The 72,089-nt window shown below is 34.9% G+C and overlaps 1 protein-coding gene and 1 long non-coding RNA gene across 2 annotated transcripts; both read right to left on the bottom strand.

Moving 5' to 3' along the window:
• Positions 1–26,156: 26,156 nt before the first annotated feature.
• LOC111056296 (mitochondrial cardiolipin hydrolase) lies at positions 26,157–60,039 on the bottom strand. Its single transcript, XM_039438556.1, has 3 exons — positions 59,190–60,039; positions 57,954–58,138; positions 26,157–28,329 (listed from the first exon to the last, which is right to left on the bottom strand). Exons 1-3 carry the CDS (start codon positions 59,369–59,371, stop codon positions 28,097–28,099), a joined length of 600 nt encoding a protein of 199 aa, XP_039294490.1. The 5' UTR covers positions 59,372–60,039; the 3' UTR covers positions 26,157–28,096.
• Positions 60,040–64,500: 4,461 nt separating this feature from the next.
• On the bottom strand, positions 64,501–71,695 carry LOC111055311. The gene is made up of 4 exons (XR_002606365.2): positions 71,458–71,695; positions 69,606–69,633; positions 68,007–68,084; positions 64,501–64,771 (listed from the first exon to the last, which is right to left on the bottom strand). It is a non-coding gene; the product is annotated as an uncharacterized LOC111055311 (long non-coding RNA).
• Between the last annotated feature and the right edge of the window lie 394 nt (positions 71,696–72,089).

The following is a 72,089-nucleotide window of genomic DNA, read 5'->3' as shown; positions in this document are numbered from 1 at the left end:
TTTAAATTTATTTTGCTATCATCCGATCATTTTCTGTACCTATTCTTCCAGATGTTCCATGAATACTGCAATGTTTTAAAATAAGATCGCTAAATTTGGTAACTCAACTACAGCTATTATAATCTTTTTCGCCCCACTTGGATGTAATGAGCTGGTTTATGTGCGTCATATGGAGGCCGAAAGTGATTGTTTTCTGACCAGGCCGGTAAAATTTTTACGGCCCTAGGGCTGTAAAATAACCTTGAAGTCAGCTGATTCTGATTTGATGTGAACGTGTTTACAAAATAGTTTATGAAACGAATCAGTTTATGCTTCTAGAATTGAATAAAGTTTTTGCAATAAGATACTATCATTTTATTTATTGACTATACCATTATATGATTTCTTTCTCTAATCTTAGCTTGAAACCAAAAGCTTAGGGATGAAAATTTGAATGTAAATTAACATGTAGCTCAATTTAATTTCTATCTAAATTGAGAACTTTTTACTTGTGTTTTTACTTTTTAAAGTATTTACTTGTGATTCATTGATATAAATATCAATAGGTTTGTCTTGTGTCATGTAATGACATCAATATTGGGGACCGAGCTTAGCTCTGGAGTACAAAAGCATAAAAAATTTATTACAAAAGAAGAAATTATAATATCATTCATAGTTCATACAGAAATTTTCTATCTAATCACAGTAAATTCAGATTAATTCCCAGAGGAATGCAAACATTTCCCTCACAAAGGCCTGGTTGCACAAAAGCCGGTTGAATTTTGATCCTGATTAATTTCACGGGAACCAAATCAGAGAAGACCATTTCAAAAAGATGGATCTACTGGAATTTATCAGGATTGAAGATAATCCGGCTTTTTTGCAACCGGCACTAAGTACCTGATTGAATGATTACAAAAGTTCAACAGCTGAGTCATAATGTTGACACAGTCCCACACACATGAACTCGCTCACTCACTTCCATCATCAACAGACGATGGAATAATTATTATCAGCTGTTTTTCCAAGGATGAATAATAATTATCCTTTCAATGTCCTTCAGCGAGTTTTCCCAGTGATGAGACCTAGTGCAATCGAATTTTCATATTATAAACCTACTATGCTCTAAATTTCGTGAGAGTCGTTAGAGCTGTTTTCGAGATCCGGTGAAATACAAACATATAAACATATAAACATCTAAACATCTAAACATCCAAACATATAAACAGAAATTGCTCGTTTAATAGTATAGGATGAAAGGAAATAGTAACAGCTGATGGAATATTATGGTTTTTTTCTATATAGTTTTTAGCTGATTTTGAAACATGAAAATATCAGGTCCAGTAGCTCAAAAGCCTGTTCAATTTCAATCATGTTAAAATTCCATGAGAACTAATCACAGCAGGGGTTTTTTTAATAGAAGGCTTCTCTGATTGGTTCTCGTGGTATTTAGTCCGGGTTAAGAATATTAAGAGACAGGACAACTGACTCTCTCAAGGCCATGGCTGCGTGTAAACATAGAGCAACTACAGAGGAACCAATACAACAGAAGCTGAAGAAATTAGTCGCATATCACCCCACAATAAACATCAATTCAACTACTATATGTTTAGAAAGATAGATTTTAAATTTATTTTGCTATCATCCGGTCATTTTCTGTACTTATTCTTCCAGATGTTTCATGAATACTGCAATGTTTTAAAATGAGATCGCTAAATTTGGTAACTCAACTACAGCTATTATAATCTTTTTCACTTGCTCAAACTTTCTTTCTCACGTTTTCAACAGAGTATGGAAACTTTTTTTGATCAGCTGCTACTTGAGGGACCAATAATCCTTTCTGAGAGAGCTTCAGCGATTTTTCCCAGAATTGAGACCTGTTCCAAAATAATTTTTTTATCGCAAACATAGGCCTACTCTATTCCTGATTTAATAAAATAATGTTAGAGGCGTTTTTGAGATCCGTCAGACATACATACTACATTTATCCGCAAACACACATATTTAAACAGATATTGTTTGCTTAGTATAATTGACTTCCATGATTATGATTCCATTTTAATAAGAGCTTATTTCACATGATAATAATGGGTATAAAAAGCGAAAATTTCAAACATAATTGAAATCAAAACTAATAACAGCTGGCATAAAGAGCAAAAATGGCAATCATAATTTTGAAATCGAAACTGTAGCTATCATCTTATCTCCATCTGATCTAATGTAAACAAATTATAGTAAGATTCACATCAATGTGTCAGCATTATTTGAATGGGGAGCATTGATGCTATTAATGAGGTACCGTATACTGACAGTTTCAAGTGAATATCAACAAACTGTTATGCATATTCTCCAATATTTTTATCGAAAGCTACCTTCTATTTTATTTGCTAACACAACTAATGTTTGTGAATAATATTGATTCATGGGAAAAGCGCCTTACTTCTATGGAAGATATTTTTACATTAGGAAAAGCAACAACAGCTATTTGACCGTTTTAATAAAAAATAACCCCTTTCTTTCGTCAAGTTAAATTCTGGCCGAATTTCCTCATTCTTTGCACACAGATTCCACAACAGACACTTCTGAAGTTTTGAAAATACCCTCCATTCATCATACTGAATAATTAAAATTTCATCGAAATAGTTTAAGCTGTTCACACAATCTGTCAGATATACAAACAAAATTAGTCTTGATAGAATAGGATCAAAATTGATAGATCTCCCGTCATAAAAGTTTGTTTTATGAGACATAAAAATTATCTATACTCCCAGGAATAGAAGTAAAAATATTTATTCTTATATTTATATTCTAATATTTATAAATCTGATTAACCTTTTTTAAATTATTCAACACGACATGTTTCGGCTATAAATAATGCTATTATCAAGTGATTTGGAAATAAAAAATAATAGTATAATATTCTCAGGGAAAGCTCTGATTGAAGTAGCAGTGCCCAATCAATTTTCCCGCAATGAATGCATTTCAATCTTCAACTTGGTGCCAACTTAACAAAGTTAACTTAATGCCAACCTGACAAAATTTTTAATTTGGTTACCAGTTAACAACTGTTTCGAAGAGGTACACTATCTAGATTATAGTTCTATCCATATGGTATATGGTATGGACATTTCAATTATAATTGAGAGATTGGAATAAGAAGAATATACATGCTAAAAGACGAACTTTAAACCATTAAAAACCACCCTTAGAGTTGAAATATCGCCAAAAGATTTCTTAGTGAGCACCTAGGACTTATAAGGAAGCTATATTTCACGTTTTGTTGCAATCCGTCCATTAGTTTTCCAGAAATCGTGATCAGTGAGTCAGTGAGATAAGAATTTTATAAGTTGAGGTGTTTCGGTGATTAAACTGTACTGGACAGTTGGGCCAAAACTTGTGTTGGATAAGACATCGGTTTCCTTTTATATAAATCATGGGTAGTCCTGTATAAATTTATTCTAACATAACTAATTCTAATATGAGAAGGAAAAATATAATGACATTGTAATAGGAATGAGAGTAAACACGACATAAGTATTTAATACCTTAAGAAAGGTTTTTAATAACTTGAACTATACAGGTTTCAAATTGGAATGAGTTTGTTTGGAGACTTAGTAACAGTAATAACAAATTCAAAACATATGTTGTTATACTACATTCTTCCCCCCAAAGAGTTAATGAATGTAGTCATTCAAATAATTAGGAGGTCTTCTATTTCTAAAACTTCTTCTTGGATATGTATTTTGATTTTCTTGTCCAGTAGTCTGTTGTCTAGGTTGTAAGCTCTCGGCAGTAGTACTAGTTTAGTTTTCTTGGTTTTGGGTTGCTTGAGGATTATGGAAGTATTCAAGTTCAGGTTCGGAAGTTGGTAATTGAGAATTTTCATCATTTTCAGAATCGGTTTGTTCTTCATGATCTCTGTTTTCGTACTCTCCAACTGGAGCAAGATGACGTGTTGATACTGTGGTTTCTCTTCCATCAGGTAGCTTTACATGTGCATACTCAGCATTTCCATGTAGAAGTTGGACCTCTTCAACAAGTGGCTCATATTTAGATGTTCGATTGAATTTTTTTTAAATAGACAGGGCCGGAATTGAGAAGCCAAGAAGAAGCTGAAACACCATTGTTTCCAGATCTACGTGGGTGTAAGAACATACGCTCATGAGGAGTTTGATTTGTGGCTGTGCAAAGTAATGTTCTTGTTGAGCTAAGAGCATCTTCTAAAACCGACTCCCATTGATTTATTTCTAAATTAAGTGATTTTAATGCTAGCTCAATCGTTTTCCATAGAATACCATTATATCTTTCAACCTGTCCATTACCTGCTGGGTTGTAAGCAGTGGTTCTGCTAGTTGCAATTCCATGCGAGTTTAGGTAATTTTTCAAGTCTTGACTCATAAATGATGTTCCTCTGTCTGAATGTATGTAACTAGGAACCCCAAACGTAGAAAACAGGGTTTTCAGTTTTGATTCAACTGTAGATGATGACATGTCTGGACATGGGAAAGCAAAAGGGAACCGTGAAAACTCATCTACTATTACCAATAAATAACGATTTCGACTTGATGAAGGCAGAGTGCCTTTGAAATCGATATTTAGCCGTTCAAATGCAGAAGTGGCTTTAATCAGAGTCCCTTTGTGTTTGAAGAATTTGGGCTTGACAGCAGCACACACTTTGCAGGAGTTTGTTATACGTCTGATTTCATCAATTGAGTAGGGTAAGTTTTTACTCCGAACCCAGTGGTACAACCGTGTTATGCCTGGGTGGCATAGAGACTCATGTAAATCAACTAATAGATTTTCCTGATTTTGGATTGGAGAACATACTCTAGACAGAGCATCAGCAGCCATATTATCTTTGCCAGGTCTATATACAATATCGTAATGAAAACAAGACAGTTCCAGTTTCCACCTCATTATCTTTTCATTTTTCACTTTACCATGACGGTTGTTATCAAACATAAAAGCTACCGACCTCTGATCAGTAATTAGCTTGAAATGTTTGCCAACCAAGTAGTGACGCCATTTTCGCAGTGCTTCTACAATGGCTTGTGCTTCTTTCTCAACACTTGAATGTCCTTGTTCTGCTGGTGAAAGTATCCTTGAGAAGAATGCAACTGGACGGTTTGATTGAGTCAAAGTAGCAGCAATGGTGCTCTCAGATGCATCAGTTTCCACAATGAATTGTGCTAGAAATAGAAGACCTCCTAATTATTTGAATGACAACATTCATTAACTCTTTGGGGGGAAGAATGTAGTATAACAACATATGTTTTGAATTTGTTATTACTGTTACTAAGTCTCCAAACAAACTCATTCCAATTCGAAACCTGTATAGTTCAAGTTATTAAAATTGTAATAGGAATGAGAGTAAACACGACATAAGTATTTAATACCTTAAGAAAGGTTTTTAATAACTTGAACTATACATGTTTCGAATTGGAATGAGTTTGTTTGGAGACTTAGTAACGGTAATAACAAATTCAAAACATATGTTGTTATACTACAGACTTGAAAGCATTTTGGCTAACTGAGAAATATGTAATGGGCAACACTTCAAGCATATTACAGAGCTCGAACATGACAAACACTAAAATCTTATAATACTAATTATAAAGAAACACCATACCAAAAATCCAGAATTATCGTTAATGCATGAAAAATCATACAATGTGCTCGGGAGGTTATGTTGAAAGACATCTTATAAATTAGGAATTACAAAAAAATTACCAAGATAAAAACAAGAACTCATAGCATATTTTGCTTTCACTGAGTTTACATCTACTACAAAATTAATATAAGTTTCAAGAAGTTGGCAGGAATAAAACTTTAAAATAAATTTATCAAAGGAAATTATTACGAGCACATTTTAAGAGACCAGCTCATGGAAGAAGCTAAAAGCAAGTCCTCAAAATGGAAAACGGATATGCAAAACCATTAGCTTTGCATTGCCAACTGCACCAAATAAAACACAAATTTAAGAGTTTAATTAATTTAGGTTAGTTCTAAGTCATTGCTGTATATAATTTTAAGATTTGATAATAAATTTATATTTCTCAAATGTATTTTAATAATTTATTAAACTAAAATGGATCTTTTCCAAATAACTAATGAATGGATATCAAATATTGATGTTTGAAGAAAAGATCGATGTTCGATATTTTGTGTTTGATTAAAATTGATCTACAATAACAGCACCCAATTTGAAATTCTAAAATGTCAAAGTATTGTAATATTACAAAGTATATAGAAGATTACCGAGCGTCCACAAAACTAGCTCTAAAATCAATTTCCCTCATTAGTCACGAAATACATCGTAACAAATCTTAATTGTCAAGTTAATATGTACAGGGTCTGTATAATAAGTAACCGGACTGACCTCAGGAACCTTGGCCAACTGCTCGGTGACGAGTTGGGTTGCCGACTTCCACGGAGCATTCAGGGATTGGAAAATCCAGTATTAGCGTGTTATCGACTCCAATGGGGACTACTTTGAAGATTTCTGAAGAAAAATTGTACATATTTTGCCAATAAAAAATTTCCTGAGGTCAGTCCGGTTACTTATTATACAGACTCTGTATATTGTTATGGGTTTATCTCTTTCCTGTATAGGGCTACTTGTAATATAAATATAAAGAAAATAAAAATCTCAGTACCCTTTTTTTAAAATATTTTATCACAACATGTTTCGGTCATTTATGCCATTTTCAAGTGATATGAATTAAATAAATACTACTGGAAGATTCTTATTTTGATCATAAATTTAGTATTTATTTATTTAATTCATATCACTTGAAAATGGCATAAATGACCGAAACATGTTGTGATAAAATATTTTAAAAAAAGGGTACTGAGATTTTTACTTTCTTTATATTTATGTTATGGGTTTCTATACTAATAAAACACGAGGCGATTTATACCGATTAGAAATATTACTTGTAATACTATAGGTAACACACGGAGGTAGACTACAAAAAACTGATAACTACCGTACCTAATAAATTACACAGAATTATCACAAGTGTTACTTCAGTCAGTATTTAGTACAAGTAACGGTATAAAGAATAACTGTCACTAAGATTAATAACTGTATAAATAACTACAAAAGTCTATTATCACTTTATCACTTGTGTCACGATTCGGAGTATACAACGATTCTCACTCTGGCTTCTCAACTCAACTGCAGACTGCAGCACGCGCCATTTATACAGGCAACAGAACTCTCGAGGAGGATCTGGAGGTGTCGAACACGCCCGACCAATCTGGAGTGGTTCAAATCCTACCTTAGCAAACATCAGCAGAGAACAAAGTTGGAAGTCACATGAGTGCAGAAGGATCCTAGGAATTTGGAATTCCTCAAGGAACAGTTTTGGGCCCAATTTTATATCTTATATTTGCAAATGAGTTGTGCTCCATTCGAATCAGAGGTAGGGTAATAGCATTAGCAGATGACACGGCCCTGCTTTTCCAGGGTAGAAACTGGGATGAGGTATTTCAAACAGCAGAAACAGAACACTCCAGGGTCACCACATGGATGGGGAACAACCTATCAACATTAAATGCAGGGAAAACAAATTTCTTAACCTTTCCTATAACTGATAGCACCAAACCATCAATGAAGCTCCATTATTGTAAAGGGGAGATTCGAAACTGTGATTGTCCTCTCATTAAGCGCTCTGATAAGTGATAATGTTAAATATCTAGGTATAGGTAGATGATTGATTGAAATGGGATGAGCATAATTATATCGTACACAACTAAGAAAATAAGAAAGCTCATTTATAAGATCTACCAGCTTCTGGTATTGAAGAATTGGTTATATGATACTTGCTTTTACCAGACCGAGGAGCTCATTGTAAATAGGATATAGGATGAACTACTGTCTTCTTTTTATTCTACCTTTTATAACTAACAAACCTTTATAACTAAAATTACTAATTTTATTATTTATACATGTTTTAGAAAAGAATATTATGATCACCCCGACACATATTATTATAGTGGGGTATCATACTTAGAACTAAGTTTAGTATTAGCAATTTTGTATGTATAATATAACAATAATGCATATGTTTTGCCAATAAACTCCTCTGGTTGCAAATTCATTGACAATCAGAGAAATCATTATTATTATTAACCACAGTGATTGCAGTTTACCAGAAGGTTCCGGAACGCGCTTGTCATTGGTCGACGGCTCCCTGCACCAAGACTTAAACTCACGGAAATGATCTAGAAGCCCCCTGTCCACGTCATGTCGATTACCGGTACCAGAAGGTTCTAGGAAGCGTTTGCCATTGGTCGACAGCTCTGTCGACCGGAACACGCTGGAAGTTTCCAGAAACTCCTCGCCTATGCCGCTCCTCTAAAGGCCTATTCCATAACAATGTTTTTCCGCGCTAGATGCCCATTTGAGTAAAACTACCACCAACCGGTGTTTTCCAGGATAACTAATCATTATATGTGTTATTTCTGTTCTCAATACCCGGAAGTTCTGTAGTCCTTCGTGATGGAAAAATGAATTTGGTCTCAAATTGTAGACTAGGATTTTTCCTTTCACGTTTATCCAATTGAATTGAGAATAAATAGTTTTGAAATTAGGTAAGTTTAAAGAAGCTGAAGATTTTAAGAAATGTTTCCTCTCTCCAGAGTTTAAGACATCTTTCAATTGAACGGAGTGGAAGAAGTCAAATTTGAGACTACATGCCTTTGAGGGCCCCATCCACTTACAGATTTGGCTAGATTTTACAGTATTTATTCTAAATACTAAATTTGCAATCAATATCTCATTCGAAAGGTCGGTTTGTTTATGCTCTAGAGCAGGTATTGGTTTTGCTCAATTTCATACTTCTTGAGAATTTTGTTAATAATAATAACAATAAAACTATTATTATTATTAAATCATGAGTTTATTATTTTTCCTGATGTTTCAGATTGTTTTTTTAAAACAATTATTTCTCCTGTGATGTATCTTCCTTATAGATTTATTACATATTTAATTCAATATACAAAAGTGTTATCAGGGGCCTGTTCCATAGAGTTCAAAAGTCGAATAATACAAGATAATCACCAATAGCATATTCACTCATATTAGGCCCACATGATTCTAGGCAGTGACATCAACTATTTTTGTACTGTCAAAAAGTCCGAACTCAGAACAATTTTCGAATCATGAACATACATTTTATCACAATTAAGTAATAATATCCAAATGATAAAATAATAATGAAAAAGTTCCTATCCAACAACTATCACTAAAACACACCAAACTTCACGATATCGTGCACTGACTGCAGACTGTAGATGACTGGGGAGTATTTGCCTCTGTTTGGCAGTCTCTTCAGACTGATTAGTCCTTGTGACCTACGTGAGATCCACTCCTGGCCTTCTTTGAAGGTCCTTCCGCTGAGGAAGGGGTGGCCAAGTTGCCCCTAGGGCGCCTGGCCACCCTTGACTCAGCCTCTTGACCCACATTGCCTGAAGTTTCACCCATCTCTGGTCTCTTGGTTTTTTTTCTTTTTGCCCCTCCGAAACTCCCCAGGGTCAAAAGCCTCACCTCTCCCAAGAGGTTTTGCCTAAATGACCGCCCTTCTTTGAGCAGTGGTGAGTTTTGGCCTCTCCACTCACAAACTCGTGACCTACATGAGTTCTACTCCTGGCCTTTTTGTAGGTACTTCCGCTGAAGGAGGGGTCACCGAATTGCCTCTAGGGCACCTGTCACCCTCGACTCAGCATCCTGACTTACATTTGTGCCTGGAGTTTCACCCATCTCTGGTCTCTTAGTTTTTTCTTTTTACCCCTACGAAACTGCCCTGATGGGGCAGATCCCGTGGATTTGGACACAAGGCAACTTCTGGATTTGCCTTGGGGTCCCTTTCAGTCGCCTCCTACAACAAGCAGGGATACTGTGGCTGAATCCTGGTTTTCAACACATTCTTGAGTACGATGTTCGACTCAAAGACCCAACCCACAGGGGGCAATAAACATAATGCCGTATTTTCAAAAACGCCTTCTCTGATTGGTTCTCGTGAAATTAATTACGGTTAAAATTTGACCAGCTGTTGTGCAACCAGGCCATAATATAATAATAAATAATAAAATAAACAACAAAAAGTATAATAGAAGGAACCTGTGGCAGTCTGAAATTTTAAATTTAAAACTAATTACCTGTAGATGCAGAATATAACAATTTTATTGCTGATATATTAATATTCCCGATACATTACTGATGATGGTATTAGTTATGCACCGAAATATACAGGGTGTTTCAGAAGTAGTGTCGAGAATTTTAGGGTATTGTACCTGGATGCTAGGAGACTACAAATGTCATATTTGAAGTGTCCAAAACTCAGCGGTTATCCTTATAGCTGCCATTTTGTTTTTTTCACTTAAAAATTTTTATCTCAAGAACGAAATGTTGTATTGATCTGAAATTTGGCATGAATATTTATGCTATAAAGACTCAACTATAAAAAATAAAAAAAAATTTTCGTTGAAATTTTTCAAAATGGCGGCCATTTTAAATGTTTGATGGCGAATATCTCGAAAACCGTCCATTTTACAGAAAATTTACAAGAGACAAAAAAGTTAGCAAATTTTTTCACGATTCCAATGATACCTAATTTATCAAGATTGGTCGAAGAATAACAGAGAAATTAATTTTTTTCGTACTGCATGCATGACCACTTTTCACCATTTAAAGATCAATATTAATTTTTTTTATAATTTCATGAAAACCGTTCTTATTACAGAAATATACAAAAATAACTTTCCTCCAAATTTTATTTTACATTGAAAAATATTAATTTCACTCAAATCGGTTCACTGATACTAATGCAGCAATTGCTCAAAATGCCGTCCTTCAACTTGATTACACAGTCTGCACCTTTCAATCATGGACCGTCGAACTGCTATAAAAGCATTTTCATCATCTTGAATGGCACCTGCTGCAGCAACCACTCTTGCCACAAGGTCTTCTTCGTTTTCTACTGGCGTGCTGTAAACAAGGTCTTTCATATGGCCCCAGAAAAAAAAATCTAAAGGGTTGAGGTCAGGTGAACGTGCGGGCCACGGTACTGGTCCACCCCGCCCAATCCACCGCTGACGATAGGTCATGTTCAGAAAGTCCGTAACAACATTTCCGAAATGAGCAGGGGCACCATCATGTTGAAACCAAATATTATATCTGTTTGCAAGAGGCACATCTTCCAAAAGTTCTGGTAGTATGTCTCTTAAAAAAGTAATGTACGTGGGAGAATTCAGACGATTAGGAAGAATGTATGGTCCAATCACGCGATTACCTAAGATACCCGTCCAAACATTCAGCGAAAATCTATGCTGATAACCACGCACTTTGACCTCATGAGGATTGTCTAAGGCCCAGACGTGACTGTTGCGAGAGTTGAAGATTCCTTCTCTTGTAAAGCTGGACTCATCGGTAAATAACACATTTTCTAGAAAATTTGGTTGGATAATGTCTTGCTGAAGAAACCAACGGGCACAGTTTACTCTTGGCTCATAGTCGCGTTCAACCAATGAGTGAACTTTTTGAAAGCGGAAGGGGTGAAGTCTTTCCTTGTTTAGTACACGCCACACAGAAGAAGCACTTGAATTGATTTGCTTTGCAACTGCTCTCGTACTCGTTCTAGGATTGAAATCGAATTTCTGCAATACTTCCTCTTCAAAAGCAACATTTCGAACTGCTCGAGGCCTACCAGCAATTACCCTGTTCCGTTCAAATGAACCAACTTCTCTCAGCCGATTGTGAGTTCTTGTGAACACCTTGTCGGAAGGGAGACGGCGGTTTGGAAATGCAGCTGCATACATTCTTCTTGCTTCGGTCGCATTGCCAAGAGCTGCTCCATACATGAAGTGAATATCGGTGTACTCCAGCGAACTAAATTCCATTACAATAATTAAATATTTGTGTAGAAGCAACGTAAGAAAATATTGAAACTGGAAATTTAAGATAGAAATAAGACCTAGGAAACGTGAGACTAAGAAATAGGAAGCACTACATCTGGTTCTTTACTTTTAATGAAACAACAATACTTTTACAAGACAAACATTATCATCTGAAAACCATTGTAAAATCATCTGTTTGCGCATATGGAGCCATACCGAGTTTCAAAGCTTCATCTTAAATACATCTGGAATTAAAAAATTAATATTGATCTTTAAATGGTGAAAAGTGGTCATGCATGCAGTACGAAAAAAATTAATTTCTCTGTTATTCTTCGACCAATCTTAATAAATTAGGTATCATTGGAATCGTGAAAAAATTTGCTAACTTTTTTGTCTCTTGTAAATTTTCTGTAAAATGGACGGTTTTCGAGATATTCGCCATCAAAAATTTAAAATGGCCGCCATTTTGAAAAATTTCAACGAAAAAATTTTTTTTTATTTTTTATAGTTGAGTCTTTATAGCATAAATATTCATGCCAAATTTCAGATCAATACAACATTTCGTTCTTGAGAGAAAAAGTTTTAAGTGAAAAAAACAAAATGGCAGCTATAAGGATAACCGCTGAGTTTTGGACACTTCAAATATGACATTTGTAGTCTCCTAGCATCCAGGTACAATACCCTAAAATTCTCGACACTACTTCTGAAACACCCTGTATATCAGCACGTATGATTCTTATCTTCTGTGTCTACAGGTAATTAGTTTAAAATTGAAAAATATAAATTTATATAGGATGTAACAAGCTTTTAGAAATGTTTTATTATTAACAATAGTTTAACACATTCATAAATCAGACCACAATAGCACTACAGAAATGAGACTCTGCTGCCACTCGGCTGTCGTACAGATACGTGTGTTCTCCTACCACCATCACCATGTCGCGGGCTTAGCTCGGCCGTATGTCGGCGCGGTTTTATGTGTCCCGGCCAGTGGGGCGATACAAATTTAATGTCAAATGCCCGCCCAGCTGACAAGCCCGCAGGCGTCGACTTTATACTGTACTCCAAGTACCTAAAGTAAGAAGAATACAAGATACGTAATATCAAGACAATATCGTCAAGTATTACAAATACAATTGAATCTTGATTCAATTGTATATGTAATACTTAACGATATTGTCTTGATATTATCTTGTATTCTTCTTACTTTAGGTAAGAATAAAAGAAACAATATATATAATAATGAATCAGGTTCATTGTTTGATAAATTTTAAGAAGTGTACAAAGTAGACATCGAAAAATGAGTAGGTAATTAACGAAAATAATTTTAAAGGATAATAAATGTAGAATAATGAAGCTCTTACCAGAGTAGTTTCAATTCCTGAAATTTAATGCAATATGTTATTTTTGGATCGTGTTGTTTCTTGTTTAACCATGTTTTACATCAGAAATTGGATTAGTTCATCATTTTAAGAAGCTTGAGTTGGCCTTATACATCTGGATTCATCATTATTTTAAAACATAAATATAAAAGCCACACTAGACAAAAAGAAGACCAAATATGAGATCAAATCATATATACAACATTTTGAAGAGGCCTAAGCCTAAAGTAACGAATCACATATTAAAATACAATGTTGCAAAGGAGTTGCCTTTCAACTTGAAAAATTTTAGAAAAATATATCAAAGGTTGTCAAATAATGTTTGATGAGTGAGCCTGCTCAGAAAACTAAATTTGGTTATCTTTCCTCTGCTGTTGTTACTCATCCTATGGAGAAACTAGTTATTGTATTGAAACTGTAGGACTCTTAAGCCGCGTTTACACAAAAGTTAATAACAAAATGTTAATAACTTAATCCTTATAGATTCTATTAGATTGAACGGAACTTGACAAACCCATATGATCATCATGTGTATAATAAGTTATGTTCAATATAATAAAATCTATAAAGATCAAGTTGTTAACATTTTGTTAATAACTTTAGTGTTAACGCAGCTTAAACCCATACTACAGTAACTATATTACCCACAGTATGGCCATTGAAATTTTTTCCCGCCGCCGCCATGAAGATTCCAAATATTTGAATTTTACAATGGAGCTTATAGGCGATTGTAAGTAAAATCGCTTGCCTTTACTTATTAAAGCATATTTTTGTGATTATTAACTTTGATATAATTTCTTTAATGTTTTTTCTATATTCCCAATATAGTTTTGGAACTTGAAATAGTGATTCGTAGATAATAGCGAGTAAAAATCTGGTGTGGCGCACTCATACAACTTTCGTTGACCTTATGAAAATTGATCACCTGACGCTAGTGTTCATGCGCATCTCAAGTCTACTTATAAACAAAAATCTGAGCCAGCTGGTAACAGGACAATAACGCTGGAGCCATACGACATGACAGAGAGAGGCAAAAGCGGCGGAATGGCCCTTTGAATGGCCCTATTGATATAATGAAAACTTGCATAAAAGACAAGGTGCAAATCAGTTATTTAATAAATACTACATTGAATTTTCATTGAACATTCTAAATATATGTATTACAGTTGTTATACATCCATAAAATTAATTGTTTGAATTGCTTTACTTGAAGCCTTGGTGAAATTAATGTATAGTGAGGTCCACATTATAATGACAGTATTTGATCAACTTTGGTGTTGCTATCCTTGTCTATTATTCGAGCTATCCTTGTCTATTATTCGTCAAAGCAAGTAGTACTATCTTTTTCTTGCTCCACAACGATGCCAAATCTGTTTTTGACAATGTAGAAAGATAATAATTATCTTACAGTGTAAGTAAATACTGCCATTAAGTAATAATTAAGTTACAGTGTTAATACTGCTTAGCCGTACAAGTGCTCTTCTAAGTTGAAATGCCATACCGTGACTGCAAAATTATGATTTTAGAAATTGGATTATTTTTTATGCTATTTTGAGTGGGGAATTCAAAAAAACAAGTTTATAAAGACGTTTCTATGATACCAGCTTATGGTACTTATCTACATTACTGTATCTCTAAGTTCAAAACAAGAAGGCAAAGTATGATAGTCAAAAAATCTGGTGTGGTGCACTCACACAACTTTCCTTGCCGTTATGAAAATTGATCAACTGACGCTAGTGTTCCCGCGCATCTCAAGTTCACTTTTCCAAGATCTGAGCCAGCTGGTGACAGGAAAATAACGCTGGAGACACACGAAGTCTGCTATCTCTTCATAGTGAATGATTTAATAGAATCAACAGTTGCCAATTGTATAATCACATTTTCTCGAATCTCGAGCTTATTTTCAATTTTAGGTGAAAATGTTACTGAACATTAATTGTAGAGATTTTCATGCTCGATATTTTCCACTTAGAATTTTTTATTCAAACTGTATCTGAAGCCTGATAATTGAGAATCTAATATCAAACTTTGCATAGATGGGGCGGAGCTCCTGAAATTTTTACAGATATGGGACTTGTGGCAGTTGATGAAGCTTATCAATGACTATTTTAGGTATGAATTTAATCAAAATCGTTGGAGCCGTTTTTCAGAAAATTGCAAAAAAACCTGTTTTTGACAACATTTTCGCCATTTTAGCCGCCATCTTGAATTGCATATGATCGAAATAGTTCGTGTAGGATACTTATATTGTAAGGACCTTAAGTTCCAAATTAAGTCATTCCGTTTATTGGGAGATGAGATATCGTGTACACAGACGCACATACACACACACACAAACACATACAGACCAATACCCAAAAACCACTTTTTTGGACTCAGGGGACCTTGAAACGTATAGAAATTTGGGTACCTTAATTTTTTCGGAAAGCAATACTTTCCTTACCTATGGTAATAGGGCAAGGAAAGTAAAAATGAAAGGTAGGTAACGTAACCTGAAAGCAGAATCTCCAAAAAACTTTTGAAATATGTCATGATATTGTAATAAATTTCGTTCCATTGACAAATAATAATAAAGTTATCATATCTATTTGTAGAAATATGATGGAATTCTCATCACAATAGATTCCATAACATTCAAATATTTTGTTTTATTAGTTGACAGCTAATAAGTTTGAAGTGCCCCTCATCCTTGTGATGTAGGTGGTGAAATAGAAATGAAATGAAATGACGAAAATAATGTAAACACAACATTGGATATAAACTGTGGAAAAATCAATTGCTCTAGCCAAAGTTCTACTTAATGATTAATTTGTAAGCAATTGAAAAAGAAAACACATAACCCATAACCATTATTATTCATATTTAGTGATATTTCAAATCTTTAGATCGTGGTAATGCAGCACTAAATCCATATTATATCAATAACTCAATATTATTATTATTTAGTACTGAAGAGAATCAATAATAGAAGTCAAGACGTACTACTTAATCAGCACTTAATCACGGTTGAAAAATTCATAAAATGTTATATTTAATTAAGCCGCAAAAAGTATTTTGAAATTGGATTATTTGAAGTTCGATCCAATACATTGGATGAGGAAATACAATAAAATTGAAATTTTATCTTTCCGCATATTTATCTAGATCACTGGTTCCCAATAAGTTGTCCTCGAAAGCTCTAGAAGTGGTCTGCGATGAGTCCGAAGGAAGGAAAATTAATGTTTTAAGCTTTATTAGTGTTTTTAAAATTTTCTTTATTGCTCATATTAAAGTATAATCATTTTCCCTTCGAAAATGATGATTGTATCAAACTCATCGTGAGTTCAAAATATGTTTACAATCGGTAAAAGAAGTAATAAGTTCCAAATTTCTAATGCTATAAGATAGGACTTAAAAATGTTCGTTTGGAATCTTAATGGCGGATTTGTACCATGTGACCGAGCTAACCAATCAGAAGCATGACAGTCAATGGCCATACCGTGGGTAATATAGTTGTTGTACCCCATACTAGCTCTGGTAATACCATGATATTTTCATACATGGATGCCTATAGTAATTTTATAGTGTTAGTCAGTGAAGCGTGAAGATTTGAATAAGTAACTAATTCTTAAAAATTTTATTATAAATATGAAGAATGAGCCATTACTGCAAAATAAATGAAAAAAAAATATTTTTTTAAATACAACATTCAACAATGTCCACCTTTGGACTACAAAATAAATATTTTAGACAAATTTACACCAAACGAAATAAAAGAATTTATTAATACTGAGTTATGTGGTTGTTCCTTTCCATAGACCTAGAGAACTGTGTAAGACTTAAATGAGTAAGACTTATTTTATTGGTTGATTATTTTGGGTTTTAGAATTTTAAGGAGACAAAACTCTGATATTAGAATAATAATTCCTGTAGTTGGACTTAAGTGGAAAATTTTAGTGGCAAGTACCTAAGTAGTATTATTGCAGCGACAATAAGATTCTGCTAACTTATGTCTAAACGACCCTGAGAACCAGCAAATTCAGGGATATTTGCTAGTTCTCACGGATGTGACGGCTCCACGAGGCAAGGAGATGGCGGATGTTTGGTAGCTGGTGGATATTCTCACAGAGGAATATTGGATACCTTGCAAGTACCCGCTTGCCGAATATCATGAGAACCGACTCTTTTACTAGCAGCAGTTAGGCCTTCTGGCACACTGACGTGGAGAGGGAAAGTTTTCTGGACGGAAAACTACCACTCGTCATTAGGCAACCACGTTATCAAGCGTATCAAAAACCAATGTAAAAAGTGAAGTTAGTTTCAACTAATTATTTTCCAGCATAATGATAGGCGTGAGTGTCCTGTGTTTTGGAATTACCAGAGGGAGTTATAGCTGTGGGTGAGTGCCAATAAAATTCACCCCATAAAACTTTTTACCTGACCAATACCCTAATTAGTGATGAATCTGTTGTAGTAAAATTTATAAAGATAGCAGTATCGTATTGGCAGGTAGTTTCTGTAGAAATAATATTTTGATAAAATGTACAGCATATTTCGTTCTTCAAATTTCAAGTAGTTTGCACAATAAATGAAAAAAAATCATTAGGTAATACAATGTTGTTGTTTATCAAGTTACCCTCCTTTTAGGCAATAATCAGATATATTCTATTCTGGGGCAGTTACATAACTAAATCGGATGAGCTATAAAAAAACTAACAAATTCTTCCTAGTTACAATCTAGCTCTATAGCTATTTTGACCTCACATAAGTTAGGTCTTACAAAGTTACAAAACAAAAACCAAATCAATTACCAGAAAAGAAAATGTAATTTTAACTCATACTATGAGGCCTTTTGCTGAAATTAGAATATTCCAATAATGACAAACAATTTAAGGATTGATACAGCTATACCTTGATTTATCAAAAGTATCATATCTGAGTAGTGCTCTATTCACTCAATATAAACAACATATTATACTCACTCGAGATAACACAATAGGATAGACTAGACAAATGTCCTATACGTTGAGTATCACATACAAAAATTCCACAATCTACAAGAGAACATTATGGTAAAAAAATCACAACTCTCAAAAAATATCAGTACAAAATCATAGCAAAAGTTTGATAGAGAATCAGAAATACAAAAGAGAATAAAAATTATCAAAACTAACAATATAACCTAACAGTTACTGATATGAATAATCTATATTTAGTTTAGAGTGAATCACATTATGATTATATTTGAAAATTTATTAGCTTCACCAAGAGATAACTCAAAAACAACCTTATCACTTTTGAGATTAGCAGGAGTGCTAGAGACTGAGACAAGTCAAAATTACACATTGTAATATTACAAAGATATTTTTCAACTGAATTCCACAATTAATAAAATTATCTATCAACCATAGGGAGAATAGATAACTGAACTGAGCCTATGAACTACTTGTACGAAGTTTACTATTGAACTATTGTTTAGAGTTTTTAATCAGTTCTAGATGTTGTTAAACTTGATTATGATGAAAATTATTTATGCTAGCACTCATTTCACATCAGTTGTTTATCATCATATTTTGAAATTTATCACAAATACGTTTTGGAATAGCTCCAAATCTTACATTTCTAACAGTAGAAGCATTCCTAGCTAATAAACTTTGCAAATTTAAAATTTTGTTGCAGTTGAGTACTAAACTTTCAACAAGGATTATAATGAATCATTAATATAATCACTCACCTCAACATCAGACATTATATTGAACAAAAGTAATAATTTGCATTGTTCTATGAATAAAATGAAATTTTTATTCAGATTTAGCAATGTTCCTCTTGATTGTTTCTTTAGGTAATTCGTCAATAAACATGGAAAGCTTAGATTTTTTTCTGTTAGAAAATCAGTAGATTGAATGTAGCCTGCCACATGAGAAATTATTTGAAGCTCATGAGATTATTAATAAGATAAAGATAATGATTAGCTCTAATCTACATCTCTACTTAACACTGAATCATCACTATCAAGAATTTTTATTTCAAATATCAAATCATCTTTTGCTGGATAATCAGGATTAATCCATTTAGAGATAAATTAATTGATATCAATCTTAGAAAATACCTTTTCAATCACGTCCATGATGATTTATAGTAGAATTTACAAGTTAAAATTATCATAATATCCTTGATTTTCAATCAATACACTGAACAAACTACCAGAATGAAATAAACCAATAAAATCTGCTACCAAATGGGAAAACGGCCCAAGTGTTGCTTTATTTTTGGAAACAAGTGGAAATCATTTGGTGCAAGATAAAGGCAGTAGGGAGCATGTTCAATGAGATCCCAGCCAAAACTGTCAATTAACTCCTTGGTTTGGTGAGAGACGTGCGGGCGCACATTGTTGTGGACTCATATTCATCTTTGTCAATCTTCATCTCTTGAAATTTTGGATAGCTCTTCTGAGTTTTTCAAAGTCTTGCAATAATTTTCCTGAATATATTGTCGTCCCTCAAGGCAAAAAATCAACAAGCAGAAAGCCTCTACAGTCCCAAAAGACCGTAGTCTTCACTATCCCTGCGGACAGCGTCTGCTTGAATTTCTTTGGTTCAGGCGATCCAGTATGGTGCCATAGTCGCGATTGTTGTTTCGTTTTTTTGGTGACGTAATGACACCACGTTTCATCCCCGGTAACAATGGAGTCTGAGAAACCTTCGGCATTCGGCTTTTATCAAGGCTGCGGCAGGCCATCCAAGACGTTATCCTACTGATCAGCTTTTCATGGAGTTTCAGGTTTTGGATATTCGACAGCTTTTTATCAAGGCACTACTTGTGCATATGCATAAAAGAAGGGAAAGTTTAAATATAATTTCATCAAATCATGACCATTTCACACGTGCCTCTAGCATTAGCAACATAAGGATGCCTAGATTGACGAGTCTGGCCTCATCCCGATGCCCCTATTATATTGCTCATCGCTTGTGTTGCAACATGCCTGTTCAGTTGTCAATCTTTAACACATACAGTAATGCCGCGTACAAGAAAATTTTACTCTCTTGGCTGTTCCAACAGAGTAGAGAAACATCGGAGATGTTATTGCGGTCTGCTTACCATTTCTAGAAGGTTTTTTGAAAATAATAATCTGTTTTTAATTTGCTATGTCCGTCTCTGGCATGTGCTTGCCTGGCGGCCCTGATGGATGATCCTCGACCCAAATTAAAACTTTTCTATTCTGTACTTTCTTCTTACTATTTCTCTCTTTCTTTCCCCTTCTCTTCCCTTCTTCCATTTTTTTTCTCTCTCTTTAGTTAGTTTTTCCTCTTGTTTCCTCCTCTGAATTAAAATGAATATATTAAATGATTCGGACTCTTCTTCGCACACAGGCATCATAGCCCATGTGAAGAAAATTTCCTATAATGCTTTCTATAATTTTTTGTAATGTGTATTTATAAAAAGGAATAAATTGATTTGATTTGATTCTCAGTGCATTTTCGAAGAAAATACTGTGCACACTTGTCGCATTTGGTTTTGTTGGTTTCTGAGAGCATGTGTGGGACCCACCGCGCACACATCATGTGAAAACCTAGCCTTTCCGTCAAAATCGTATGGACTGAATTCTCACAAACTTCAGAAACCCGGGCGGCCAATTCCCGTATCCCGGTATCGTTATACTCCAATATTCAGCAGAATTTGATCAATTTTTGACACAACTTCTTTGAAGATCGATGGACTCCTACTTCTTTGCTCATCGTGGATGTCTGTGCGTCCTTTGTAGAACTCCCTACACCATTAGCGGACGTGTTGAACACTGGTATAAGCTTCACCATAAACTTCACACAACTGCCTATGAATATCAACCGATGGTAGCTTTTGAGCAAGTAAAAATCAGATTACTGCACAAACTTCGCGCTTGGCGATGCCGGCGATCGCCGGTTCCATCGTAGATGGCTGTCAATCTAGCGCCGCAGTGCAGGATGGTTTCTTAGAGCTTGGCGTTGTTGTCATTCGAGATGGGTGTCTGGCTTGGAAGTGTTTCGGCCGCATTGCAGGATGACTGTTAACGGTTGCTGAAAGATCAACAGCTGGATTTTTTTTTCGTTATTTTTCGTGATAGAGAAATTCTGATTGCAGATTCGTTCTCAGCGACCCCAAGTTTAGCCTAAAGGCTCAGAATGTCAACAATGTTTTTAAATAATTAAAAATCATCATGAAAAGTCATTAATATGGTATTACACCACGTTTCTGGAAACTTTTTACTGGTGACTGGAGTTATTATTGACACACAAAAATCAAAATAATCGTGAGAAAGAAAACTGCTGATGAACGCGAATAAGACCGCCACTCCATTGTTCTATTGTCTCGGCTGCTTGGCTGAGCCTGGCTGGAGGGATCAAATAACCGACTGGATTGATCTTTCGTCTTTCTGCTAGGCGGAACTACGCCGACCATTGCTGGGTGGAAGATGTTACTGCGGCCGCTCGCATTCCCACCAACGCAGCTATTATTTGCTGTCTCAGCGCCTAGTCCGATTCAGCCAAGCAACCAGCCAGCACTGCAGAGCTCGGTACAGGCCGGCACCGAAGGTTGCAGTAAGCTCCACAAGTGGTGATCTGGAGGAAGGGGGAGCCAGCGCACAGAGCGGTGTTGCTACAATTCACCTAGCGTCTTGCGCGGGGAGCTTACAGCACAGAGAACCTTATTTATCACACAATCCTTGTAAATTGCATAAACAGTTTATGCAGTCCCAAGATCTATGCTCTCTGCATTATGTCCTCAATCATGGCTGCAAAATCTGCAGTGTGTGCTCTCAAGATTCTAACACTTGAACTCATGCAAGATTCCGTCAGGTCCAATCATTCTCAATTCTTGTGTGATCTGTGTGAAATTGTGTTCTCAACACAATGGCAAACTGTTGAAACACAGAAACAATTTTCATTTGTTGTTCAAGTGCCCATTGTGGATCTTTGAATTCTCCAGCGAAGGTCATGTTGATTCTCATCTTACAAAGTTTCATCAAATCAGCATGCCAAATTCTTTGTTGGTGAATAACTATGTATATGAGTGGAATGATTAAAATGAAACGTACCATTGTAACATGTGTGGGGCCAAAACATACGAAGTTGATGTTTTCTCACATTTCACTAGCATCATCAAATCACATTGTTACCATTAGCTCAGAAATTTATGTCTCAGGATCTGAACATAAGAGTTATTGTCTCGACTTAGAAGTTGATTCCCAAGCTACTCATAATGTTACCATTTGCAAAGGCTGTTCAGGACATGTTTTGGAAGAAGTTCCTCTCCCAGCACACGATTTTATTTGCCTTGGAGAAGTAATGTGCAAAATATGTTTGCAGCTTCAAAGAACCCCATTCATCAGGGACTCCCACATTAACAAAGAACACAGAAATTATCCTTGTGCTTTGGGGTGCACTGACACAATTCTATTCGACAATGGAGAAAAACTCCACGACCATTATTGTACAGATCATGATGTTAATTCATGTCACTTCTTTAGATGTTTTGTGAGTTGTGCAGAAGGATTGATTGATGAAGCAGCATCTTCAGATGTGCCATTCAAACTATCATTCCGATGAGATCTCACCTAGTGACTCTCTTTTCAATGTACATTGTGGCAATAGGACGATTGGCCTTGTTTGCAGCCTCAGCGACTTGGAAGCTGTAATACAAATCAGTAGTCTGGAAGATCTATTCAAACACCTCAACTATCATTCAGTTTCTCTTGGAGTGGTTTTTCATTTTTTCAAGAAAGATCATTTACATGAGAGCTTGCATTTGAGATTAAGCAGATTGAGGAACATCGAAAAGTATTTTCAGAAGTCAGCTCAGAAACTAATGGGTCACAACAGAATGACAATAATCCTTCTCATGGATCCTATCCAGAAGATATTACTCATTCATCCGTGAATACGGAAATTATTTTTCTTAGAAATTCAGACACCGAATATTCATGCAGAATGAAATCACAAGAAGATTACAGTCAGTGTGACGAGTCACACTCAAATCATCCTCAATCCAATGGATTTGAAATGAAAAATCCAAACAATCTTGTAAAAATGTTGCAATTATTGTAAACACTTCTGAAACTGAAGAAGATGAAAGTATAGGGAAAACTCATGTTTTCATACTCAATTGGTATCAGAGAGCGTGGTTTATTTCATTTTGGTATTTTTTTAGAGTATGAACTGACAAACTAGGATTCAATGATGATTGAGAACTAATAAGAAAATTTTTCAGGTTCACTGTTCACCAAGAAGTAACAACTCGAAAACAACATTATCTACTTTGAGATAAGGAAGCAGGAGTGCACCTAGTTGAAACAAATTATGACAAGTTGATGTGAAGTCTGTAACAGATTGGAATATTAATTTACCAAGATACTATTCTTTTGTCATCTATAATTAATTATTAAATGAACTATCAACTGTACGAGAATTAAATAATTAAGCAGTGTGCCTATTAGCTTTTGATCAGAGTTTTTAATCTGTTCATGATGTTGCTCAACTTTTATGATGGAAATTATTTATTCTAGCACTCATTTAAGATCGGCTGTTTATTAACATATAAGTCGTCACCAATACGTTTTGGAATAGCTCCTAAACTTACGTTTCTATCAGTAGAAGCATTTTCAACTATTGTTGAAGCTGAGTAATAAACTTTCAACAAGGATTAATAAATCATCAATATAATCACTCACCTCTAAATCAGACAATGATTGAACAAAAGTAATCATTTGCCTTGGTCTATTAATAAAATTGAGAAATTTTTATTAAGATTTAGCAGTGTTCTGTTGACTGTTTCATTATCAAAGTCTTCAGGTGGATTAATCAATAACCTTGGAAAGCTTAGGGGTTTTCTATTAAAAAATCAATAGATTGGTTGTAGCCTGTCAAATTCTAAATTATGAAGAGCTTATGCAATTATTAATAAGGGAGCAATAGTTAGCTCTTAAGTATACTACATCTCCACATGAAATAGATTCATCACTATCAAGAGTTCTAACTTCAAATGTCAAACCATCTTCTGATGGATAATCAGGATTAATACTTTTAGAAACAAATATATTGATATCATATATTGGAAAATATCTTTTCAATCACATCCATCAATTTATTTTTATGATAAAATTCACAAGTTACAATTATCATAGAAACCTCAATTTTCAATTAATACACTAAAAAAAAATACCAAAATGAAATAAACCACGCTCTCTGATACCAATTGAGTATGAAAACATGAGTTTTCCCTATACTTTCATCTTCTTCAGTTTCAGAAGTGTTTACAATAATTGCAACATTTTTACAAGATTGTTTGGATTTTTCATTTCAAATCCATTGGATTGAGGATGATTTGAGTGTGACTCGTCACACTGACTGTAATCTTCTTGTGATTTCATTCTGCATGAATATTCGGTGTCTGAATTTCTAAGAAAAATAATTTCCGTATTCACGGATGAATGAGTAATATCTTCTGGATAGGATCCATGAGAAGGATTATTGTCATTCTGTTGTGACCCATTAGTTTCTGAGCTGACTTCTGAAAATACTTTTCGATGTTCCTCAATCTGCTTAATCTCAAATGCAAGCTCTCATGTAAATGATCTTTCTTGAAAAAATGAAAAACCACTCCAAGAGAAACTGAATGATAGTTGAGGTGTTTGAATAGATCTTCCAGACTACTGATTTGTATTACAGCTTCCAAGTCGCTGAGGCTGCAAACAAGGCCAATCGTCCTATTGCCACAATGTACATTGAAAAGAGAGTCACTAGGTGAGATCTCATCGGAATGATAGTTTGAATGGCACATCTGAAGATGCTGCTTCATCAATCAATCCTTCTGCACAACTCACAAAACATCTAAAGAAGTGACATGAATTAACATCATGATCTGTACAATAATGGTCGTGGAGTTTTTCTCCATTGTCGAATAGAATTGTGTCAGTGCACCCCAAAGCACAAGGATAATTTCTGTGTTCTTTGTTAATGTGGGAGTCCCTGATGAATGGGGTTCTTTGAAGCTGCAAACATATTTTGCACATTACTTCTCCAAGGCAAATAAAATCGTGTGCTGGGAGAGGAACTTCTTCCAAAACATGTCCTGAACAGCCTTTGCAAATGGTAACATTATGAGTAGCTTGGGAATCAACTTCTAAGTCGAGACAATAACTCTTATGTTCAGATCCTGAGACATAAATTTCTGAGCTAATGGTAACAATGTGATTTGATGATGCTAGTGAAATGTGAGAAAACATCAACTTCGTATGTTTTGGCCCCACACATGTTACAATGGTACGTTTCATTTTAATCATTCCACTCATATACATAGTTATTCACCAACAAAGAATTTGGCATGCTGATTTGATGAAACTTTGTAAGATGAGAATCAACATGACCTTCGCTGGAGAATTCAAAGATCCACAATGGGTACTTGAACAACAATGAAAATTGTTTCTGTGTTTCAACAGTTTGCCATTGTGTTGAGAACACAATTTCACACAGATCACACAAGAATTGAGAATGATTGGACCTGACGGAATCTTGCATGAGTTCAAGTGTTAGAATCTTGAGAGCACACACTGCAGATTTTGCAGCCATGATTGAGGACATAATGCAGAGAGCATAGATCTTGGGACTGCATAAACTGTTTATGCAATTTACAAGGATTGTGTGATAAATAAGGTTCTCTGTGCTGTAAGCTCCCCGCGCAAGACGCTAGGTGAATTGTGGCAACACCGCTCTGTGCGCTGGCTCCCCCTTCCTCCAGATCACCACTTGTGGAGCTTACTGCAACGTTCGGTGCCGGCCTGACAGCCATCTACGATGGAACCGGCGATCGCCGGCATCGCTAAGCGCGAAGTTTGTGCAGTAATCTGATTTTTACATGCTTAAAAGCTACCATCGGTTGATATTCATAGGCAGTTGTGTGAAGTTTACGGTGAAGCTTATACCAGTGTTCAACACGTCCGCTAATGGTGTAGGGAGTTCTACAAAGGACGCACAGACATCCACGATGAGCAAAGAAGTAGGAGTCCATCGATCTTCAAAGAAGTTGTGTCAAAAATTGATCAAATTCTGCTTGAAGATTGGAGTATAACGATACCGGGATACGGGAATTGGCCGCCCGGGTTTCTTAAGTTTGTGAGAATTTAGTCCATACGATTTTGACGGAAAGGCTAGGTTATCACATGATGTGTGCGCGGTGGGTCCCACACATGCTCTCAGAAACCAACAAAACCAAATGCGTCAAGTGTGCACAGTAGTTTCTTCGAAAATGCACTGAGAATGCCGAATGTTTCTCAGACTCCATTGTTACCGGAGATGAAACGTGGTGTCATTAAGTCACCAAAAAAACGAAACAACAATCGCGACTATGGCACCATACTGGATCGCCTGAACCAAAGAAATTCAAGCAGACGCTGTCCGCGGGGATAGTGATGCTATGGTCTAGACGAAGGTTGACAAAAGGTGTTAGTCTACACCATGACAATGCGCGAACGCACATCTCTCATCGAACCAAGGCGTTAATCGATAGTTTTGGCTGGGATCTTGTTGAACATGCTCCCTACAGTCCTGATCTTGCACTGATTGATTTCTATTTGTTTCCAAAATTAAAGTAAAACTTAGGTGGTCAACAAGAGATTGATGAAGAAGTGCAGGAAGCGGTCACCGAATTCCTCGACGGACTGGTGGCGGACTTCTTCAAAGTGGGATTTCTTTGAATTAAATTAGTCTTCAACAAAAATGCGTGGCAAAAATCTGGAGATTACGTTGAATAATAGGTGAAAAATAAGCTTCCCAATGATTTATTTTCCAATTTTAATGAAAAATATACCTGAAAAAATGTGGGAACCTTATTTTTCACACAACCCTTCACATGTTACACCCCTAAACCAATTTTCACTCAATTGGTAGCAAGAGCGAGGTTTATGTCATTTTGGTAGTTTGTTTAGTACATTGAAAACTTTATGATACGGTAATTGTAGCTTGTAAATTTTACTATTAAATCGCCATGGACGTGATTGAAAAGGTATTTTCTGAAATAGATATCAATACATTTAGTTAGGCCTATAGGATATACGCTTGCATGCACAGGGAAATAGATAAATGAATTTAAATTGTTTGTTGTTTAATTTGTGTGTGTTTGTTTCTAGGGTACAAATTACTTGGTTGATTCACAATATTTTCAATATTTAAATCGGGGTTTCAGTTCAAGTATATCTTCTTTATTGTTTATTTAATCATACTAAATTTAATTTTTGGACAGAAATTGTGATGTGGAGTGAAAAGTAAAAAGTGACTTAACTTTATTTCGATCTGATGTAAATCTTAATTTGGGAGAGGAGTATTAAAGGGTACGCCTGTTTCTCCTCTTCCAATATCATTTCAATAATAAGTAATTTTGAATGAATGACTACATAAATATTCATTCACAAGCATAAGTGTCAAACACCATTATACCAGAGAAGAAACTATACCGAAAACTCTAAAGAAAATCTAGATTCGCAAGCTGACATTGCTGAAGGAAATGAAACAGACACGATCTTTACAAGAAGTGGGAAAAATAAGAAAGATTTTCAGAAAAATTCCAAGAAACCTTTCGTCAAACACACTGCTGCATCGCAGTGACAGTGTTTTCCCTCTCAGTGGGGCGATAAAAATGTCAAATGCCCCAGCTGACAAGCCTGCAGGCGTCGATCTTATACTATACTCTATACCTAAAGTAAGAGAATACAAAGACAATATGATAAAGTACATAACTGTAACCGTAATTTTGGCTGGCTTGCCTAACTTATGATTAATTCTCATCACATAATAGTTTCTTATCAACTAAAGGATATAAAAAGAGTTCTAGGTCGTTTCAACTGGAAACTGAATGGTATTTGTGTCATCCCACAATATTTTAAAAGTACCTGCACTTTTGTCAATGAAGTCTTTTTTATTTGTTATTAACACTTGTTCGGTGTTTGCAACAAGCGCAGCTCTGGTCCAGTTCAATGAGCCGGTCACCAACAGTGAGTTATCAATTATGAAGAATTTATGGTGCATGACTTTTTGAGGATCCCTCAATCTCACATCCACACCTAGAAAATTGAATTTAATGAAGTTAATAAAATAACATATGTATTGCATTTGAAATAAGCATAAATTATAATATGATTTTAATATTATCAAAAGGTAAAATTTTGTTCATTCAGAGATGGGGAATGGGAAAGATCGACTAGAGTAAACATTTCTGATGGGTTTAATTATTTGAGATAATAAACTCATTAATAGAGTTTTACTTATTTGAGATAATAACTCATGATAATAACAAGATGAGTAAAAGTTTTTACTATTGACTGAATAATCTATAACAAACATCTCTAAAGGTGCAAGCAGTACGGGCAGGTCGCAATTCAGCTTTCAGTTTCGATTAATGCCACTAATCAAGTGGCAAACATAAAGACAACTGGATATCATGGTGCTGGAGCGCGATCGAAACTAGACCGTTCTGATCACTCTCTATACTATGTGTTTGTGTTACATGGAGTTCAATTGCGAGGGACCCAAACTGAAAGACCCGACCGTTCTGTTCGAACCCTAACAGAGATCTCAACTAGCATGGAAATTGCTGTGTTCATTCAACTAAGGCTGGGGTGAGACCAAACGAGCATAGAGCTAGAGCACGAATTCTGCAGCTGAAGTGAAGTGTAGGAATTCAATGTTAGTTCTCATGGCTTGACAGCGTTAAAACTTTATCCATACTTTTATTAATATTTGTTTAGAACAAGCATTCACTCTGGTAAAATCGCTTGTCACTCTCCTTTGGGGGTCGGAGCCCAGGGAAAGAGTGGTCAAGCAAAACCTCAAACATAATAATAATAATAATAATGGCGACATAATAATGTTACAAAAATAGTGCACCTGAAATTGCAGCAGGAATTTGACTTCTTTGAAGAAATGCCCCCATACTATTCTTACTCTCCTCCTGCATTTATTGAGAGAAACCAGATTAAGATCTATTGGGATGTTCAAATGATCACTGGCAGGCAAGTCATTCATAAAAAGCCTGATATCCTAATGTTGGACATGAATCAAAAAGAAGCCTTGGTAATTGATGTAGCCATACCAGCAGATGAAAATTGTCAAAGAACAAGAGGTGAGAAATTGAGGAAGTATCAAGAGCATTTGAGCTCAAATATATGTATGGGCTCAAGAATGTTAGAATAATCCCAATCGTAATATCTGTGAATGGTCTGATTCTTAATTCAACAGTGGAGAGCTGTAAGGTTATTGATGTCTCAGAAACTCTGGTAGAGAAAATGCAGAAGTCTTTTCTGCTTGATACAGCTCGCATAGTACGCCAAACGCTCCAACATACTTGGTAAAATACTTTATCAATAATAGAAAATAATGCCAAGAGGTTGCATAAATTTTGCCCCTCTTCCGCATAAGCTATCCGCAACTGCGTGAAAAAGAGAATAATAATAATGATAATGGTTACACAGCCCTTGATTTAAGGAACCAAAGAAGGAGCAACCTGCTACCTGCTCAAGACCTAAAAGAAGAATGGAGGACAAAAGAGTTACATGGACGGTTTTATGGGCACCTTAATTCAGAGCCAATAAGTGAAGAGCAGATGTATGTGGAAAGAGCAGATGTGATAGCTGTCTTGTATGTGGCTGACAGTGGGGAGCTTGTTTGCAGAGACTGAGGGATTTGTACAGGCGTTTCAAGATCAAGTGATAGCAACAAATGCTTATAGGAGGCATATAATGGGAGACAGGACCATAAGTGACAAATGCAGGATGTGTGCCAGTGCAGTACAAAGTATCCAACATATCGTATCCGGCTGCTCAGTGCTAGCCCCAACAGAGTATAAGTAGGATAAAAATGAGAGAGATAAATCAACAATGATGTCACGAAACTCCCCACCCCCCTCCCCCAGCGTTGTCACCAACCCCTCCCCCCACCCACCACCCTTAGCTGAGTTGTGACATCACGAATCAGCTGATCTGTGACATCATTAATAAGCTGATCAGTGATATCACTTGACCCCCAAATTTCCCGCCACCAAATTTCCCTCCTTTTTTTTCTAACCTCAAACTCGATTTTTCCTGCCCCACGCGCGCCATACAACATAACCTCAAAATATTTCCTGCCATAAGCGAGCGCAGCGCGCGCGCGGTGCCACTGACCAACTATTGATTGATTTCCACTTAGTAAGGGTGCAACAGTTCAAACAAAATTGGCAGTGAACATTCTATTTGTTTTTCAGACATTATAACATTGACTAGTATTCAATTTTGTGTGTGTAACACTTTGTGAGAGTATCTTCTCTCCTTGAAATTCAAAGATAGAGAGAATACTATAATAACATTGTGTGGATATAATACTCCAGGTGTCTAGCCAAGTCACTCCTAGTAAGAGACACACTTCAGTTCAGTTGCAACTGACAATTGTTGTGCATCTAATAGGCTATTAAAATGACTTAAGTGTCCTGTTTCCCCCTCAGATGTTGAAATTGAATATTAATAAGCTACTATAAGTAGTAGTCAATAAACACCACCAACACTATTGATTTCCTCCTTACCCAGTAAGGCAAACACTAGTTGAGCCTATTAGAAGCACAACTATTGATTTTCTCACCCTTAGTAAGAGTGCAACAGACATTTTATCAGCTTATTAAAGGCTAGTATTCAATTTTGTAACACTTTGTGAGATATCTTCTCTCCTTTGAAATTCTAAGATAGAGAATATTATAATATGATGATGGTAATGTGAAGCGGGGTTGCATAAACAAACCCCTGCTTCTTTTAGCAAGACATACCAGCTACTAATGAATTCTACAGGTACACCACATTTATCTGATTGATGCTGTCTTCATGTGTAGTGGGTTGCATAAGCAACCCCGCTGTCCTCTCGACTCTTGGTATATGGCTGTTGCTGGTGGATTAAAACTAGATTAATTTCTCTGTTCTCGAGTAAATTGTAAATATGACATGCACACATGTCTACATGACTCATTCCCACTTATAGAATTTCTCAAAGCAATTGTAAACAGTTCAGTTGTGAGTTGTGATTCATACTGTCAGGAGTAGGTGCAGTTTAGCAATATCACAGAAGAAGAAGAAGAAGAAGAAGAGGTGTACACCATATCTCCATCACACTCTACACCAACTTAAATAGCTTGCAGTAGTGCCAACCAGTTAACTTTGTTTTTCATCGGCTAACCATCATTATCTTACAAAAATGTGCTGTTCAGATAGAGAAAAAAAGTCTAATTGTTTGAGACAAAGTTGTTGTCAATACACAAGTGGTACAAGGTGGATTGTAGAAGTTGTGTTTGATTTCAACAATACACATATTGGAGAACCATTCGGTTCTGCAGAGAATTTCCTAGGCATAATGAGCAATACTTTCTATCACGCCACTAGTATTCAACCTTTCAACAATGATCAAGGATTAGTTATCGATTTTCCCACAAGTAGAACATATTGTGAAATGGAAGAAGCCATTGACCCCGAACTACATGCTTGGGTTATTATAAATATTTACTCGATATAGTCTTTTATAAATATAAAGGTAATACCTATTTGTAAACCATTTCATTTTTGAGTGTTGTTTAAGTGAAAACTATGTAGTATTGGTATTGTTGGGGAAGAGAAGAGGTGTTTTTTCATAATGGAGAATGAGAAGAAGAAGAATAGAAAAAAGATTGACAATGAAAAAACTGTAATAGCCAAGGAACTACACAAACCAGCTTTGAAAAACTATCCTACAAGACAGGTGACATTGAAGGGACAAAAAGATTCACTACAAGCCGACTTGGTTGAAATGATTTCATACTGACATCACAACAAAGGCTACAAATACATTTTAACAATAATAAATTGTCTAAGCAAGTTTGCACACGCAGTACCAATTAAAAATAAATCAGCCAATGAGATAGTCAATGCATTTATTCCTATACTCGATAGACATGGCAGCACACATAACCTTCAAACTGACAGTGGAAAAGAATTTATAAACTCAAAGTTTGCCAATCTAATGAAACACTATAATATTAATCACTATACTAGCTATTCTGATAAGAAAGCTTCAATTATTGAAAGATTCAATAGAACGTTGAAACAGTCAATGTGGACAATGTTTACCGAACGGGGATCTTATAAGTGGATAGATATTATAGATTGCTTGGTTTCCAAATACAATGAAAAGGTGCATAGAACAATTGGAATGCGGCCCATCGATGTAGATGTAAAACATGAGCGCCTACTGTTGGACAAAATCGCTGAAAATCGTCGTAAATTCTGTCAAAAACTGTCAACAAAGGTGGTAGTGCCAAATTTCTATCCAGGACACTGGCAGAAAATCGAGCCCGGTGACAGAGTTTGTATAAGCAAGTATAAAATGATATTTGACAATGGCTACCTGCCGAATTGGACAAATGAACTGTTTACAGTCACATGTGTAAGACCAACACTTCCTGTAACCTATGAATTGGAAGACTACCGTAAACAACCTATAAAAGGAGGATGCTGAGGATCTATGCTGAGGAGCTGTTAAAGACCACTGTGCCTGAAGTGTTTGAAATCAATAAAGTTATAAAGAGGGTAATAAGCTGTTAGTCAGTTGGAAAGGTTATGATAATAGTTACAACTCTTGGACAACTACGACACAGTTCTCTATTTCCAAATCATGTGAGATGCATTATATATCAGGCTGTGGTAAAACAAACATTCTATTCAACATATTATTCAATCCGAATGGAATTTGATTCTCAAATATTTACATATTCCCCAAAACTACATTTCAAGATAAATACAAATTTTTATGTGCCGTAATGAATGGTCTTGAACTAAAACAGCTCAACTATACAGTGTGACACAAGTGATGAAATTCCACCACCCCACAAACTGCCACCCAACTCTATAATTATATTTGATTATGTAATTTGTGAACAACAAGATGCTATACGATGTTACTTCACAACAGGAAGACACAGCAATGTGAATTGTTTTTATTTGGCACAAACCTACAGCTGTATACCAAAACAATTGATATGAGACAACACCAATTTTCTAATCATGTTCCAACAGGATCAGTTGAATACAGAACACTTGTTCAGAGATCATGTGTACAGTGGTGATATGTCACTGGACAAATTTCAAACCATGTGCAATAATGTATGGTCATCATCTGCGCATGCATTTCTAGTTATTGACTGTACATCTGACAAGGATAATTGACGCTACAGACAGGGATTCAATGCATTTTTAGTCAGTGCACAACCGAAATAACTTCAGTCTAGTGTCAGTTATCATGATGGAGGGGGGTGAAGTTGTCCTTGGTGCTGGCATCAGCAACATAAGTAAGAAGACTAGGAAAAATATGGAAAAGAAGAAGAAGGAGAAAAAGAACAGAAAACTAAAGAAGAACTGTAAGAATGTAAACAAATTGACTACTACCACTGAGATAAGTAAGCTGAAACATTATATAAAACAAAAACATAAAGCACTTACACAAGATTTATCTTCAAGTGATGAACAATACACTAAACAAATGCAACTGCTCTTGGAACCACACAAGGATATCACAAATCTTATTCTCAACCGTAGTGAACAAACACTTCAACAGCAGCAATACTTCAACATCAGCAATCACTATATCCTGAAACAAATTACTTTCATCAACAGCACTCTTCTACACCGTTATCTCAATCAAACTTTGGAAAACGTAAACACAGCTTTTCATCTACTACTTCTCTTCTACCTTCCATTTTGGAGAAAAGTGACAGTGTGAAGGATAGCGGAGACAACAACAAACAAGTGAAAAAGGAAGAGGATAGGACCGTGACAGCTGCAGTATCTACAGTAAAGAGACGTTTGATGCAAGACAATGATGATGTTAATAAAACTAGGGAAGAGGAGGGGGAAGAGGAGGAGACAGAGGAATAGGAGGAGGAGGAGGATGGGGATGAAGATGAGGAGGATGAGGAAGAGAAAGAGGAGGAGATGGTAGAGGATGATGAGGAATCTATGTTATGTGTATCACAAATGACACTATCCAAAAATACTATATTGGGCAGTTATATTTTGAGATGGTATAAAAAAGAAAAGGAGATTGATCAACATTTTGGACCAAGAATCAAACCATTTAGTGGAAATTAGTTTTTGGGTAGCAAAGTCATGACATTTGACAAGGATGGTAAAGAAATAATTCTAAGTGATCCTAAAAGAGATGTTCAAGCTGGAGAAGGAATTCGAAAGTTTCCAGTTGCACAAGGCCTATGCGAGTTGATTTTCATGAAAAATCCTTACATATTTCTAGTGACTGAAAAAGATAAACGCATTTACAGATGAATTCTAATTTGGTCAAATGTCTATAGAAAAGGTTATCGTCTGATGGAAAAATTGATAATTACAATCAATCAAAGTATAAGACTATAATAAAAAAATACTACAACTCGATGATGTAGCTACTCCAAAGAAACCAACAACAACAACAACTGACAGAATTAACCTGCTGAAAAATCCACCACCATCATCATCAGCTCATACACCCTCCACCTGCTTCACCTGCTTGATGAATCACACGCAGTTGGCAATACTGGTCATCAAAATGAAATCAATTTGATTTTAGAAGAACTAATTGAAAATGGATATATAGAAGGCATTGCACCGTCACCAATTTGAGTGAGGAGGAGGAGAAGGTGGAGGAGGAGGAGGAGGAGGAGAAGGAGGAGGAGAAGGAGGAGGAGGAGGAGGAGAAAAGGATGTGATGGAATGGGGTAGTGGTTGAAAGGAATTTTTTTTTAAAGAAAAGGACACAATTTGGTAGAAATGTGTTCAGTTAGTTGGTGTCTTTCATGATGAAATGAGGTCTAGTGCTCAGTATTATCATCGTTGTCATAGAATCAACAACAACAACAACATTGGAAGAAACCAACTATTAACAAAAATGGATCCTGTTGGAAACATTAATATCTGAGTTATTAATGTTGGTAACAATTGAGACGCTATTAATGTAAATATGTGTAAACAGTTGATTGAACAAGCATTTAAAAAATTTACATCTTCTTCTTCTTCATCATCATCATCATCATCATAATTAACGGGAGAAGAGATGATTAAATCACTGTTGGTTAGTGGAACACTAATGGAAAAAGTGAGAGAAATTACAGAGTCAGCGGTTGCAATTATTGCCGATGCAATTTCAAAGGAATTGTCACACGATACTTTTCATCAAGAGCTTATAAAAGAAAGACTCATTAGCAGAGTGCAATAAATACAGCACTTATTGACAGCCATTTGATGGCTGTCTTTGGAAAGGGAAAGACATTGAGTACTACTACAAGTGGGGGAAAAAGTCAATCAAAAAAGGGCGTGGAATTTTGAGTGATATTTCTGGAGCAGTTGGAAGTGTTATAAATTAATCTATCGATTTACTACCACTGGAACTCCAAATACCAGGTAGAAAAATTAAATTATTTTCAAAGAAAAAGTATACAGTAAAGTGTAAGATAAGCTGGAGTCGAAAAAAATCTAGATATAATAATTATAGCAATATGTTTTTTTTAATTTTGTAGGCGGACCAGGGACAAAATTAGCTAAAAGATTAGCAAGAAACGACCCAAGTGTAAATAAATTGGACAAAGCTTGCAAGAAACACGATATTGTGTATGCAACAAACAGTGATACAGCAAGCAGAGCGGTAGCTGATAGAGAGTTGGCAGAGCATGCTTGGAGCAGAGTAACATCTTCAGATGCAGGTCTATTGGAAAAAGCTGCGGCATTAGCTGTAACCAATATAATGAAAGCAAAATCAACTTTTGGAGGGGGAGGCGGCAGCACAAGAAATCAAAGAGTGAGGAGGAGGAGAAGAAAGACAAACAGACCAACAACAGCAAGTCTACACAGTTCGATGAGGAAGAGGATGAGTGGGAGGAAGAGGAGGGTAGTGTCAGGTCAAGGAATCTATTTGAGACGTCAACTGCAGTTACAGCCATACATGGTGAGAGGAAGAGGGAGCAGCAGAAGGAAAGGAGATGGAAGAAAAAAAACTTGTCATCAGCATTAAATACTTCAATAATAGCCTTACCAGATAGAGCACTTAGCGAAGCTGATCTCTACAAGTATGCTTGTATTTTACAATTGAAAAATTTTCATGGTGTCTTTATGTGTAATACATTTCCTCCTTATGGTCCACTAATTCAAGAGTGCGGGTGAATAAATCTTGATATATTAGGTAGACAAGGAACACATTGGGTGTGCTATGTGAAGAAGGACAATGTTGTTCACTACTTTGACGCTTTTGGCAATCTTAGACCACCACAGGAGTTTATAGACTATATGTGTCGTGGTCAAACACCGGCCACAACAATAGAATAAAATTTTGAATGTAAACAAGAGAATGTTTACTCTCACATTTATGGACACTTATGTTTGAAATTTCTTGTAGATGAAATATATGGCACTCATTTCTTGTAATCACAATTTTATGTAAAGTTTAAAAATGAATAAAAAAAAGTCTGGTGTGTGTGTTTAACCTATTTTCTCAGTTGTAGAACTTACCTATTCTTTAGAATAAGAGAGAGAGAGACTATCCTCACTCACTATTGATTTTTTTCTGCAATCTAGAATATAAAACACAATGCATTAACAGGTGTTTGTCATTAAGTTAACTTTGAGATAGCAAGATGCTATGTTTTGGTGGAAACCAATCAATATTAATAAGCGAGTTTTATCCACCAATAGATACTAGAGATGAGGGTGGGGGTGGTGGTGGAGGTTGGGAGCTGGGATTGCTCAGTTTTAAATGCAATAACTCAATACCAAATGTTGAAATTGGTTATAACAATAGGTTGGAATTTTTGACAAATAAGCAAAAACAGAAAAGGGATATTAGTAGTAGTACTACTACTACTGATCGATTAGAACTTACACATGATGAAATTCTCGGTATTGGCATGGTGGATAGTTATTAACTATGGAATCTACCTTCAAAAACATCACCATCCATAGGTGGTGGTGGTGGTGGTGAGGGGGGAGAAAAAAAGGAGGAGAAAAATAAGGAGGTGGAAGTGAAGGTGATTAAGAATAAAGGAGATAAACAACAAGATGAGAGCAGCACAGGAAAACAATGGCAAAGTATATTTCTTCCAGAAGACAGTTTCGAATTGCAAACAATAAAATATTTATTAGAGTCTAGATTGAAAGAGCATGGTGTTAAATTCCAGCTTGCACTGGACACATCCACAATGAAATGTTCTTTCAAATGTGATTGTCAATTAAGATTTTCGTCGGACGACTCAATAGGTAAACTGTTGGGAGTTAAAAGTACTAGAATTATAAAGCCTAATATAGAAGCAAAGAGTGACAGAGTGTTAAAATTGGATAGACCTAATGTTGTACGTGTACTGTATGATATAGTTCATGGTTCATTCACAAACAGTGTACATGACCATGTTCTCTACGATTTTTATCCGATTTTGATCCAGGCTATAAAATAGCCATCATTGCAAACACTATAGTCTATTTGCCTGTGGACAGCAAACACATAAGTTCTATCACATTGCAAATTGTAGATGAACATGGACGTCTAGTTAATTTTTGTAACGAACAAATCAATATTACTCTTCATCTGAGAAAACAGCAATAACAATGGTACTATTGTTTGATAAACTTGGTATCAGATGAGGAAGAGAAAAAGAAGATTCCACTTGAATATTGGTTTGACAAATATTAATAATACAGGATCAACTAACAAAAACGTCATTGGTCTGCCAGACACTGCAGAGCTAACATCTAAAAGTATTAATTATCTACTAAACAGAGGACTACACATAATTAGTACAAAAAGGACGAAGTGAAGAAGAATAAGATGTCAATTTTGGATGTAAGGAGAAGCGGGCCGTTTTCAGACAATAGCATTACCTCTTATGATTTTCACACTCATGCACCCTACTATAGAAGTTTTGCAGCGAACGATGACGTGAGATTATCGATTCAGCAGCAGGATATTTACACTCTTCCATTGGAAAGTTATCTATATTTAGAATTTACAGTTACCACGACAGATGGTGAAGCAATAAATACAGCACCATGTGTACCCGGATTTTTCGCTTTTCTATTTTCGGAAATTTGCTACAAGATTAATGGAACTGAGGTTGATAGTACTCGAAGTCCAGGCATAACTACACTTTTGAAAAATGCCGTCACTTTTGAAAAAGATGAACAGGAGAAAATGGAGATTGCCAGCTACCTTTATGATTCTACCAACAGTTTTAATTCATTTTTGGTGAATGGAACAAGCACAAATATTCTCGATGTACCACTACACTATCTGTTGGGATTTGTGGAAGACTATAGACGTGTTATGCTGAATGTCAAACAAGAATTAGTGTTGAGGCAAGCTGCCAACAATATCGATTGTCTTAATACTGAAGGTAAAATTAGCATTGAATGCCTAGAGTGGAGGATACTGTACATTGAGGTTTCTGATGAAGCAAAACTTTCTCTATTGAAAATGGTTAGAGATGATACACCTATACAAATGCCATTCAGGCATTGGGAACTTTATGAATACCTGTCTGTACCATCAAGCACAAACCATTCTTGGAACGTGAAAACTGCACAAATGGAAAAACCGAGGTATATTGTTGTAGCGTTGCAAACTGCAAGACGTGGTGAGGCAACAAAGAATGAGGCATCACATTTTGACAAGTGTAAAATGAAAGATGTACGTGTTTATCTGAATACATGTTACTTTCTCTATGAAACTATTAATGGGGATGATTCTCATATCTATAACATGTACACACAATTCAATGGAAGCTATAATCATGGAGATACACATGCCAGAATTCCACTACTAACGAAATCTGCTCTACAAAAGTTACAGTTATTTGTTTTCGATTGTTCATGACAGACAGAAACACTGAAAACCGGGAGTGTGGACATAAGAGTTGATTTTGATGCAAATGAAAATATACCAGAATCTACATGTGCCTATTGTCTCATGATCTACAATGTAATTAAGGAGTATCGACCCTTGACCGGAACATGACCGGAACAGTTCAACCAGTCTAATTGACATGATCAAAGAAGAAGAAAAACAGTAATAAAGAAGAAGAAGAAGATTGTTAAAATAAGAGAACTTTGAGATTATATAAATTTAATATAATGTGATTTGAGAAAGATTGAAAAACACAAACTATGTGATTAAAAAAAGAAAAAAAAGAAAAATTGTGTAACTTTGTGTTGCTAATAAAACCAAAAAGGCTATAAAGCCAAATCTAATTTTCTTTTTATTTATCAAACCAGCTATTCAGTGAATGAAAGTAGTTATAGTAGTAGGTGAGTAGAATGAGGTGTAGAGAGAGTGTGTGTATTTATATAAAGTGAGATTATAATATTGGTATATTAGTTTAATTACATGATGATTATGATGGTGATGGAAAATCTCTTTATTCTGTTGAGACTGGGTCAAAGAGTAGATAGAAGTTGACTTGGTTAGGTTTGGTTAGAAAAGGTTAGGTTGGATTAGGCTTGGTTTGGTTAGGCTAGGCTAGGTTCGGTAGGAATTGGAAGCTAATAATGAGATTGCCTGATGTTAAGCCAGCCATCAATCCCTCTGCGGCAATACCTGCATTTTCTTGTTCCTAGCATGCATATTTTGCATGCTAGGTGCATGCAGGGCAAGAGTAGACAGGAGTTATCTGCATACAGAACATACACTCACGAGATGATGATGATGATCTGGCTCTTCATCACTGTAATCATTGTCATCAACTTGTAAGCTCATGTTCTGTATGTTGAGTCATCTCCGGATGTGGACATTGCTCCTTAAAAATGTCATCATCCTCCTCTCTACATAGCTGCTGTCAGGGGCTGGGGATTGGGCTGGGGTTGAGGATCAAGGTCTGCTACTTTCAAATGTGGGGGATGAAGGTGGTGAATCAGTGTCAATATCAAGGATTGAGGGTTGGATGCTTGGGTGTGTCGGGGATGGAGGATCATTGATGTTTATTTGAAATGTTCTAGGGGATGATGGTCGGGAGCTGTATGGTGGGGGTGGGGAATGTAAATAGGGTCTGGGATCTATTTCATTATAGGGGGGAAGGTGAGATGGGTGCTCCTGATTATCAGTACCGCTGCTGCTCATGTCTGAAAACGACATACACACCTTCATCACTATCAATGTCAAACATACTGTGGGGACAGCCTAATTCTATGGCAAAGACTTATACGTTTTTAGGTTAGAATGGAATACAACCACCAACTCTATGTATCAGAACCTAGTTCAGAATTCATCTCAAAACTTCAATATTTGAAGCATGCAGTCTCTAACTCTATGTATCAGAACATTGTATTCAGAATTAAACTCTCAACTTGCATCATACTCTATGTATCAGAACCTAATTCGGAATTAAACTGTCAACTTGCATCATACTCTATGTATTAGAACCTTGATCTAAACACTTTCAAATTTAATTGACAGTCTCAAACCATCTACTTCAGAATTCAACTCAAATTTTCTCTAACTCTATGTATCAGAACATAATTCAGAATTAAACTGTCAACTTGCATCATACTCTATGTATCAGAACATAATTCAGAATTAAACTCTCAACTTGCATCATACTCTATGTATTAGAACCTTGATCTAAACACTTTCAAATTTAATTGACAGTCTCAAACCACCTACTTCAGAATTCAACTCAAATTTTCTCTAACTCTATGTATCAGAACATAATTCAGAATTAAACTCTCAACTTGCATCATACTCTATGTATCAGAACATTGTATTCAGAATTAAACTGTCAACTTGCATCATACTCTATGTATCAGAACATAATTCAGAATTAAACTCTCAACTTGCATCATACTCTATGTATCAGAACATAATTCAGAATTAAACTCTCAACTTGCATCATACTCTATGTATCAGAACATTGTATTCAGAATTAAACTGTCAACTTGCATCATACTCTATGTATCAGAACATAATTCAGAATTAAACTCTCAACTTGCATCATACTCTATGTATCAGAACATAATTCAGAATTAAACTCTCAACTTGCATCATACTCTATGTATGAGAGAGTTGTGGGCAAGTGCAAAGTATTATCCTATTTTATAGAATATTGTCTAAGCTGAGGGGTGCGTGGTGGTGGTGGTGGCAGAGTGGGTTGCAGGGCGGCGGCGACTATATCGACAACAACCTACAATTATTTTAATAATGGCAACACAGGCGTGAGTAGTAGTCAAAACAACACCCCCTAATTTGTGTGTGTGTGTGTGTGTGTGTGTGTGTGTGTGTGTGTGTGTGTGACACATATTGTTCTTCATTAACAAAATTCAAAGGTATGTTTCACAACTCTATATCATATTATGTTTCTATCTTCTTCATCTTCTTCTTCTTCTTCATCACCACTCTCCCTACTAACTTTATCTACTGAGAGGTTGGTAGCAGTGGGCTACGTTGTTATTGCTCAAATTTGTTACTCTGTATTTTCATGAATTTATAAGTGGTAGAAGTTAAAGAATTAGTAACTGGTTGGTTCTATGTGAATTATAAAGTTTTGGTGTACCTGCTGATAATATCCACGTGAGGTTAACTGTAAGTATGGATACTGGTATTCAAGTGAAGCTTACGAACTGTTTACACAGTCTTGACATATTTTCGGCCATTTCTGACTGCCGGTTTTTTCCTGCGATTGCTAATAACAATAAACAACTACCATACTGAATCTATCTGTCGTCTGCTAGAGCCAGTAGGCCTATTGAATTGTGACGTCGATTAGCTGATAACGGTAAGAGAGAGAAAGTGTTATCACTATCTGTCAATAGACCGAGCGCTTCACAGCTGTTCAACTTGTTGTTTGTTTACTCGTAGCCATAGTACTTCAAAAGCATGTAGTTTAAATCAAGAAGACTTTGTTCTATTACCACCTATATTCGCACAATCATATCCTGACTCAGGGCTTCCTTCTCCGCTTTTGTTTTGATTGCCCTCAAGACGCTTCCTTATCCTTTTCCCTTATGAATCTCTAATTCCCAGTGAAAACTGACTTCATCTTTATATTACTTGAACTGAGTGACGCCGCGCTGAACTGAGCTCGAAATGTTTTGAACTGAGCTTTAATTATGACTCCTTTAATAAGAAAATTTACAGCAAGGACGAGAGGGAATGTTGCTATTGAGGTTGATGGATTTAATTTCAAAAGGGATCGCATTATGGTTGATGGTAGAATCTCGTGGAGATGTCTCAGCATTGGCTGTCCGGTAAATTTGAAGACAAATTCAGGCATAAATAAAGTATAAGATACAATCAGACAGCACAATCATCCGGCTCCAGATTTGGATCCTGCGAGTGACAATTCAAAGAGTAAATTAGCTTCAGAATTTATTTCAAAATCTCCAAAAACTCCTAGAAATAACAGAAGTTCACTTTCATCATCTATGACTTGTGATATGGGTGTAAATATGCCGACCACAAGGACTGTCTCAACTGATTCTTCAGATAGTATGTCTACAGTCAAGCTTCTTCAGCAATGAGATGATTTAATTGCCTTCTCACAAGAATTGAAGATGCAAATTGAAATACTCGAGAATCAAGTGAAATCTCAAAAAGCTGAGTCCAGTTCAATGGCGCTTAATTTTAAGAATGAACATCTGGCTATCAAAGATCAACTTAAATCTATGGCCATTACTGTGGAAACCTTGGAGGTTGACAACCGTGTCTTACAGAGTGAAATAGAAATGTCCAGAGATGAAGCCAACCGATGGAAGAATAAATACAAGGTGCTAGTGAATTTGGCATCATGTGATGTTTTGACGCAGCAACAAAGTGAGGACCGACTCCAGTGGGCAAATTTAAAAAGTAATAATACACAACTGGTGCAAGGAAAGGACTTACAATAAAATAATAATGACTCACGAGACATACATAAAAAGAATAAGACTGACAGTAATAACATGAAACAGCGAGTGAAGATTAGGTGTTATTCGGATAGTCAGGGAAGACAGGTTGCCAAGGGTGTCTCTTCAGAGAGTGATCATGACTTTCTAAATATGATGAAGCCGGGTGCCAAGTTTGATGCAGTGATGGAGGAGTGCAATAGTATGTGTTCTGATATGTGTGAGAAAGATCTAGTGGCTCTTATTGCTGGAACTAATGACGTAGCATCAAATGAATCAAATAATTTTATTAGATCGTTCAAAAAGAGACTTTTGGAACTGCAACATACTAACATATTAATGTTCTCCGTACCACACCATTATGATCTACCCCAGTGGTCATGTGTAAATGTGGAAGTACGTAAAACCAATGAGTTGAAAAACATAAGCAAACCAGGTGGAAAAATTATTGCTGGGAGGTGACCTTAATGCTGAGTTTAATGTACTACAAGATAAGGCAACAGTTCATGAGTTGAAGAATCTATTAAGGCAGTTCAACTTTTATTGCACAAATTTAAGGCCCACTAGGGGATCTGCTTGCCTTGACAATATATTTACCAACATAGGCATACAATATATCAACACAGATGTAAAAGCATTCCATTTGTCTGACCATGATTGTGTTTTTCTGAGCCTATTGAATTTGGCCCAAGGGGATGGCAGTGTCAGGACAAAGATGGTTTCTACTAGACCTGTAACTGTTGAGAAGATGCAAAATTTTAGATCTGCACTATCAAATATAGATTGGGTAGCCAAATTATCTAACCAAGTGGGTGGTGAAGCTATTTTTAACCGTTTTATGGAAATATTTTTGTATTATTTTGATTTGTGCACACCACAGAAAATTGTTAGAGTCACAACTAACTCTCCTGAAGCCAAAGTGAGGAGGAAACCTTCCACCTGGTATACACCTCAGTTGTTAGAAATGAAAAACAAATTGTTATTGTATCATCACTTATATATAAGAGACAAGACAAACTTATCTAGATTAGCATATTGTAATGCTAGGACTGAGTATAAGAATGCTATAAATACAGCCAAGAAACAGTACAACTCAACTCAGATTGAGCTCTCCAGTAATAGATGTAAATCAGCCTGGAAAATGATCAATCAAGTTAAAATAGAGAGTCGTAATGTTAGTATGGGTATTCCTCCAGATGCTTTTAATGAATTCTTTGTAAAATCAGTTGAAGAAGTGCATGATAAAATTGCTCAGCCAATCACTACTGCTGCCCAACTTATTGAAAGTTGCACTACAGCAAGGAGGCCTGCCTTTGGTTTTTCTGAAGTAACTCCTAACATTATATTAGATATAGTTAATAGCTTTAAGTCATCTGACAGTGTAGACATCTACAATTTATCCAGCAATATAATTAAAAAGGTCATAGACTGCATTGTTGAACCTCTAACTTACTGCATCAATAGTTGTATAACGGAAGGAGTGTTTCCATCTATACTCAAATTATCAAGAGTAGTACCAGTTTATAAAAAGGGACCAAAAGATTGTCCATCTAGTTTTCGCCCCATTTCATTAGTTCCTATATTTTCAAAGATCTTTGAGTCAGTAATAAAAATCCAGATCTCAAATTACCTAAGTGAACAGCACATTTTAAGTGAAGCTCAGTTTGGTTTTATAAAAGGTAGATCTACCGCATCTGCAATAGATGCTCTGATTAAAAAAGTGTTGGATGCTTTTGAAACAGGTCAATTTGCTCAGGCTACCTTTTGTGACCTCAGCAAGGCATTCGATTGTGTTGACCACACAATCCTGCTGAATAAACTTGGTCTCTACGGTATGAACAGTGTAAGCCTCATGTTAATTGGGTCATACTTATTTGACTGTAAGCAAATAGTCTATGTAGGTCATACTAAATCTAAGGTAAAAATGATCAAGTTTGGTGTTCATCAGGGCTCTATCCTTGGACCTGTACTGTTCACCCTGATGATAAATGATCTTCCATTATCAGTGACATCTCAGTCAATGCTTTATGCAGATGATACCACTTTTTTCAATTCAGACTCAGATTTTCAAAAACTCACTTTTATGATGGAACATACTTTAAACCAAGCAAGCATATGGTTCAGGGCAAATGGTTTCCTATTGAATAATAATAAAACTCAACAAATGATTTTTAGCTTAAGAGAGATTCCAACAGATAATAGTGTAAATAATGTCAAGTTTCTAGGTATATATATTGACAAAAAATTAATATGGAAGCCACATATTGAGTATGTAAATAGTAAATTGTCTAGGGTTATTTATTTGTTGAAGCAATTAAAAAATTATGTACCTGATAGCTATGTAAGGTCAGCCTATTTTGCATTTTTTCAAAGTATTATTTTATATGGCATGTTTTTTTTGGGTAATTGTAGCCATGTTAGCAGTGTACTTTTACTTCAGAAAAAAGCCATCAGGATATTAGCAGATGCGCGTAATAGTACTGAGCATTGTAGACCTTTGTTTATTAAGTTGAGAATCTTGACAATCATAAATCTTTATATATACACTGCTCTAATACATGTAAAAACAAAGGTAGAGAAAATTCCAAGACATACCATACATTCTTATGCAACAAGAAATAAGAATAGACTGTATATACCATTCCAAAGGCTTTCAAAGTCAATGAATAGCTACAATATTATTGGTCTGAAACTGTACAATGAGTTACCTCTAAGCTTAATAAATGAGTCTACAGATAGATTTAAAATGAAACTTTTCAACTGGTTAGTGAAAACACCAATGTATTCTATACAAGAGTTCTTGGATTCTGATATGATTATTGATGTTTGATTCCTTGATTGCTTAAAGCTTTTCTTTCTTGTTTTAACATTTTGACAGGGCCTTGTTTGTACTGTTCTTTGTATAGTGATGAATATTTGAATTCTTCTGGGCTTACTTTAGATGTAGCTATGTTTATGTGTTTATATATGTATATCATATATACTTTCAATTACATTAACTTATAACCTTCTGACTTGCATAATGTTAGTATAGTTTTGACTTTGTCTATTGCCAATGTTTCTTAATGACAATAAAAATTTATTGATTTATTTATTTATCCAAAGAGGCTAGCATAAATTCAATTTTCTATGGAGCTGATTTGTACAGCATACCCAAATCAATGCAATCTCAGATTTTAGAATATGGTGAAAATCATGAATTACAACATAGAACTAGCAGCAGCAGCACTCTTTCTAAATTGTATGCTATATGCAAAAGACTCGATATTAAAGACCTCATGAACATGATTGCAGCTGAACACTTGACTTGTGAAGATGTTAAAGCATTGTATCTGCAAAATCTAGACTTCCAAGAAGAAGAAGATGCCAATTACATATCGTTTGATAAAAAACAGCATATAGATTTAACAAAAGACTTTCATCTCCCATCATGTCTAGACCATCAGAGTTTGTATCCAATAAATACAATAGTAACATACAAATGTTGTTGTCAGGAATTCTCTGACATTACATCGCATATGTTTAAATTTCAAAATAATAATAGATATATCGATCCATTCATTTTGAGAGAAATTAACCTGGAAAAATATCATTCATTTGTCAGAAAACCTGAAGAGTATACTTTTGATTATATTATGAGAAACCTAATGTATTTTCACTATAGGTAGTGGACACTAATAATGATAACAAGAGAAAAAAAATGAAGTATGAATGACTGTTCACACACTAATGTAAAGTACTAAAGTAAATATTATCATAGCATTTTTTGTTTCTAGTGTAAAAAAAATAATGACACCAAATGAACGATGGACCTGTGTCGAATTATGAAAAAATATGGAAAGTTTGTGTAATTTAGTTAGAAATATGAAAATAACCTATTCATCTTATAGTTTAGCATTGAATAATACTAAAAGGATTGCTAATAATGGTTGGTACCTCCCATTTAGATTGTTGCACATACCTCCATGCTCTTTCGAGCATATTCTAGCTATGGATGGTAAAATCTGGTATTGCAATTGTATAAAATTATCTTTTCGATTATACCACTTGGACTCATATATCACTCATAAATACACACTGAATTCACTGTTGTTAGTGAATCATAGATGGTGGTCTGGACTTTTTCCATCCTCACAAATGAGCATACCCACATCTGAACAAATTTTAGGTGACTGCTATCAAAATTTACTCACAGACATAGGAAGATTCTATTGTTTGAAGGAAGATCAAGTTCAAGATCAAACATTATCATTTTGTAATAACCTATTTTGTACCAAATAAATACCATGACTTTCAGATGTCAGCTGAAGAATTAGTCAAAGCAATTTCAGCATAAACAGCTTCTTATAAATTTATGAGCTTACAAGAACTGATACCAGGTCAAAACTATCCTATGATAAGTGCTGCACATTTGAAAACACAACATGGTGATAGAATTTTAGTGAAACTTGAAGTTGATGGCCTCAACAAATTGTAAATATTACCAGAACGCTACTTCAACAAGAAAATGTTCAAATTTGATGAAATAAAGAATAAAATCGACATGTCTGGTTATTTGATGTTTGTTCAACCATATGGTAGAACATTTAATATTAAAATATTCAAAGCAGAGTGTACATCATCACAATAGAAAAAAAACAAAAAACAGGTAATAATCTTTCATTTATTGTTACTTTACACACACACACACACATGCGCGCGAGCACGCACGCACGCACACACACACACTTATAAAATATTGTTGGTGTATTATATTTTTTGTCTTTCTATTCTCTACTGTAGGTAATTGTAGTAGTGCAAGACCCAACTACAAATATGGCTCCTATTAAAAGGAAGCAGTGGGTGCAGACTGCAGAAGGAGGAGGAGAAAGGCCAGGTGTTAGTGGAACAGGATTACATTCAAAGGACACAACAGATTATTATATTCCATTTAGTTTGTTAGAACATGAATTTAGAGGTTGTCTAAAACATATTATTATAATAATTTTGCACAGAGTAAAACCGGACATGAACCATTTATAGACTATAACCTAATGTTTAATGGTTTAGAGAATTATATTTACAGCCTATTGGCACATGAATTTCATGCAAGTGGGGCTAAAAAATTCAATATTGTAGTGAAATCTTCATATCAGAATATCAATAAAGACAATGAAGAAATTGTTGAGTTAGCCGAAGTGGCTTTTAAAACAAGCAATTTCATTGTAACATCACTAGACAATCTACCAGAACAGATTTGGGATTCATTTTTTAATTTACTCATAGAGGAGACAAATTATCAAGGTGGAACCAGTGGTTGGTCATTATGAAATATTGATGGTTTGATGCTAAGAATTAATAAATACAGACCATTGAAAGATCAAGAAGGGTCTTCATATATTGAGCTACCCAAGAGTATATTGTCTAAACATTGTATTATAAACTCACAGAATCAAACAGATTCTAAATGTTTCATGTATGCAATACTAGCGTGACAAGGTAGTTGTAAATATCATGTTGATAATCATTATTATCGTTTGTTACACGACGATCAACTATATAATTTCAATAACATTGATTTTCCAACCCCAATTTGTCCACTAGATAGATTCGAAAAGGATAACCCGACAGTTTCTGTTAATGTATACAGAATTGATGATAAAAATCTAATTTATCCATGTCGAATTAGCAAAACAACTAGACAAGACCACTTTGATTTATTACTGCTTGTTGAAAAAGCGGACGACAAGGATGAGGAGGAGGGCGGGAGTAAGGGGAATGAGGATGGGGCAACTGATGTCAATGTAGCTACATGTAAAGTAGAAACCAAAACTCACTATTGTTTAATTATTGTTAATTTTGAAAAACTTATTAGGAAACAACTAACTAAACATAGCAGAAAAATAATTATCTGTGGACAATGTTTTACTTATTATACCCATAGTCTAGATGGAGAAAGATGAATGAAAGAACATGAAGAATATTGTTCTCAACAAAAAGTTACAAGAGTTACTATGCCTAAAATGCAAGAGGATGGATCACCACCAGTTTTAGAATTTAAAAACCCATTAAGGGTAGTTCAAGTCATAATCACTTTTTTTTATCATTTCTCGGTTTTTTGGTTCATTATGTAGTTCAAAATGTGTGCTTTCCAATGATGTCTGAATCACAATTCTATGTAGACTGGAAACGATTCTAGCAAGATTTCAAAAATGTTCTGCTTGGGTATTTTCTTCAAAATATATGACATTGTAGGCTTCTACTTGCGTTTTATTTGATTTGTGCTCCACTGACAGTAAATAATTTATTCAAATTACTTTACTATTCTATTGTAACCACATATTACTTTGCTTTTCAAGTTGGTATCACTGACATTCCAGTGAAATAGAAATCTTGTCATCCAGTGTAACTATGTTATGTTTATTTGTTTACATCTGACTTGTGAAGTGAATTTTAGTTACGTGATTCTATTTTCCATTGCACAGTTTATTTCATTCAATAAAACATGCCAAGACAAAAAAGTTGGAAATCTAAAAGAAATTTTAGAGGAAATAAGTTTAAAAAATATTTACTGATAGAAATATGGTGACTAGTGAACAGACTAGTGAAGCTGGGCCCAGCAATGCGCCTGTTACAAGTGCTTCGAAGAAGAAAATTTCAGACAATTTTGAACAATTTAAAGTTTTAAATGCTTCATGCAAGAACTTGATCATATCTTTTTATATAATTTCTTTGATATTTTCAAAGTTCGCGAAATGTGAGTATTTTGATGTGAGTAATTTATCATTACATCATTTTAAGTTTCAATTTTATGCAATGTTTTTCATTTTTATTGATTTCCCAGAAAACATATTTTTCAGTACTTAGGTACACTTATTTAGGAAACCATTCAAGATAGAGGGTTGTGCTTCACACAACATGTTTATATGATTGATATCTTACTCCTGTAGTAAAATGAGGAGGATGGGATGAAACGTGTTCAGAAAAAAAATTAAATAGTACAATTTTGGGCGGAAAAAAATGGTCAAGACAAAAAAAAATCATATCTTCTGAAATATTAGAGGTAGGGACATGAATTTACTACAGTAGATTGATTTTATGCTGATAAAGAAGCATACAAAAATTCAGAGTCCTGCCTCCATTAGTTTTTGTGTAATTGGTACCGAAAAACTTGTAATTTAACATGGGAGGTATAGGTGACTTGGACTCCATATATAAACTACCCCTAAGCTGTTATGCTGATTTCAAATGTCTTCTTGTTAAACCAACACCAAACTCTGAGTCTGATGATGATGATGATGATGATGGTGATAATGGAGAAGCCGAGGCAACAGGTGAAATTGATAACACTGCTAGGAGGAGGTTAAAGAGAGGGAATCGAGCAACAAAAACTAAACCTAATCATGTCATAATGTCCTACTGTTTGTACTTTGTTAGAGATGAAACACAAATACCGGAAAGCTTGCCTCTATCACAAAAATTACCATTGCATCCTATACTCTATAGAGGTGAAAATGCTGTCATACATTTTCTAACCACTTCAACTGAATATGCTACCCAGGTTATAGAATTGATAGATGAACATCATATTGGAATGTTTCCATTAACTAGAGAACAAGAGCAAATGCATTCTGATGCAAAATTTTGTGATGCATGCAAAAAGCCTTTCGAAAACAATAAAGTTCATGATCATTGCCATCTCACTGGATACTACAGGACTGCTCTTTGCAATGCATGTAACTTACAAAGACAACAACGTAAAACATACATCACAGTATTTCTACACAATTCAGCATCTTATGATACCCACCTAATTGTCTCAGCACTCAGTTCCGTTTGTAGTAATAATTTTAATAAATTACAAGTAATTCCTCAGACAAGTGAAAAGTATATATCATTTACTATACAATTGTCCAATCGACTCCATCTCAGATTTCTTGATTCATACAAATTTTTACCTGATAGTTTGGATTCATTAACTTCCAATCTGCTACAGCCTGCTGGGCCATCACCAACTATTGAGCAAATAGCTTGTATTCTCAAACACACATCGAAACATTTCGATCATCAAAGTTTACATCTTGTATCACATAAAGGAATTTTCCCATACAAATATTGTGATTCTTGGGCTGAAATGAACGATGAAAGTTTACCACCTATAGAAGAATTTTACAGTTCTCTTTGTGATAGTATAATAAGTGCAGACGATTATCAGCATGCACATAAGGTTTGGAAACACTTCAATTTTTGCACACTTGGTCAATACAGTGACTTATATTTGAAAACAGATGTCCTACTCCTAGCTGACATAATGGAATCTTTTTGCAACATTAGTCTAGAAATTTTCAAACTTGACCCAGTTCACTATTTTACACTGCCTGGCTTTTCTTTTGACGCTATGCTTAAATATACTAAAAGTAAGTTGGAACTTTTGACAGATTACTCGATATATGCGTTTTTCCAATCCTCTATCAGGGGCGGAATAGTTAGATGTGTTCACAGACATGCAATTGCAAATAATCACTATACTGGAGCACCTTACAATACTGAAAAACCCAACAGTTTTCTAGCTTTTTTTGATGTGAACAATTTATACGGTTTTCCAATGTCTAAAAATTTGCCATTTGAAAGTTTTACTTGGATGAGTTGACAGGAAATAGACAATGCTGTTGCCAACATGAAAAATTGGAGCGAAGACCAAACAGTAGGCTATGTATTGGAAGTCGACATTGAATATCCGGTAGAATTACACGACACACACAATGATTTCCCCTTTCTGGCAAGAAATCATAAAGGTTCACCCATCCAATCAGACTCGTCTCATAACCTCACTTACAAATCACACAAATTATGTATGTCACTATTTACTATTGAAACAGGCGATAGAACACAGATTGAAATTGACAAATATTCATAGAGGCATTTCTTTTGAACAAAGCAAATTTCTAGAACCATACATAAGTTTAAACACACAGCTAAGACAACAGAATAAATTTCAAAAAAATTTCCATAAATTACTCAACAATGTTATTTTCTGTCAATCTTGTATGAATTTATGGAGACAAATGAATTTAAAGTTAATTAATAATGAGAAAACTCTATTGAAATATATTGCTCGCCCTTCGTTCAAAGATCGATTGATTTTTGGGAAAAACATATGCGCTATAACTCTACACAAAGAGAATATTTTGCTAAACAACCCTATTTACGTTAGTTTTAGATTTGAGTAAAATAGTAATGTATTCATTCCATTATGATGTAATTGGATTCCATTATGAGGAAGTGTAAAATATGTACACAACAATCAATAACATATTACAAGGACTGAAAAAACATGAAATTAATATTGTAATGGGTTACTTTAATTCAAAACTAGGAGAAGGTCGCATGTCAGATGTTGTTGGACCATTTGGATTGGGGGACAGAAACAGAAGAGGTGATATGCTTGAGTAGTTTGCATCATCAAACAATTTTGTAGTGATGAACACTTGGTTTAAACTTCCACCAAGAAGATTGTATACCTGGAAGTGCCCTATGGATAAACCGGGAAATGTGGTCAGAAATCAAATTGACTACCTGTTACTTAATAAGAGGTTCAGAAATAGTTGTCTGTCCCTCAAAACTTATCCAGGAGCTGACATAGGATCCAATCATTATCCCTTGATAGGTACATTTAAATTGAAATTTAAAAAGGTCCAAAAAAGAGAATGCTGAACTATGACTTGCAAAAATTGAATATCCCATTTGTTAAGGAAGCAGCATCAAGAATGCTCCATGCACAAATCCAACAAAATGATTGTGATAATGTTGAGCCAGAACTCAAAAAAATTCAGAAAGCTGTAGAATCTGTTAAGAAGGAGCTATTGAAGCCAGAAAGAATCAAGAAGAAATCTTGGATGACAACAGAAATTTTGGACTTGATGGAGGATAGAAGGTTGAATAAATAAAATGTGACAGAATATAAATGAATACAATACATTATAAGAAAGGAAATCAGGATGGCAAAGGAGAGGGGACTATTGGGAAATTGCTGTGATATCAAATACCATCAAAGCAAGCATGATGATTTCAACGTTCACAAGAAAGTCCACAAAGTAATAGGAAAATACAATAAAAAGAATTGTAAAGTTCTGGTAAATGAAGCAGGAGATACCATCATTAATACTGATAAGAAGAAGGAGCTATGGAAATCTTATCTGGAGAAGCTTTTCCATGATGTTAGAGAAGAACTGATACATTTGTAGGAGAAGGGCCAGAAATCCTTGTTGAGGAAGTACAAGCAGCCATTTCACATATGAAGCCCCGAAAGGCAGCCAGACCAGACCAAATAGAAGCTGAATTCTTGAAATTGCTGAATGAAGATGGTATTAAATGACTAAAATATTCAATAACATTTACTCATCAGGAGTAATTCCAGAAGATTGGTTGAAGTCAGAATTTGTCACACTTCCCAAAAAAGCAAGTTCTAAAACCTGTGGTGACTTCAGGACAATCAGTTTGATGAGCCATCTCTTGAAGATATTCCTCAAAATAATTCACAGAAGGATATATAGGCTTTGTGAAGAGCAGATTTCACCAAACCAATTTGGGTTTGTGAATGCTGTTGGAACAAGAGAGGCTCTATTTAGTGTTAAAGTATTGTTCCAAAGGTGCAGAGATGTCAGTTGTGATGTATTTGCATGCTTCATTGATTATGAGAAGGCTTTTGACAGGGTTCAACATGTTAAAATGATTGACATACTCAAGGCAATAGGAATGAATAACAAAGACTTGAATATAATCGCAAACTTGTACTGGAATCAGACAGCAGTTTTGAGAGTTGATGGCAGCCACACTGATGAAGTGAAACGGTGCGTCATTTTACTTCTATATCTTTTGAGAGGTACATAATTATTGGTAGTACATCCTATGCCTTCTTGTCCTCCTCCTCCTCATCATCAACATCATCATCAACCTTATAGAGGGCACATATTGTGTGTGTGTGTGTGTGTGTGTGTGTGTGTGTGTGTGTGTGTGTGTGTGTGTGTGTGTGTGTGTGTGTGTGTGTGTGTGTGGTGTGTGTGTGTGTGTGTGTGTGTGTGGTGTGTGTGTGTGTGTGTGTGTGGTGTGTGTGTGGTGTGTGTGTGTGTGTGATTAATATTATTATTATTGTTGTTGCAATTACAATATTTGTCAAATACACCAGTGACTTGCATGTTTCTAGTGTGTGATTAATATTATTATTATTTTTGCAATTACAATATTTGTCGAATACACCAGTGACTTGCATGTTTCTAGTGTGTGATTAATATTATTATTATTTTTGCAATTACAATATTTGTCGAATACACCAGTGACTTGCATGTTTCTAGTATGTGATTAATATTATTATTATTGCAATTACAATATTTGTCGAATACACCAGTGACTTGCATGTGACTAACACTCTTGTTTGTTATACAAAGAAAATCAGAATTTTAAGGTTGTGTTTGTGTTTGACAAATCAAAATTTGTGGCTTGTATGCCACTAACTCTCTATAGTGTTCATGTTTATATAAATCTTTCACTTATTATTGTTAATATTATATTGTTACTATCAACACTAACACTCTTTTTTGTTATACAAAAGAAAATCAGAATTTTTGTGTGTTCATTCCATAATGTGTCAATAAAAGCATAACTAACTCACACTGTCTCTCTCTCTCTCTCTCTCTCTCTCTCTCATTCTCTTACTCAGCCATTCACCACTAGATGACTATACTTATCACTAAATTGGATTGTATGACTGAAAAATAAAGAAACAAAATATTCTATTTAACTGGTTTGTGTGAATGACGACAGTGGGGTTGCTTATGCAACCCACTACACATGAAGACAGCATCAATCAGATAAATGGGGTGTACCTGTAGAATTCATTAGTAGCTGGTATGTCTTGCTAAAAGAAGCAGGGGTTTGTTTATGCAACCCCGCTTCACATTACCATCATCATATTATAATATTATCTATCTTAGATACTCTCACAAAGTGTTACAAAATTGAATACTAGCCTCTAATAAGCTGATAAAATGTCTGTTGCACTCTTACTAAGGGTGAGAAAATCAATATGTGATGTCATTGTTGATTTATATCTCTCATTTTTATCCTACTAGTATATGTTGCGCCATAACAATGTGGCAAAAATTTTGCACTTTGAGATGCAGATCAAGTTTGGCAATATTGCAGAGGTCCCCCTTACTATAACTATCAGCCTCCTCCTCTGGTTCAGTTCAATCACGTCAAGATCTACTGGGATGTCCAAATGATTACAGACAGGTGAGTAGTACACAACAAGCCTGACATCCTAGTATTGGATCAGCTGAAGAAGAGGGCTTATATAATTGATATCGCTGTACCTTCAGATGAGAATGCTCAGAAGACCAGAGGCAAGAAAATCAGAAAATACCAAGAGCTATCATTTGAGCTGAAGTAAATGTATGGGCTGAATACAGTGAGAGTACTTCCAATTGTAATAACAGTCAATGGCCTGATACTCAAGTTGGTTGTGGAAATTTGTCCAAGTATTAACTTGGAAGACGAGGTGCTGAAGAGAATGCAAAAATCTGTCCTCCTTGACACTGCACGTATTGTGCGCAAGTTCATAAAATAGTCAAAACAGTGTTATAAAGATGAAAGGAAGGTTGCATTAAAGTGCCCCTCTTTGAAAATATTTCCGCAAGAGCATGCTATATTATGCTATATATATATATATAAAAGGAATAATAATAATGATAATAATAAGTGAAATTGAAATAGGGATTTTATTGAAATGAGATCTAGTTGGTGAACCAATATTTTTATATCTGAGAGATAAATTTTAAAAATAATATAAATATAAATACATTCAGGAAATATAAATATATATAGAAATAAAGGCTTGACTATGTTGCTCTACAGGCTTAATATTGGGGCACCGAGCTTTGCTTCAGAGTACAAAAGCATTTATTTCATATTTATTTATTGATCCACAGAACACAATTCTTTCAATTGATTGGAGAAGGACCAACAGGCACAGCTCAAAACTATTTCTTCCCCGAATTTTTATGTATACACTATAAATACGGTAGTCCAAAAAGTAGGTTATGTTCCATACACTTTTGCATTCCAATTTTCAGTCAAATAGCCCAGGCAATGAATGCTCAAAAGATGTATAGAGGGAAAAGTTAGGTAAAGAGGGAAAGACAATTTTTGACCCCGCAGTTCTGTTTAGGGTAGTAAGGAGGTGAACATATCAAAATTCCCCACCACTACCCCCTGTGCTAAGGGGGTGGGGGTGGTCCAAAGGTACCATTTTTTGGTTTCTCACATATAACTTGAAAACTATATATCTTACGGACATAACTGTTACACACAAAATGAAACCTTGCATAATTCCCTACAATATTCATCTCTCAACTTTTCCTATATCTTTTGTAGTTTTCGAGATATCTGCTCTTGAAAGTGTGATATTTTTGAAAAAAACACATTCCCCTTCATTTTTTTATATTTTTGCATTTATAAATTTTTAAAAATCGATGGGAAAAATCCATGCTGATTATGAGCTTATTGAGCATTAAATTCTCTTCAATTTGATGTATAATTTCACACTTTTATGCATTTTCCTATAACTGTTGCAGCAGCTTTAGTGTTGAGTGTGAAATCTCCTTTTTTTGAACAATAGACCAATTCACAAAGGAATTTGGAGAGAATGTTTTGAACACAATTTTCGACTTTGCAGCTTTGTTGAGACTAGTTAGGAGGCGAACATAATAAAAAGTCCCCATTCCTAACTCATGTACTAAGGTGATGAGGGTGGTTTAAAAGTTGAAGCTTTTTGCTTCCAAGCTCATATCTTCAGAACAATAAGTTTAAACGATATAACTATACAAAAATGAAGCTTGATAAATTCTCTATCCTTCTTGTTCAGTGAAATTTTGTGATATTCCCAACATATTCACTCTTGAAGGTGTGTAATTAATTGTTAAAATAACAGGTTTTTAACCAATTGTTTCCTCTTTCAGGGCTTATAACTCTCCAACAATGCATCGCAGAAATTAATGCTTATCGTAGGTTTGTTGAGCATTAAATTTCTCTTTGAAATGATCTATTTCACGATTCCAAGTTTTTGTTTCATTGTTATAACAACTTAAATGTAAGGGGTGACATTTTCAATGCATTAGCAATTGGATAAAAACCTGTTAACAATTAATTACACACCTTCAGTGCCTTTGTGGGAGAGAGACAGAATTATGTTCAGCTGTTGAACTATTGCAATACTCTGTTGCATATCCATACTTTTTCACTGTTAAAATTGAACTTTGAAGTAAAATGCACTTACTTTGGTAGTAGCAATATATCAGCGGATCTCATGAGAAGTATTATCTGACAATCAGATAAACCAACTTGATCAACCATATCTGATTTGTTGACATGACCAATGATATGATTTTATTCAAGATCCATTATTTTTTCATTTAAATTGAAGCACCTATATCAAAATTATCTAAGTTAATCATTATTTTACAGTTTTAAGTGATTAGTGAGTGATTTTTGGACTACCGTATTTATAGTGTATGCATTAAAATTCGGAGAAGAAACAGTTTTGGTCTGTGCCTGTTGGTCCTTCCCCAATTAATTGGAAGAATTGTGTTCTGTGTATCAATAAATGAATATAAACTATTATTTTATGCTTCTATGCTTTTGTACTCTGGAGTGAACCTCGGTGCCCCGATATTATATCAGGTACGTTCTAATCACATCATATAATCATTATTATTATCATCGATAAAATAATCATATATCTCTTTATACTGTATTTGACATACCTTTCTCTAAAAGTTGTTCCAACTTAGAGCCATTGGTTGATGACATTTCGTTATCCATAATGATTCTTATCTTCACTCCTGAGTCGAATAGATCAATCAACTTCTGATATAACTCTTGATAAGTAAAAATGTAAATACATATGTCAAGAGTATTTTTCGTCTGCCCAATGATGTCAAGTAGCCTCCTGAAAAAGATTATCAATACTTTAAAATATTGATTTTAATTTTATTCAATGTATATGAATTTATTGATATTGATTACATACATTGATATTGAATAAGGATAGAGCACAATTTGAATATTAAGAACATGAAGAAACTATTACTTATATTTTTGGAAATATTAGTGGCTGAGTCGCCTTCCTCAACCTAACTATACAGTTTAATAGTTTTGGGTAGATGTCCTTTTGTGGTCATTTTTGGGTAACAACCGAGGAAGCTGTCACAGTTTCTTCGTTAGGACTAGTATAATGAGGAACACAAATATAGGTTAAGTCGAAATCACAGACAAACCCCTGAAATAGAACCCTTAAAATTTTGGCGGCCATCTTGTTTTCGAGTGGTTTGCCTATGATTTCGACTTATCATCTTTGTGTTCCTCATTTTACTAGTCCTAACGAAGGAATTGTGACAGCTTCTACGGTTGTTACCCAAAAATGACAACGGAGTTTCTTTTTTAGTACATTTTTGCCCAGACTATAGTATCTACAGTCTCTGGACTTCATTCTGGATTGAAAAGAAAGAAGGCTCAGCCATTGAAATATTTACAAAAATGTGAGTTAATAGTCCAGTCAAGGAAAGGTTATAGAGGGAATAGTTGGAAAAACAATTTTAGACCCCGCAGTTCTGTTTAGGGTAGTAAGGAGGTAAACATATCAAAAGTCCCCACCCCTACCCCCTGTGCTAAGGGGGTGGGGGTGGTTTAAAAGTACCATTTTTTGGTTTCTCGCATAAAACTCAAAAACTATGTATCTTAAGGACTTGACTGTAATATACCAAATTAAATCTTACCGTACATAATTTCCTACAATATTCATCCTACAACTTTTTATATCTCCTCTAAACTTAGTTTTCGATATATCCGCTCTTGAAGGTGTGCCATTTTTGAAAAAACATGTTTGCCACCAGTTTTTTTTTCTATTTTTGTTCTTATAACTTTTAAAACATCGATGGGAAAGTTTCCAAAAGGCTTTCTAGAGTAGTTTATCAGCTCCGGAAAATGAGGGGGCTGCTCACTGTTGATCGTTTGCTGATGTTGTACCATGCGGTATTTGCCAGCCACAGTACGGCATCTTGATATGGGGGCACTCGGCGCATGTGAGGAACATTCTCCTGCTCCAGAAGTAGGCACTCCGTGTAATGACTGTAGTGAGTATGATGCACACTGCCAGCCCATATTTCAGCGTTTGGGTATCCATACAGTATATGGCCTCTACATACTGTCATCGATCCTACATGTCAGGAAAAACATCTACACATACACCAGAAGAGAGGGAGTGCATTCACATGGAAGTCAAGGGAGGGTCAACTTGGATGTGCCGCGCTGTCGCCTGTCAAGAGTGAAGTATAGTTTCCCAGTGTTGGCTGTGCGAATGTTTAACTGTTTGCCAGACTCAGTTAGGGCGAGCCCTGTAAATGTATTTAGGATCACGTTGTCACGGTGGCTCATTATAAGGAGCTTCTACCAGTTGGAGGATTTCTTTAGTGAGAGCTTTGCTGAACTGTGATACTGCCTAAAGTTTTTGAATATTGTTTTTTATTACGACATTGGATATAATAGAGCACTGGAATACAAAAGATCCCAGATCTACAAGTTTACGACAGCCAAAATATTTATTTATTTATTTACATTAACCAATGTACAAATCAAATAAATGATTAGAAAAGGACCAACAGGCCATAGCTTAAAACTGTTTCCTTTTCGAATTTTGATAGTAGTAAGCCAAGGTCTAAAAGGTAGGTTATGTTGCTTCACTTTTAATTAAATTCAGAGTCCGAAATCACAGCTGATTTTTGATATAATAATACTGAGAGTGATGCCGACATACGTTCTTTGGCTTGTGCGTGGGTAATGAGTATGCCGACATAAGTTCTTTGGCTTGTGCATGGGTAATGAGTGATGGATAATGATGAGAGATGACGAATACTTCTCAGGTAGTCGGGACCGACGACTTATCATCTCATCTGAAAGACGGAGGTCAGAAAATGGTCTGGGGTTACGCGTAGCCCCTGTTGTATTTTTAGGATTAAATAGATTATTTAATATTAAAGATTTTGAAAGGATTAATATCATAGATTAGCCTATAGTCTATAATGACAGTGATCTTCGTGTACCAAGGCATAAAATTACAATCATCAAAATTTGTAAGAAACAAATTTATGAAGAGTTCCATAATAGAAACGACAGAACAAAAATTATATGCAATAATATAAAAATTCAAAGAAGGAAATACGGTAGTTTGTTTTCAGATGTTCATATTTTTTTATTAAATCAATAAGTCAATGCAGTATGTAAAATTACAATCATCAAAATTTGTAAGAAACATGTAGTGAGATTCTCATAATATAAACGACAAAACAAAAATTGTATACAATAATAATATAAAGAATTGAAAAAAAGAAATAGTTTGCTTTCAGAAGTTCAGCATGTCATCATTTTACTTCTAATGAATTCTTGCAAAGTAGTGTGAAATTACAATCATCAAAATTTGAAAGAAACATTCAGAAAAAGTTTCATTATAAAAATGAATAAAAACTACAAAACAAAAATACAGTAATAATAATATTTAGAAAATTCTAAAAATAATGAATAGTTTATTTTCAGGTGTGTGGTGTGTATCATGTCACAGTCCCAAAATATTTCCCTAATATCTTTTCAAAATATTTCCCAAATGTTTATCAACTTGGATAAACAACATTACTATAATCCAATTGCAATGTCAGATAAAGAATTCATTTTTTCATTATTTAACCTGCAAACTTAGGTCAAGTGATCATAATGCACAATGGATCTGAAGCCACAAGTGAAATAGAAAATGTAGTTGGACATATACAGTACGAGCAATGATTCAGTAAATTGATTCAGTAAATGTACATGGATATTTTCTTCATGGTATTTTTGAATAGAGAATTTTTCTCAAAAGAATATTAATTTTTGAAAAACTTATTCGTTTAAAATAACTCAATTTCTGTATTTTTATTTATATTTAATATTATTGATTACCTACTTATTCCATTATCTCACAAAAGTAATAATCAGAAAAAAGTTTTTGGCCTACCGTAATATTTTTGCACATTCTTAAAAAAATGATACCCCACTTCATCATAATATAATGTGACGGGGTAATAAATAATATTTAATGATATATAAATAGTATTTAATAATCAATAAAAAATATTATTTATATATAGACTAGTAGTATCAATAAAAAACTTTTATGGAGAAACAACCAAAATAAATTCCTGTTGCCATATTTATAATAGAAAACAATCAAAGCAAAAGATTCACGTTTTCAATTATTTTACTGACCTGGGCAATAGTAATTTTAGTGAAACCCTTCATACTCCAATATCGCGATATACATCATCTACTTCTGATCAAAGAAATAATGAGACTATAAAATATTATTCATTGACCGAGCAAAGCGAGGTCCAAGATTCAAGTTGACAGTTTTGCTTTTCTCTTGATGTGTGTTCCGCATTTACAGCGAAACACTGTATTTACAGCCTGGTTGCACAAAATCCGGTTAAATTTTAACCGTGATTAATTTCACGAGAACCAATCAGAGAAGACCTTTTTGATGAGACGGCTTCTCTGATTGGTTCTCGTGGAATTAATCACAATTAAAACTTGACCGGCTTTCTAGTTTTTGGAAAATTTAATTTGAACGTGGACTATGTCCCATTTTGGCAAGCAAATTTTCCAACTCCAGCTGTTTAAAGTATAGAACTTAACTAAATCTCGAGCTCGGAAACCGGTCCTTAATGCCCTTAGGCATTAAAAACCAATTTGCAAAAATAGACGAAATACAGCTGACTCAATTTGTGTTTTCTTCAGGATAATAATATTATGAGAGTAGAAGAATTTTCTCCATACTCCAATATTACCTACTTGCTTTCTTTGTAAGGGCTACTCGTATTTATATAATATTGAATGTAATTTATAATCCAGCTGACAGTTGATTTGTTTTTTAATAGAATAACTAGTGACCCCTGGGTTATAGAACTCGCTCATGAACTGTTGTATTGATCTCTGAAATCCGCAATTTGTAATTATACCCTGATTTAATGAGAATTATTATGGAAACAGTTAAATATCTCTTTTACAAGTAGTATGATATGACATTAGGTTCCATGGGGATCCTATTCCAATTGAAAAAAAACTACTTTCTATCGCTTCAAAACTATACTCATCCAACTTCATTTTTCAAATAGGAACGTGGTCATATGATACATGATTTCGATACAGAATTTAAAAAGAAAATTAATGACAAAACCTGCACATATATCTGAAAACGTTTCAATGATCTCAACATTAAAGATAATACTAATAATTAATTGATCGAGCGAAGTGAGGTCTAAGATTCAAGTCGACGGTTTGGCATTTCTCTTAATGTTTAAATGTTTATATATATTGCGCATTTACGGCGAAACGCGGTAATAGATTTTCATGAAATTTGACAGGTATATTTATGTTCCTTTTTAAATTGCGCGTCGACGTATATACAAGGTTTTTTGGAAATTTTACATTTCAAGGATAAAATAAAAGGAAAAAGGAGCCTCCTTCAGTGAAAATCAGACTATAGAATTTTTCATCATAAATCAGCTGTCGAGTTGACTATAAATTGCATGCCATGACGCATGCAATTCAATATCTCTATGTAACTTGGTAAAAAATTAGCATCTGTGTAGACTATAATTGCATGCCTCATTGAATACAATTTTTATGCACTATTAAATAATAGGATGCAAAGAACTTATAACAGCTCGTCTGGGCGCCTAGATGTCTTCTGGTTTTCTCGCGCTAAATTCTGGAAAGCGTTATATGTTAATTAAATCTTGTGTAAGCATGATCTGATCAAATAATAAATAGTTAGTGTATCAGTGTGGATTTGCTTATGGTTTGGGACGTCGTTATGACTGCGCGAGGTCTACTGTTCACAGAACTACTAGTGATACAAAAATGAAATATATGGGTACCTACATTGAATAATCGAGTGTTAGTAAACACTAATAGTAGCTCTACTCACAATTTTAACACTGAACAAAAAAAAAATTGTCATAGAAAATTTGTCAATGTCATAGCAACTGCTATCACAATTAGTATTATCAATTACGCGTATTTACCCAGTCAATAGACAGGCAGACAGACGTTAACATTAATATAGAACTTATAAATGAAATAATTATGTTGAGTATTATTCAGCTGAAATCATGTGTCGGCGCATAAAGGACAGTCAGTGTGATACCAGCCTGCCAAATAGCATCAGATTTTTTAAATGAATTGAAAAATTACATGAATAGCATCTAATTAATTCCAGCTGACTGAATGATAAAAAAATCGAAACAAATTTTTCTTCTTAAGCACTTTCAATGTTATTTGTATATCCTGAAAAAGGACGATGGAGTTAGGTCCGCCGCAAAGTAGACCCACGTTAATCCACGAAAAGTAACCCACGCTGTGGAATGTTTTTTAAACCATTGCTATAAAATTATTCATAATCAATCAGCTGACAAGTGATTATTCATTGCATGTGTTACACAGATGTCTAGAGAAGCCTATCAATGGTTTACAAAACATCCCACGGCGTGGGTTGCTTTTCGTGGATTAGCGTGGGTCTACTTTGCGGCGGGCCTTAGTGAACTCTGCTGTCCAACGAACTTGACCTGTAAAAAGGTTCAAAGAATACGTGTTCAACATTTGAAGCTGATTGATCAATTCTCTCTAATGTTATTGTAGGACATACAAACAGATGGACAACGACTTTGGCCTTCAGTAAGTCAAAGGTGAGAACTCGCTAACGCTCGTCAATAAATCATTGCAATTGTTTATTTATTTTATTACTCAGTGAAACCTGGGCCCTGTTTCATAAAACTTATAAGGCACGTAATACAGGATCACCATTCCAATTACATGCTCAATACAGCTGATAAAATCAGCTGTTCCTGTATTACAGGACTTCTAAATTTTTATGAAACAGGCCCCTGATTGTATTTCTCAACTTTCAACATTATTTATTATTTGATATTGAGCATGCATTGTAAAATGTCTTATTGCAACAAAAAAATTTCTGTCTCATCATAGAAATATGAGAGATACAAAAAGACAGATCCAGAGTATAATTAACTTTTAAACTTTCTTTTAGAAAACTCAGAATACATTTTGAAAATTCAAATTTCCAATATATTTTTTAAGCTTTCAAATGTATTTTCATTTCTGTCAAGGTATTGTTTACAAAAATCAGAATATATTACTTTTGTAAATTATAAATTCACACAGGAGGTGCTAGAATGGAATAGGATAGTAATAATCAATAACAAATTCGAATAAATTCAAATTAATTTTATTTATCAAAGATATAATATTATTTGCTACAACTGTATTTGCTTACATCGTAATACCTGTCTTACAGACAGTAGTTTCATAAACTTGAATACTTGGCTAAGATGAAATACTAGCTTAGAATGCATTTCAGTTCCCTCAAACGCGATTCTTATTGTCCTGTTAGTGTCATCCCACACTCATCCACCATTACCCTCCATATCATGGTAACAAAACACCATATATCAATTTTATCCACTGTCCTCAGTAGCCTGATCTGAAAAAATAAATTGATATCAGTACCAGAAATTTAATATAATTTTCTTTTATCTTGGCAGCCACCAACATTTGTGACATTAATTGCATCAAAATTGTATTCCAAGAGCAGTATATCACGACTTATACAAGATGCTAACATTTATTATCATGAATGCAAAGTGGATGCCGGTTCAGTGGTGAATGCCAAGAATGGCTTCTCCAAAACTTGAAAGTAGACTATAAAACTTGAATACTAGGGACATCATGACAAATGCTCTATGTTTAATCTACAAACATCATATAATCCACTGATGATGATGTCTGTTGCTATGCTATACTTGTTAAATTGAATAACATTTTGTCCAAATGCTCTTTGTGGGTGGAGTTAACTTTATTGTATATAAGAGTACTAAATCTTATTATATTGAAGTTGCCAATCTTTATTATATTAAAGCCACATAGACAAGAAATTCACAGCCAATACGGCTGATTGTCACGGACAAACAACCTCGAAATCAATTAGGGAACGTACTGGAGGCTATGGGAAAACCTCCAAATCACGAAAATTTCACCTCCTGGCCCCCTAGAGACCACCAAATTTTTTCGACATTTGAAATCAGCATCGCACAGAAAATTCGATAAAAGCTTTTTTGTTCAGCCCCCGGAGATAAGCCTATAGCCATAGTTCAATTTCAACCGAATTCAAATGGGGACCCGGGAAATTGAGTTTTCATCGAAAATTTGAAGTTTTCCCAAATACGAAAAATTCCCAGCCAAAACTATAAGATCGCTGTGAAAACTGAATACCAAATCTGTTGCATACTACACTGGAGGCTACGGGAAAACCTCCAGACCTTCCAAATTTTTCCCCCCGGCACCCCTGTACTCGCCCAAATATTTGGGACACATTTAAATTTGTTTCCCACAAAAAATTTATTTCAAGCTTTTTTGTTCAGCTCGCCAAGTTAAGTTAATAGCCATAGCTAAATTTCAACCAAATTCAAATTGAGTTTTCATCGAAAACTGTGTGTGTGTGAGATCTTTGTAACGTGTCGCGCCTTTCCTGGCATCATTCCAAGTTGTTTACTGACCAGCAGCTGTGATCTAATTATTGAAGAAAAAGAAGAGGAAGGAGGAGGAGAAGAAGACAATTGTGCGGGCGGAGCCCGCATCCCAGCCGGAGCGCGAAACGCGGAGCCTGCTACCCAACACTATATAGTCACAAAAGACAATTGGGCGGGCGAAGCCTGCCTCCCAGCCGGAGCGCGAAGCGCGGAGGCTGCTAACCCACCCTATTGGGGGTGCAGGGGGCGAAGCCCCCTGCCGAGCGCGAGTTTCTAAAGAGTTGCTAAGTGTTCTAAAAGAACACTTCCAACTTCATGAGTGTAAATCTTTTGATCAGACCCTTGTCTGATTCAGCCGCCTTCATTAAACTATTCTACTATGAGATTTGTTGAAGAGTTTTCCTCTCACATAGAGCATTCATTTTATAGTGAGATATAAGACACTACAAATGCCAAAAAAATGTTTCTTATCCATTAGATTTTACAGTAACAAAATTCAGGTAGACCTACTTTATAATGCCTGAATACAGGCGAAGTCATAGAGGTCTTTCTTTAAGCTAAGGTAACTTTTCTCCATTCTATACAGGTAAGTGGTTATACACAGTCAAATCCTGGAATGTGACAGAAATTAATTGTTGATGAAAACATCTGAAGGCCACTTTTAATACGTCAGAAATAAAACCTCCTCTACTCAGTTACTCAGGCACTTATGTATACAGCAAGTTAATGAACATTCCGTTCTTATAGTCCAGTCAAGAAAAGGCTATAAAGGGGAATGTTTGGAAGACAATAATTTTTGACCCTACAGTTCTGTTTAGGGTAGTAAGGAGGTAAACATATCAAAAGTCCCCACACCTACCCCATGTGCTAAGGGGGTGTGGGTGGTTCAAAGGTACCATTTTTTGGTTTCTCGCATATAAATCTAAAACTATGAATCTTACGTACATAATTGTTATTTACAAAATTTAAGCTTACATAATTTCTTACAATATTCATCTCACAACTTTTTCTATGCGGTATCTTCTCTAGTTTTCGATATATCCTCTCTTGAAGGTGTAACATTTTTGAAAAAACATGTTTGCCTCCAATATATTTCAATTTTTGCTCTTATAACTTTTTAAAAATCGATGGGAAAAATTCATGCTGATTATGAGCTTATAACGCATTGAATTGTCTTCAATTTGATATATAATTTCACACTTATACGCATTTCCCTATAACTGTTGCAGCAGCATTAGTGTTGATTGTGAAATCTCCATTTTTTCAACAATAGACCAATTGACAAAGGAATTTGGAGGGAATGTTTTAGACACAATTTTTGACTTTGCAGCTTTGTTAAGACTAGTTACGAGAAGAACATATCAAAATTCCTAACTCATGTGGTAAAGGGATGAGGGTGGTTTGAAAATTGCATTTTAAGCGTTTTGCTCCCACGCTCTTATCTTGAGAACAATGTTTCAACTGACATAACTAACTATTCAAAAATGAAGCTTAATAAATTCTCTACACTTTTTGTTTGCTGGAATTTTGTGATATTCCAAACAGTTACCAAGATATTCGCTCTTGAAGGTGTGTAATTGTTAAAATGACAGGTTTTCATCCAATGTTTTGCTCTTTCAGGGCTTATAACTCTCCAACAATGCATCATAAAAACTGATGCTTATAGAGCATTGAATTCTCTTTGAAATGATGCATTATTTCACTATTCCAAGTTTTCCTTTCATTGTTATAGCAGCTTCAATGTAGGGGGTGAAATTTTCATTGCTGCAACAATTGATCGTTTGAAAATCACATTTGAAGGGGGGTGTCTGTGAAACAATTTTTGACTTTGCAGCTTAATTTGGACCAGTTAGTAGGTGAACATGCCAAAAGTGTGCATCTTTATCTCCTCTGTTGAAGGTGTGGAACCGCTGAGTGAACACTTGTTGCAGCAATGAAAATTGCACTTTTCTATATTTACCTCCTTAAATACCCTAAACAGAACTGCGGTAAGAAATTGTCTTCCAAACATTCCCCTCTATACCCTTTTTTGAGCATCCATTGCCTGGACTATTATAATTAGCTTTAGTATGCTGCTTGATAGGCCATAAATTAATAGTTAATACTGTTACTATTGACTTGACAGTTAGTAGTAACAGTTGATAATAATTGTAAGAAAAGCATAATAATGTCTCCTCAAATATTACTTACAATTGATATGATGGGCAAATGCTTTCCTGAAAACCACACATATTGAATAAGAAGATAGTCACATCATACAAGGTGGACCTGAAAAAACATTTTAATTTGCATTTTAATTCAGGTTTCCAAAAATTCAACACACTTGTGAAAAATCATAACTTATTACTCTTGAAAGTTTTAAATTTTTGGAGAGATGAATTTAGAAGATTTCCTTCTCTCTTTGAAATTCAATGGATGGGACAGGAATAATTTTATCTGTCCGCCAGTTATATTGGACGGGAATTGCAGGAAACTGAAAAATTAGGCGAACCAAAACTTATGATTTCTTGATCATCCTCAATGGATCAGAAGGTGAAACACTGATCAAATGAATGTAACCTATAATTGGTATAGAGAAACAAGTTTAAGACTATCTGGAAATATTTCTCAGATCTTATATTATGTTATTTTATCATAGATTGGATTATTTCAAACAGTTGAGGCAAAACAACAAATCTGTGCGGTGGGGGGGGGAGGCATGACCCTCTTGTTCCAGAAAAAAATTAGTTTGTTACTCATAAACATAATAAGTTAATAGAGTTAAAACACGAGGAGAAAAATTAATGTTCTTGCAGCTTACTGAAAAATGTTAGGAATCATTTTCTTTAGCTCACTCATGGATTTCCATAATTAACTACAATCTCAGTAATCACATTTTTATAAATGAATCGCTAACCGCAGAAAGGAAACATGTCCAACTGATAGCATTGTAATGGCGACGTTTTGAATAAATCATTTAGGCCTACTGCAGGTTTAGGTTTTATCAAGTGTTTTGTCTCTCCTGTAAAATTATGAAAACTGGACATGGTGCCTTTCTGCGGTTAGCGATTCAGATAGGTTCACAAATATTATTTAATGGATTGAATTTTATATTATTAAAAAAATTATATTCAAACTATGAATGATTCATTATAAGATGATAATGTACTAATTATTGTATGAATCAATGAACTTTTTTGAAACATTAATTTCTTTTGATAGAGTCCTGTTGAAAATATAAAACTTTCTGAGCTCACGGGGGGTCCATGCCTCTATGCCCCCCCCCTGGAGCCGCCATTGCCTCTAGGCACACATTTATACAACAAGTTAATTAACATTTCGTTCTTATTAGTTTCAGTATGCTGCTCGATAGGCCGGCCATTAAGGCTAGGGCCACATGAGCGCACAAAGTGCGTCCGTTGTAGAAATACATAGAAGTGAATTGGTGACAACACACGAGGTACGTGCATACCAAGTAACGGAAGTCGTAACGGACGGTGATTTTTGAACTGCGTCGAAATGTTACAATGCACGTCGAGACATGCAAAAGTTATTACTTCGTCTGGTTCAATTGCGTAAAGCCAACTGACGTTGACACACCACACTCAACGCTCGTGTGGTGTCATTGGCGACGGCCGCAAAAAGTAAGTTGCAACGGACGCACTATGTGCACTCGTGTGGCCCTAGCCTAATAGTTAATAGTAATTGTTACTAATTACTATTGATAACTATAACTAACTCACAGTTAATAGTAACAGTTGATAATAATTGTAAGAAAAGCATAATAAAGTCTCCTCAAATATTACTTACTCTGATCATCACATCATACAAGGTGGACCTGAAAAAAAAAACATTTTAATTTGTAGCTTCTATACAAATATAAAATTTCTTGAGCTGTGTCTCACCACTGTTTCAATAGGCCTTACATTACAATAATGACACAAACACACAAAATCTTCAAACTCAATTATTTAATTCTATGTAGCCTATGCCAGATACATCTTGTATGTATTCTTAAAATAAGATTGACCATGATATAATATACAGTTAAAGAATAATAATTAAGTTTAGGTAACACAAAGTAACTCATTAACCAAAGCAATTTTTCAAATCTTTCTAAAATGTATAATTATGTAACTGATATATTATTTATTACTTCTTAAAGTCCAACTTTGTATATGGAAGTTAAAATTTTCATGTTTTTAATGTATATGACTATTGTCAATGCTGACTGTTGTTTAGCCTGTGACAAATAATAAAATTAATTGAATTGTATCACAGCAAACATTTTAAATAAAAAGTTTGTAGGCTATCTCCACCACAATCGGAAAATTGATTTTAGTAGTTTGAAAATAAAGAACAGTAATAAATCCCTGCATTGATGGTGCAAAGAGATATTTTTATCAGCAAAATTTCTAAAAGCCATTGTCTATAATATGAACAGTAGGATCCCTGAAGGTGGGCTAGGCCAACAATAGTTGACAACAAAAATCTAAAAAAGTGAGGTCCACGTTGTAATAGCAGTGTTTGATTAGCAATGGCGTTGCTATTATCATTGTTTATCATTCGAAAAAGCAGATAGCACTACGGCCGCTATTCCATTCTAGCTCCGCAATGTTGCCAAATGGTTTTTCAACAATGTGGAAGTATAATTAATAAACAAAATATTTAATCTCAATCATAAAAATTTATAAATTACCGAATTGAAATAATCATTGAAAACTATATTTTCTTGACGAATAAAATATAATTTATTATTTGAAACAAGAATGAACAGTTGATATACCAGTATTAGGCTAACTATCGACTATAGAAGTCAGTTGCAAGGCTGAGAATCGGCAATGCTGTTCCGCTATATTTCTTTAATACCATTATAACATGGACCTCACTATAGGCCTATAGGGTAGTCGGAGAGGCCTGTGTAAGCCAATACTACTCAGCCTGTACTGCATAGCATATCAGAAATAGGCCTATAGCAATAATCTGACTATCAAACAGACTTATTAATGGAAACCTATTTTCAACTTTAAATTTTAATAAAGGAACATATTATAATAACAAAATTTAGGTCTACTCAAAATATGTTGCCAAGATATTGTAAAATAAGGCCGTAGGCTAATGCATACGACCTACCGTACTTATTCGTTTTTAAAAGAGTACTGTAGCCTAGTCATCAGTGTACAATATGTCAATATCATCATTTGACAAATTACTTGAGAAATAGTTTAACCATGTTTCATGTCTAATTTTTTGTATAATTACATTATAAATTGAGTTATTTTACAGAACAGTAGCTTACAAATTTCTATCCTAACCTAAGCTGTAAATAACTAATAGTGAGTAGGTTTTTGATTCATTCAAATTTTTCAAATAAGTGCAGTATCTCTTGAGTTTTTAATTTATTGTGATATATTCTGTGATTCATTTAGAGTATAAATTCAACCTTCAAATATTCAAATCATTATTCCTGGACTGAAAATCAAGTTAGTGCCAAAGCAGTGTGTGATCACATAACCTCAACTTTTGGACAACATTAACATTTTATCAAAATTTTTGGAGAGAAATAATACAGGCTTAGCCTAGTTTTTCCTCCAATGACATAATTGTATTATGATTATAGTGTTTTATACAATAAATGAATAAATGAATAACCCTGACTTACCTTATTGCACTATGTAGTTATGTTAACCACATAAAAAGCCAAAATGTTTTTTGGTATATTACTAAACTATGAAAGCTAATTTTCAACTTGAAATTTTAATAAAATATAACATCAAAGCTTTGGGTTTAACGGTTCCAGCAAGCAGCAATTGAAGATCAACAAGCAAGAAACCCATTGCTTTGTTTTTGAAGATAATAATTTAGTTTAATATAGAAAGAAGTAGAAAAATGTAGAGACAAAGCTGGCAAGAATGTTATAGGCAGCGCTAGTATCAATCTTCAAAACGTCACGGATCTAGTGTATATGCTATATATAAAATGATGACGTTCTATGTCGACCGAATGCCTAGTGATGACGTATAATACCTTTGTTTACAATGTCGTCCGAGTGGTTTGTCGTCCGAGTGGTTACCCACCGGCCTGGCCATGAGTTAGTAGGCCGTGCTAGAACCTTAGACCAGTTATAGAATAGACATGCTGGAAAGTCTAGCCTCTGAAGCCAACATCTACTGCCATATCACCACAGTATACATATATCTTTTCTGTGATATCACCATATCGTGACGTCAGCATCGGATAGAAAACAATGTAAACAAACTCTGCAGAGAAGTTTGCTCAGATATGCTGCCATAT

The sequence above is a fragment of the Nilaparvata lugens genome, chromosome 1 (genome assembly GCF_014356525.2).
Source record: "Nilaparvata lugens isolate BPH chromosome 1, ASM1435652v1, whole genome shotgun sequence".
In the NCBI taxonomy this organism is placed as follows: Eukaryota; Metazoa; Arthropoda; class Insecta; order Hemiptera; family Delphacidae; genus Nilaparvata; species Nilaparvata lugens.
This window is presented reverse-complemented; position numbering and strand designations above follow the sequence as displayed.

Bases quoted from the DNA above. Each gene is read 5' to 3' on its own strand.
- LOC111056296 (XM_039438556.1), bottom strand. From the start codon at position 59,371: ATGGATACCCAAACGCTGAAATATGGGCTGGCAGTGTGCATCATACTC. The intron at 58,139-59,189 runs GTGAGCAGCCCC...AATCTTTTTCAG, and splicing joins ACATCAGCAAACGATCAACA to GAGGCTACTTGACATCATTG. The intron at 28,330-57,953 runs GTATGTCAAATA...TCAATTTTCTAG, and splicing joins GGAACAACTTTTAGAGAAAG to GTGTGGATGTGAGATTGAGG.